The sequence below is a fragment of the Haliotis rubra genome, unplaced genomic scaffold (genome assembly GCF_003918875.1).
Source record: "Haliotis rubra isolate DU_JTF1 unplaced genomic scaffold, ASM391887v1 Scf287, whole genome shotgun sequence".
NCBI classification, from domain to species: domain Eukaryota; kingdom Metazoa; phylum Mollusca; class Gastropoda; order Lepetellida; family Haliotidae; genus Haliotis; species Haliotis rubra.
The window spans coordinates 136,742-200,285 of NW_025766954.1; the positions used below are offsets into that span (position 1 = coordinate 136,742).

The 63,544-nt window shown below is 39.6% G+C and overlaps 3 protein-coding genes across 3 annotated transcripts; 1 reads left to right on the top strand and 2 right to left on the bottom strand.

Moving 5' to 3' along the window:
* Window positions 1-1,293: 1,293 nt before the first annotated feature.
* LOC124281667 (splicing factor 3A subunit 2-like) lies at window positions 1,294-1,983 on the bottom strand. Its single transcript, XM_046717606.1, has one exon. The coding sequence runs from the start codon at window positions 1,981-1,983 to the stop codon at window positions 1,294-1,296; it is 690 nt and encodes a 229-aa protein (XP_046573562.1).
* Window positions 1,984-2,356: 373 nt separating this feature from the next.
* Window positions 2,357-13,433, top strand: LOC124281645 (solute carrier family 40 member 1-like). Its single transcript, XM_046717579.1, has 8 exons — window positions 2,357-2,570; window positions 3,760-3,827; window positions 4,733-4,892; window positions 5,711-5,953; window positions 6,678-6,893; window positions 7,870-8,184; window positions 11,435-11,845; window positions 12,770-13,433. The coding sequence occupies exons 1-8, from the start codon at window positions 2,549-2,551 to the stop codon at window positions 13,090-13,092; spliced, it is 1,758 nt and encodes a 585-aa protein (XP_046573535.1). The 5' UTR covers window positions 2,357-2,548; the 3' UTR covers window positions 13,093-13,433.
* Window positions 13,434-32,903: 19,470 nt separating this feature from the next.
* On the bottom strand, window positions 32,904-43,532 carry LOC124281637 (solute carrier family 40 member 1-like). The gene is made up of 8 exons (XM_046717570.1): window positions 43,478-43,532; window positions 42,084-42,151; window positions 41,424-41,583; window positions 40,825-41,067; window positions 40,079-40,294; window positions 34,995-35,381; window positions 33,670-34,098; window positions 32,904-33,220 (listed from the first exon to the last, which is right to left on the bottom strand). Exons 1-8 carry the CDS (start codon window positions 43,530-43,532, stop codon window positions 32,916-32,918), a joined length of 1,863 nt encoding a protein of 620 aa, XP_046573526.1. The 3' UTR covers window positions 32,904-32,915.
* Window positions 43,533-63,544: the final 20,012 nt, after the last annotated feature.

The window sequence follows — 63,544 nt, forward strand, 5'->3', positions numbered from 1 at the left end:
CCGTTTTCTTTTGCAACATCACGACGGAAGAAAACGTGTATAGGAGACGTCATGAACGTTTTGCGCCCATCTGCGTCCGACAGGGGACAGATTTGGCGGAGAAAGCGTTATGGTTTGGGGATCCATCTCATACAACCAGAAATCAGACTTGGTGATCGTTGAAGGGAACCTGACAGCCCAACGTTACATCAACCACGTATTACAGCCTCACCTTCTCCCGATTATTGACCAACAGACACAGATTTTTCAACCAGACAACGCCCGGCCTCATACTGCACGTGCAACAATGAAATTTCTGCAGAATTCCAACGTCAATGTCTTGCCATAGCCCTCTAAATCACCAGACCTCAACCCTATTGAACACCTGTGGGATACTCTGGGTCGACGCGTACGTCAACGTCAGCCGCCGCCACAGACGCTGCAACAGCTCGGCGTTGCACTGCAGGAGGAGTGGAGAGCCATTCCCCAGGAAAGAATCCGGCGTCTTATCCGTTCTTGTCCAGGAGATGCCGTGCAGTGATTGCAGCTCGTGGTGCTCATACGAGATACTGAGAAAGACGCCCCCCTGGTGACAAACTGGTGTCTGTGAGATGACTTTTGAAATGACAATTTTAAACATGCCCATCTTGGTTATTATTCTGCCAAATTTCAGACTTCTGTCTTAAATAATAAAAATGCTGTGTTGTCTTAAAACTTCAGATCAAAATCTCTAAAATACAGGGGTTGCGTTTCTTTTTTGACAGAGTTTATATTCCTTTTCTGTAGGACAATAGCTGCATAAATCGCTTTCAGAGTATCCCATTTTATGGCGAGAATATGTGGGTAAGATATTATTTAAAATCTGATACAGGATACATTGGAACTTGGAACAATCTGTGCATTGAAACACTAATAAATTACAGCATGTGTGTTCTCATTCGTTAATAAAACACTTAATCATATTTGTATGATTGCTTTCAATCTTGAGTATCAGTTCACATGCAATCATAAATCACTTTGTTTATTTACCAAAGTGAACACAAACCAAAACCATCTTATATGATGTCAATAGAAGGAAATGTCACTTAACCATGGCGAATGCTCAGATTGCAAACATAACTCGTTTCATTCCAAATGGACGAGGAGGGCAATATTTGAATTATATAGGATACAACCAGAAACCGACGTCTATTCACTGAAGATGCTGCCAGAAAGATTGTCGAGCTACAATCAACTACGCATTCTCTTGTTCATGGGAATCTAGTTGGACCCAACACCTGTTGTTTAAGGGGCTCATCACGCTTGACTGGTTCATTAACTCCATACAAAGGGCTGGGTGGATGGGAAGACCCCTGCTCTACGAGGGTCCACATAACGGGGCTGGGTGGATGGGAAGACCCCTGCAGTACGAGGGGTCCACATAACGGGGCTGGGTGGATGGGAAGACCCCTGCAGTACGAGGGGTCCACATAACGGGGCTGGGTGGATGGGAAGACCCCTGCAGTACGAGGGGTCCACATAACGGGGCTGGGTGGATGGGAAGACCCCTGCAGTACGAGGGTCCACATAACGGGGCTGGGTGGATGGGAAGACCCCTGCAGTACGAGGGTCCACATAACGGGGCTGGGTGGATGGGAAGACCCCTGCAGTACGAGGGTCCACATAACGGGGCTGGGTGGATGGGAAGACCCCTGCAGTACGAGGGTCCACATAACGGGGCTGGTGGATGGATGGGAAGACCCCTGCAGTACGAGGGTCCCACATAACAGGGCTGGGTGGATGGGAAGACCCCTGCAGTACGAGGGGTCCACATAACGGGGCTGGGTGGATGGGAAGACCCCTGCAGTACGAGGGTCCACATAACGGGGCTGGGTGGATGGGAAGACCCCTGCAGTACGAGGGTCCACATAACGGGCTGGGTGGATGGGAAGACCCCTGCAGTACGAGGGTCCACATAACGGGGCTGGGTGGATGGGAAGACCCCTGCAGTACGAGGGTCCACATATTAAACATAAACAGAACTATATGTTAAAATATCATCAACCTTTTTATGCTGAAAGAGCCTGGCTTCGTATCGTAAACAATCGGTATTTGTATTCACGTTTTGTTTACTGATATCATAACATATAACATATCAATCATAACATCATGTATTTTCTATGAATATCATATGTAAAAATTATGCAGCAATGTGATTGTAAGAAAATAAAATCATAATTACTTATATTGGTGTGTTAAAGTTGCCGTGTTATACAGATGGTTTGAAATGATTGTTGGATAGATATTGAGTACTGTTTCCAGGAGAAATTCTGAATGCAGAATCGGCAGTAATAAATATGTGTTATGAATACATTAGAGAGCAACTGATTCGGGTTGGTTTTGTTCCTGAGAGAAACAGTTGTGACGTCGTTCATACAGTGTGGGTGAAAACATACTCTGTCTAGAACCCTTCACACCGACTATGCCAGTTGACAAGATCCGCTGATACAACAGCCAGCGTATCATCGTTTGTGGCAACCTTTGGCAATATTGGGCAATATTTGGCAGTCTGTTACAGCTGAGGGCAAGTATGGCCGACACAAACAAATGCTGTAAGTTCCATGAGAGTTTCTTTGTTTTCATGACGTCACATGTCAACTTATATAGAAAGTGAGTGAGTCAATTTGGTCTTGAAAGATATTTCAGCTATACCACGATGTGTCAGCTTGATTTGGGGGTAAAGATAAATGATGCAGTGTTATATGTTTTAGGAGATGGTATGTTGTGGATTACGACGGGACGACGTATTCCTGCAAGAGGAGATGGTCAAAGTATTCGTACAAGTTAAGATGGTGTATTGTAGCTAATGACAGGACAAAATACTCGTACAAGTTGAGATGGTGTATTGTGGAGTAATGATAGGACAAAGTATTCGTACATGTTGAGATGGTATATTGTGGATTAATGATAGGACAAAGTATTCGTACATGTTGAGATGGTATATTGTGGATTAATGACCGGACAAAGTATTCCTGAACGAGGAGATGGTATATTGCGGATTTATGTCAGGACGAACTATTCCTGCAAGAGGAGATGGTAGATTGTAGCTAATGATAGGACAAAGTACTTGTACAAGATGAGATGGTATATTGTGGATTAATATCAGGACGAAATATTCCTGTAAGAGGAGATGGTGTATTGTAGTTTATGATTGGACAAAGTACTCGTGTAAGTTGAGACGGTATATCGTGGGTTAATGATTGGACGAAGTATTCCTGTAAAAGGATATGGTATATTGTGGACTAAGACGGGATGAAGTATTTCTCCAAGTGGAAATTGTATATTGTAGCTAATGATAGGACAAAGTACTCGTACAAGTTGAGATGGTATATTGTGGGTTAAGACGGGACAGAGTATTCCTGCAAGATGTGATGGCATATTGTAGCTAATGATAGGACGAAGTACCCGTGCTCTCTTTTGTTCTTTTCACCTTCATGAGTAAAATTTGTCATCGCTTTGCTGTCAAAAACATGCTCGGCTCAGTCCAATATACAGGGGAATCCATGCAAAAACTATCTTTATACACATTATTACAACACGCCCTGAACCTTACATAACTCAAATTGTTTCAGTTAAGTTCAAACACAATAATGAAGTACCCTGGTGGCCCTTTTCCGGGACAGCCATTACTAATTTTCTGTGATCCGGTGTTTTGCCTTTTACGCCAAGTATGTTTCTGCGGACAATCGAGACTGGTTAATTTCTTCCCTTGATGTTCAATACATTTTATATTTCTTTCAGGGTGGCCGAGATGGTGCGTGCACCCGACTAACATGTATATCTACAGTAGCCATTTCCTGTCTTCATGGGTGAGATTTTAGTGTCTATATGGTTATACACGCATGGCATCTATAAGTTTGCGAAGTGTAGATTAAAACGAGCTTACCTTAATCTTTGAATTAGTTTGTAGTCAAGGTATAAACGTCTGGACACAGGTGATCAGTCGTCAAAAGTGCTGTTATTCGCTGTGCAGAGTTACGCCCCTTTGACGTGACAGAAACCTATGATGCGGGTTCTAGTCCCATATTCACCATGATTACGTTTCTTGGTTTGTCAAGAAGGCGCTGGAGTGATATAGCTCTGAGACCTGCATACATTTTCTCCTCTCTGCAAGCTGACGGACCGTAGGATTACTGATATACTGTTCAATCGGCGTTCAAGTTATCAACGAAATTATTACGTTGAAAAACAGAAACAATTATTCAAGAGGAAGTACGATCCTCGGTCGCATTGGGGTAACCTAGTGGCTAATGCGTTCGCTCGATACACCGAAGGAATGGGTTCGGTTCCCCACATGGCCACATGTGTAAATCCCATTTCTGTTGTCCGCCTCAATTTTGGAATATTGCTAAAAGCAGCGAAAAACAATATTCACTCACTATTGTCGTTTCTGGTTTAGGACAGACGCCGAAAAAGGTTCCAGGCATGAAAATAGATTTATCAGAAAAAAAACCCAAATGGATCTCTCATTAGAAACCAACAGGGTGATGAGAAACGTTTTAAAACTGTTTGTGGGTACATGTTACCAGTGTCCTCTGTTGTTCCAGGGTGGTGGGGTTGCCAGTGGTTAAAGCGTTCTCTCGTCACCCTGAAGACCCGGGTTCGATTCCCCACATGGCTACAATGTGGTCCCCCACCATGATATTGCTGGAATATTGCTATAAGTGGAGTAAAATCATATTCATTCACTCAATTACTTTATTGCTACTTTCAGGGAGATCATATGTGGATATTCGGGTCTGGTCTGCTCCTGGTGGAGATCCTGCCCGAGTCCCTTCAACTGACGGCCATCTACGGCCTGAGCGTGGGCATAGCGGTGCTACTACTAGGGGCGCTGATCGGAGACTGGGTGGACAGGACAGGGAGACTTCGAGGTACACACAGTACACAGAGGGTCACAGCGATGCTAACAACTCTGTCGTAACTCGACATCGCACATTGGGATAAATGCTCTGTCGTAACTCGAAACTATACAATGCTGTGTGATAATATATGTCTTAAGTCGACATCATACGCGCAGTGCAATATAGTAATGCAATATACGCTATCGTAACTCGACATAACACATTGCGATATAAAAATACGTAACTCAGTCGTAACTCGACATCACGCAGTGGGATTTAAATACCGCGTTGTACTTAGTCGTAGTTCGACATCACACATTGCGATATGATAATACGTTATACTCAGTCGTAACTCGACATGACACATTGGGATATAATGCTATATTTAGTCTCGACATCGAACAAAGGGATATACCAATGAGTCATACTTTACTTTTATTTTAACTCTACAACAAGCCATCGATATATCGAAAGAATCCACATCATCATCATCATCATCATCATCATCATCATCATCATCATAATCAATCACAACAAAAACAGCAATAATCATTTTGACGCGATCATTTTGTTCGTGGCTCAGCTACATGAGAACATTCCGATTCTGAATCAGACAATCCAGTGATTAATATTATGACCATCGTGCTATGTCGTCGGGGTACAATGACATGGAATCAACCAGGTCACCGAGTGTAGGCACCTCGATTCAATGGCCTTAGGGCCACTTCTAAAATCGAATCCGAACTCAACCTAACGATATTTAACACTGTTATGTATATAGTTGGAATGTTACTGAATGCGGCGATAAACAACATTCATACACTAACAGCCTGTCCTATATTCCCCAGCCGTCCAGACAGCGCTGATCCTTCAGAAGACGTTCATTGTCCTGTCTGTGGCGACTGTTTGTGCCTATCTGTGGTACAGAGACTCAACGGACGAACCAATGGTGGGCTGGAAGCAGAATCTCTGTTACGGAGTTATCATCCTGTTCGCGGTGCTGGGTAATCTGGCCCAGGTTGCACGTGTGATTACCATAGAGAGAGACTGGGTTGTGGAGATCTGTGGTGGGGACAGCGACATGTTGGCCAGTAAGTATTTACATCATCAGTGCAATAGCGTCAGCCGGTTACCAGTATTAAATAATCACATCTCCGTTTGATTATGACTCTATACATACCATGAGCCCATTGTCTACATTGTCTGCATGGTCATCGACGTCAAAATGTTGGTTTCCTTTGGTAATTATGTCCAGAGAGGTGTATGGCTGTAAGTACTTCCGGCAAGGGGCGATAATTGGAATTTTGTATGGAGACAAGTCTGTCATACAGACCCGAAACAAATATACTCATGCCAATAATGGTTGTCACCCCCTTCAATTTTTTAATTGGAGAGTGGGTGTGGAGGTGGGCGTGTGAGATGTGTGTGGGTTGGGGTGGGGGGGGTGACAACCATTATTGGCATGAGTATATATCCGAGAAAACCCACGCAAATCTAGAATATGTAGTAAAACCGATTACCATAGTTTCAGAAAATGAAGGAAGTCCCTAGGCTCCTTTTCATTATATTTTATTTACATAATTTAGGAACCACTCTTTCTGTAAATATGTTCATTTCGGTGACTAGATGATAGTCTATATGGAGACTAGATATTATCTGTGATTTATGCAAAACCAGATATTTTTCTTAATTCAATATGTGTGAAAATAAATAAAACAAATAAAAGCATATTGCAATAAGCATAGTCATTTTGTTCAAGCACTTAATAGAACAAATTTCCAATTTTCGATAAAATCTGATGTTTGTATATTTCAGGTATGACTGCAACATTGAGAAGGATCGATCTAGGAACTATGGTCTTGGCTCCGATCGTCACGGGTCAGATTATGACTCAGTTCGGACTGAAGGTCTCGGGTGTGTTCATCGGGGTGTGGAATGCTGTCTCCGTCTTCTTCGGCTACTATCTCATGTGGAAGGTGTACCAGACTGTGCCGTCTCTCAGGAAGGACAAGAAACTCTGGAAAGGAAAAGGTAGACAGGAAAGAGTTTTACTGAACGTCGTGATGGTCGTTTTGTTACAGTTTGATTGTGATTCAGTCATGCAGGTTGAAATGTTTACACATTTGATGAATATCCCGGAACAAAGTACAAGCAGCAGAGCTCATTATCGGAACTAAGACGGGATTCGAACTATATTCAGGCATATCCTGGAACTTTCGACCACTGGTCTAGTTGTATAATCGATAGTCTGATGGGATAATTAAGTGTATGCTTTACGTAATCTATCTATCTGTCTCACTGTCTGTCTGTCTGTCTACCTATCCTCTCCTGCCTGCCTGCAGGTGCCTGCCTGCCTACCTACCCCCTACCTATCTACCCTATCTATCTATCTATCTATCTATCTATCTATCTATCTGTCTCTCTGTCTGCCTCTGCCTGCCTGCCTGCCTGCCTACCTACCTACCTACCTACCCACCTATCTATCTATCTATCTATCAACCTATCTATCTATCGACAAAGACTCAGACACACACAAGCGCGCGCACGCACGCGCACACACACGCACACACACTCACATACACATTTTAAGTGTAACACCTGTTCGTGTGTCATCTGAACTACCTTCGAATCATGATTAACGTATTTAGAAAATACAGTTTAATTGCAGTCGACAATTGGTTTTCAGTCCCAAATTATGTTAAAACAGGTGTCTCGCTCCTCCTCGGAAAATTCAATTCTGTCCACGTTTCCAAATTAGAACGTCATATGCAATGACAATCGTTAAGCCAGACTGTACAGTTTGAGATGAAATCGTCCCTATAAACAATTATTCCGGATGAACGAGTTTGTGGAAAGTAAGACAAAGTAAGACAGTTATTATTATGCGTTTCCAGAATTTAGTGGCCAGAATACGATGTTTCCATATTAACGGATTCCGTACTGTTGAGGTATCATTGTAACTGAATCATATATAGAGAAAAATGTAAACAATAATTTCAATCGTCAGGCCTCGGTTCCACAACTATCCATGAAGACAGCCATATAAGGTTGGCCGACGTCACAGCCTACCCTCAACTGAACTGTAAAGATCCTCTGGTGTCAGAAAACTCAAAGGCGTTGGATGACCCAGCCACGCCACCACTTGCTGAAGCGGAGATTGACGTTAATGATGGAGACTCCAGCTGCTTAAGCCGCTTCTTCTACAGCTTCATAGTGATGTACAGAGGGATGCGGACCTACAAGAGATACGACGTCTTCCGGGCCGGCTTGGCGCTGGGGTTCCTCTATTTGACTGTTCTAGGCTTTGACGGGGTCACAGTAGGTAGGTAGGATTTTCTGACTTCGCTAAAGTTCGTAATGAGCCCACAGCGTACCCGTATTAACTACCCGTACGATGTTCATATTCTTGACAACACATCTCCGCCATACAAGACTCCATATCCAAGGGTACACCGTAGCATGTCCTGTTGCAAGATCTGCTTTGACTGTTTCTTGCAATATTTCAGATGTACTATGGCGGCCTGCATATACCCGATTCTTGTCAAGGCAGAATCAGTGACTGATGCTATGAGCAAGTGTAATGCCATAAGGGCACGATGACCCTCAGGTCTGACCACCCGACTCATTAAGTTTGTTCGAATGTTTGCTTTGGTTTGTTTGTTGTTTTACGCCGCACTCAACAATATTCCAGTAATATGGCGGCGGTCTGTAAATAATCGAGTCTGTACCAGACAATCCAGTGATCAACATCATGAGTATCGATGTAGGGCGGTGGGGTAGCCTAGTGGTTAAAGCGTTGGTTCGTCACGCCGAAGACCCGAGTTCGAATACCCACATGGGTACATTGTGTGAAGCCCATTTCTGGTATCCCCCGCCGTGATGTTGCTGGAATATTGCTAAAAGCGGCGTAAAACCAACTCGTCAGTCAGTCAGTCAGTATCGATGTACGCAATTGGGATATCCCGCCAGTCATCTCTCACGACAAGCATGTATTGCTGAAGACCAATTCTAGTCCGAATCTTCACTGGTTCTCTGAAGTAGGACCCAGCAACTGATGCTTCTCCCAGAGGATCCCGTGGCCATTCTCATGGCAGTTTTCGAGACGTTTCCTGTGGTTAAACCACTAGGGAAAGTTATGTCCATTGTTCTTGGAAGTGTTTTATTAGCATAACTGATTAACTGCCCTAGGGCAATTATTTCTATTTAAAAACAATAAAAGTGTACTTATTTTGATAATCTTCATCATGCCTAATACATTACACGCGTATTAAATAAGTATGCCCTCGCGGTGTAAGCCGTTTAATCACCCTCACTACGGTAGTTATTTAAATAAACTTAACAGGATGTCCTAAAATTGTCAGGTTATGTCCTAAAATAGACAGGTACACAGTTCCAACATGGATACCTGCCAGTGCAGACCGAGATAGTATTGGGTTTAGACGGGCCGAATGCCGTCGTGATATATGAACTACAGAGTCGTGCAAAACGTTTTTGGACACTTGACGTCATTTCCATACACTTACATCCCAGATAGCATTCAGACGTTGGCCCAACGTTGGCAAAGGTTTTGCCAACATTGCCAACATTGGGCCAACGTCCGAATGATATCTGGGATGTTATTTCAGTGTAGCATAAATACATTTTATGAAGTGAGTTTAGGATGGATCTTTGTAAAATTTGACAGGCAAATTTGAAATCATCTCTGCTCTGCGCACATAATTTCAGTTCTATTCTCCGACCACTATTTAACTAATGACATCACATTTATCAACTTACGTATGGTTCCACAATGCACAATCCCATAGGCCGCCATGTTAAAGGAGTTCACGGCACTATACACATGTTGATTACATTGTTGCCATTTGATAAATATGCAGTGGAAAATTAAACAGAAATTATGTGATTGTAGGTAGGATGCACAATCCCGTAGGCCGCCATGTTAAAGGAGTTCACGGCACTATACACATGTTGATTACATTGCTGCCATTTGATAAATAAGCAGTGGAAAATTAAACAGAAATTAAGTGATTGTAGGTAAGATGATTCCTCACAAATGTGCAAAAGTTGACTTGGATCTTACGAAAATTAAATTCAAGAAAAATATTTATGCTACACTCAATTAACATGTAAGTCTATGGGAATTACGTCCAGTGTCCGAATACTTTTTGCACGTCTCTGTACTTTATGGCGGGGTTTACACGGACTAGAGCTAAAATCATGAAATATCTCAAGGCTATTTCAGTGTTTCCCGAGGTGCTACTGGCAAACAAGGATAAGTTGAGCACCGACCTGACAATTGACCCGTATTAGCATGTATGAGTGCCGCCCACTGGCGCTTGCCATTATTAGCGAAGGGGCCCGAGGTTGTCCGCGATCATGTGCAGTGTGATGGGTGAAGCAAGGCGCAAGGCGTGTGCAGCTACGCGTGGAATCAATTTCATCGTCATGAAATGCACGTGCACTAGCCTACATCTGTTCTACCTTTCACAAACCAAATGGGCTTGCTCATTGCCGTGCACCGCCTACTTCTCGTAAACGCGTTCGTTCTCTGAGGTTTGGTTAATTAACATGAAATGGCTCGATTAATCACTGTTTACGTTACGACGTTACACCACCAGTCGTGGGTTTGTCACCGCTACGTTCTTCAATTACCCGTGAATAACATTCGTCACCACTCGCCCCTTTCCGTAACCTCCAAGAAGCTATTCGGCTTGTCCCGGAATAACACGAGTTGGTCACGAATGCCGTGAATAAGTGTCGCCGCGTTTGTATTTTTAACCAACGAATCAAACCCGGCCTAGACAATCAGCTGGGACCAATGAGCGCCCAGATAACATATTCACTATTCCTCGTGTTCCAATCATAGCCTTGCGATCATTTACAAATTGCCTCACTATCACAGAGTTCATGCACATTGAGGCTTCCTCTCCTTAGCTGACTTAAACTATGCAACGTCACTACTACAACATGCCGTATGTATTTAGGTAATGGCGGAAGGTCGTGTGTACAAGGTAGTATAGGTGTGGCGGCATCAACATTACAGCAATGTCCCCATGTCCGATTCTGACTTAACAGTATTTATATCACAAATTAAGTGACCTTTGAATGTTGAATACTGTGTAAACTTTATCAACCAAGTCACTGTTAGAAGAAATATTTGCTTTTTTTAGATTAAGTTTCCTCCCTTCACGGTGTAATATAAGAGGTGTGAATGGAGATATGTATCGTAGAATGTGTGAAGATGGGGTGAATGAAAATGTTATACATTTTTTGTGTGAATGTAATGATAACAATGTAATTAGAGATAGATATATTCCTGTAAATAGTCGCTAAATTTTGTCGCTAATTATAATATATTAACTAATAATTGTAGACATACCTTTGTAAATTGTTCGAATTACATCAAAGAAGCTCTTGCTTATAGAAATAGAATGTTACATCTTTAGCCATTTAAATACATTACTTTGTAAAGTTTCTCCTATTCTACAAAATTGTACTCTTTTGTGTATGTATTGTACATGGGCCGATGGCTAACAAACTGAAATAAAAGAATTGAATTGAATATCCCGCAGGTTACATATACACACAGGGCGTGTCCGAGTCCACCCTGGGGCTACTGATGGGCGGGGCAGCCCTTAATGGCGTCTTCGGTACCATGGCCTACCCAGTGATCAGACGTCGAATTGGCATCGTTAGAACTGGACTCGTTGCCCTAGGAGCTCAGTGGATCTTCTTAACACTGTGTGTACTTTCTATCATGCTGCCCGGTAGTCCCTTTGACCCTTACTACTGGTCAAGGTCCCCAGATGACCTTACCAAGATCGACAACTGCACCTACGTCAACACTTCCGTTCCGCTGGGGGCGGGGTTGTTCAACGTCACCGGTGATGGACAGGAGGGTGTCTGTCAAGGGAAGGAATCGGCGCCAATGTCAATCATCTCCATCTGTGTGTTTATGACTGGTATCATTGGAAACAGATTTGGTAAGCCGTTTATTTAAAATTTTGTAAAAAGGAGAATATATTTGGTTAAAGCTGCTTGTAAAAGTAGAATTCGTTCTTAAAGACTCGGATAATTCTTTAATGGATTTGGCCGCCTCCGTGGTGTAGTGGTTAGAGCGTCCGCCCGGAGAGCGGAAGGTCGCGGGTTCGATCCCCGACCGCGTCATACCAAAAGACGTTAAAATATGGTACTTGTTGGTCCCTGCCTGGCGCTCGGCATTATTGGATACAACAAGGACTGGTCGGCTCGGAGTCAGTATACTGTGTCTGAGTGGGGTATTCATGCTTCACTGCGGCGTGGTATCTCAGTGAGCTAGCACTATAAAACCAGCTTCAGTCTGGGCTAGTACAAGCAGCCGCACATACACATACACACGCATGCATGTCGTCATATGAGCGAAATATTCTCCAGCACGACGTTAAACCCAATTTCACCTCACCTCACCTTTAATGGATTTAATTGTGATGATGTACGCTCTAATCTATTGGCGAATGTTTTTCTTGGGTACAGTTCCATGTTCTTATCCGGACAGGGTGGGAGGGTAGCCTATTGTTAAGGCGCTCTCTCGACACGTCGAAACCCGGGTTCGATTCCGCACATGTGTACAATGTTGTGAGGCCAATTTCTGGGTACCCTGCCTTCACATTGAACAAAATAATGAAAGTGGCGTAAAATCCAAATCAAGTCTTAACCTGCCACCCTAATGATCAGAGTTGTATGCAGAGTTGAGTCGCTTGGTCGTGCCAGAATGCTATGGCCATGGGTTCCAAAACCTGATATGATTATATAATTCTTGCTGTTTCTTTGCTTCCATTAACCTTCTAGTGCAAGAATAACTGCCCAAACATCATCCACACAAATCTATCCAAGTATGTGTTTTTAAAGGTGAATCATTTTGTCCACAGGGGTGTGGATGGCGGACTTAACAATTACCCAGCTGTTTCTTGAAACCGTGGCAGAATCCGAAAGGGGCGTGGTTAACGGAGTACAGTCGTCAATCAACATGCTTATGGACATGTTGAAATTTGCCCTGGTGGTCGCTTTGCCCCGTCCACCGCTCTTCGGTTTTCTGGCGATCATATCGTTCTGTTCCGTCACCACAGCCGATGTACTGTATGCATCTTATTCAAGAAGAACCAGAGGCCATCTTTTCCATTTTACTGATTGTGGAAGGCCAGAAAAGAAGACTAGAGCTCAACAGAATAACACAAAATCAGCATTTGCCTAGAAAAATCTAAAACATCTGATGTTTACCTGTAGTTCGTATGGTATCATATAAACACATATGACTTGCTTTCATCGAAACAAATAAAAGACTTCAGTATGCTTAGTGGACGTAATAACTTTATTGAATCCTGTGAATTAAATTGAACGTTTATATAACTGTCAAAACAAAATCACAGGTTTTCATGAAAGAAAGCCATTTGTGTTTTAATATCCATTAGATACCACATGTGAGTATAACGATTGGATCTAGTTTGAAATATACTGTATATAAGTCAATCGTGAAAAGTCCAAGATGGCTGGCAAATGTTTATATACTGAAAGCCATTAAAAACGCAATTGGTATTTGTTGTCCTGAAGCTTACAAAAGTTCTATTGAAGATTTTTTCCTGCGATACAGAGGATGTAGGGATAAAAGGCTGTTATTCTGGCCCATTTCGAGTTCGAGTCTCGGAGCATTCCTCTCACATGAACTTTGATACTTAAAACTGAACCTTTAACGTTTGTCGTAAACACAACCACATTCATGCCACACGTTGTGCACATGCATTACCTGCACCCAGGCCCTGTAAAAGCACAATGAATTGTGGAGCTCAATCACTTTGAGAAAAAAGGCACACTTGACACAAGACGAAAGGAATCAGGTTATCGGTATGGTCAGCCAAGGTGCTTCAGATGTGATGATTGCCAGGCACTTAAATGTGCATCCATCCACTGTAAGTCGACTCAGACAACGTTTTCGGGCTACCGGAAGTGTTGCTGATCGTCCGCGACCTGGTGCACCACCTGTGATAACAGCTCGACAAAACCGCAATATCCGAGTTTCACACTTGCGAAATCGGTTCCAAACAGCTGATGATTAGGCAAGGAGGACAATTGGGACAAGTCAACGTCATTTCAGCGTCCAAAAGGTGCAAGGACGCCTTGCTGCCTTCAACATCCGGTGTCGTCACCCGTACCGTGGTCAAACCTTATTGCATCGCCACAGACTTGCCAGACAGCGATGGGCAGCAAATGGGGCCAATCTTGGCAACAGGACATGGCCAGATGTCATTTTTTCAGATGAATCCAGGTTTAACTAATCCTTTGCAGATGGACGTCAACAGATTTATCGACGTAAAGGAAAAGACTTGCGCCAAACTGTGTCCTTGAACATGATCGTTTTGGAGGGGGGTGACGTCATGATCAGACCACAGACCATCAGAGGCTGCAGACCATCCAACAGCTGTTCCTGAGAAATGTGTGTCTTTCAATGCCCCAAAGACTGCGAGCATGTCTTGCAGCGCACGGTGGACACACACGATATTGACTGCAAGTGACCCATCTTTTGTGTGATGTCGTTGCTGCGTCACTGATGTTGCTGTTGACTGGACATTTTCAGATGAAATTCTTCACAGATGTTCACTTCAAACATATCTGCCAGTTAGGTTTATATATGTTGAAATTAGTGTGAGTAAAGAAAGTATGAATGTCGAATTGCATTTTTAATGGCTTTCAGTATTAAGAATATTTTACGTGCACAACTGCTCTCTTTTTTAAAGTAAGAAGGTAAACTGGATTGGTTTTAAGATTTTTGTGGGTTATTTTTTAAACTCAAAATAGATTAAACTGATGAGATAAGAATAACTTAATTCTTAGCACAAGTTTTGCATTGGTATTTAGACGTATACCGAAGAAACAAACCTATGGGGTTGTAGTCTGTAAATTATTATAGACATAAATTCAAATTTTGAAAAACCCGGGGTTGAGCAAAATTACTGCATTCTTTACACAAACTAAGGTGATATTACAAGGAATTTATCACAGCTAGCCAGGAAAAGAAAATATGTTGGGTTATGTTATGTTCCCCCACCTCCAAGTTTTAAAACATCGACTAATCGTTTCTTCTTATTATTTATATAATATCATTATATATCATTGATGTTTCAGATATAATGAACCTATGTATGATCATAACATTAACCTCACCCAATGCACCGTTTGCACATGAGTCTATAGCTTTCTCGTAACATTCAAACCATAATTGTCTCCACGTATTTGCATACATGTCTCATGTACCTTTGAGGTATTTGCACATTTTGTTCTAAATATTGGCATGATATTTGTTTACAGATTATCAAAAGCCTGTCATTGTTTGTTTGTTTGTGGAATAAGATTATTTCTGATGATCGTCATGGCCCAGGGCGTCGTCAGATTCTTACAAAGGGAATGTGTTATAAGGTGAGGTGAAATTGGGTATAACGTCGTGCTTGAGAATATTTCGCTCATATGATGACGTACATGCGTGTGTATGTGTATGTGCGGCTGCTTTTACTAGCCCAGACTGAAGCTGGTTTTATAGTCCTAGCCCACTGAGATACCACGCCGCAGTGAAGCATGAATACCCCACTCAGACACATTATACTGACTCCGAGCTGACCAGTCCTTGTTGTACCCATTAATGCCGAGCGCCAGGCAGGGACCAACAAGTACCATATTTTAACGTCTTTTGGTGTGACGCGGTCGGGGATCGAACCCGCGACCTTCCGCTCTCCGGGCGGACGCTCTAACCACTACACCACGGAGGCGGTCGAATGTGTTTTGAAGGTAGAAACAGATTACATATACTTCATATATAATCGGGTATAGGGCGACTGTCATAGCGTACCCACAGTTCCTTACCTGCAAAGCGTTGTGCAGAACAATGGGTGGCAATAGCCTCTTTGGAATCAATCTAATACATATCAGATCTTTCACTTCGATACGATATCCCTCTTCTTGTAGATCTGACGACACCTCAATCATCAATTACCGGTAATGCTTCTAGATTTTCGGTACGAGGGAGCGGAGTATCTGTCTGGTTAATAAATTTCGAAAGTGAATGAAAATGGGGAGTTCCGAATGCAAAAACATAAAGTCATGCTATTATATAGGCGTGTATAATTTCCCACCCTTGTTGTTTCCGCGCGTCATGGCATCTACACGTAAGGGCGTTCCAACAAGGTTGTTTTTTTCGGTGGCGTTTTCGTTAGATGAGATCTAAATATCTAATCGAAGTTATACAGAAATGTATCGTTTAAAAAAGCTGACACCCTTTGCTTAGACTGGACGGTTAAAATCGCGTCTGATGTTTGTTTGTTTGAAGTGATCTTCAGTAACCCATGCTTGTCGTAAGAGGCGACTAATGGGATCGGGTGGTTAGGCTTGGTTGACACATGTCATCGTATCTCAATTGTGTAGATCGATGCTCATGCTGTTGATCACTGGGTTATCTGGTCCAGACTCGATTATTTACAGACTACCGCCATATATATATATATATAGCTTGAATATTGCGGAGTGAGGCGTAAAACTAAACTCACTCACTCACTGAAAACGGTTCATTGTCTCTACAGGAGGTTGTGACAATCGAGCACTATGCACAGTGCACGCCAAAAGGTGGCAAATATTGCGGAGTGAGGCGTAAAACTAAACTCACTCACTCACTGAAAACGGTTCATTGTCTCTACAGGAGGTTGTGACAATCGAGCACTATGCACAGTGCACGCCAAAAGGTGGCTGACAATTTAATGGAACCTTACTAATTGACGAGGATCGAACGCATAACCCCTATGCATGGTGGGTATACCGGGTCAGAATAGGAACTCCAAAGGCTGGGCAGGTCTTTATAACCAATAGTTAACCACGTGACCTTTAAATAACTGATATTCTTTGAATCTGAGATAGCCTAGTGCTTAAAACGTCCACTCCTCACGCCGAAGACTCGGGTTCGATTGCCCACATGGGTACAATGTGTGAAGCACATTTCTGGTGTCCCCCGCCGTGATGTTGCTGGAATAAGGGCGGTGGGGTAGCTTAATGGTTAAAGCGTCCGCTCATCACGCTGAAGATCATGGGTACAGTATGTGAAGGCCATATCTGGTGATATTGCTGGAATATTGCTGGAAAAAAAAGTCATATGACTATAATCTTCTAGCGCCTATAAGCTTCGTAAAACTATACTAGTGTGGAGTTTGGCGCTCACTCACTTACCTTTGCTGGAATATTGCTAAAAGCGGCGTAAAACCATGTCAAAACTATATCTGGAATATTGCTATTGCTAAAGCGGCGTAAAACCATACTCACTCACTCTGGAATATTGCACTAAAACCATACCCACTCACTCACTATTTCTGGAATATTGCTAAAAGCGGCTTAAAACCATACTCACTCATTTATCACTTGCTTGCTACTCCAAAACCCGGTTTTGTCTGTCCCGGGAATACGGATATTTGAGGTTGATGATCGCCTCGGTCGGCAACACTCCCACAGTGCCTGCAGGTGTTCACCATAATATTGACAAAGCAATAACGTCTTTATGAACAATCCAAACCCAGTTGAAAACAATCAACGAAGTACGCGTTTAGTAACGCTTCCAAATGAATAATCTTCTTGAAAGCATTCATTTCTCTCATGACTGAATAGGGTATAAACAGTTGGTACTTAAATATACTCTTTGAAGGCAACACGTTTTTTACAGCTCTGTACATCAAACGCTCGCCACATACAAGCCGGCATACGGAGACAGCGAGTGATAATTAAACGTAATCTTGAAATATAGTTTCATTCAAGTATTTTTCAGTACGGCGGTTGCGGAATTTTCGATGAATATTTGGCTTTTAGTCGTGTGTTTAGAATGTATTTTTTTTTTTAAATCTTCAGGAAACGTAACAAGTGAATAATTTTTAATCTTTCGCACTGTCATTACAGTTTAATTATAAAATTGCTGCATCTGCATGCGATGTTTTTGAAGCTAAGAAATAGGCTGAACAATGTATTCCGTTTTATGTAAACGTATTTCAAATCCACAATTCGTAACACGAGGTTCATTGTTTATTTCATAACGGAAGCATTTACGAGAAGCTCAAAAGAGGAAACATGGCAATAACAACTGCACTGTGTTTAATGATCTAAATACTTTGGAAGTGTTCCTGATTTTCAAAAACGCGAAGAAATCAACTTAACCGACCTGGGCCCCGTTCCTCAAAGTGATCGTAACTCCCGTGCTTTAGTAGGGGCGGTGGGGTAGCCAAGAGATTAAAGCGTTCGCTCGTCACGCCGAAGACCCGGGTTCGATTCCTTAAATGGGTACAATGTGTCAAACCCATTTCCCGTGCCCATTGCTGGAATATTGCTAAAAACGGCGTAAAACTAACTCACTCACTCACCCATGCTCAAGTCGTAGGGCTAACGCCACACAAAGCAATATTTGTACTATGGCGGCCTGTAAAAAACTGAATCTTGTCAAGACAGAACAAGTGACTGATGTTATGAGCAAGTCTCATGCCCTAAGGGCACGATGACCCTCAAGTCATTCATGTCACCAAACTGACCACCCGACTCATTCAGTTTGTTCGTATGATTGCTTTGGTTTGTTTGGTGTTTGCCTCACTCAGCAATATTCCAGCTATAATGCGGCGGACTGTACATAAACGAGTCTGTACCAGACAATCCAGTGATCAACAGCATGAGCATCGATCTACGCGATTGGGATACAATGACATGTGTCAACCAAGTCAGCAAGCCTGACCACCCAATCCCATTACTCGCCTCTTACGACAAGCATGGGTTACTGAAGACCGATTCTAATCCGGATCTTCACGGGTTTTGTTCGTGTGACAAGCATATCGGTTGCAAGGCACCTTTAGCAACTCATGTCCGGACGGGGTGTCAACAATTTAAGAAAAACAAACACGTTTGTGTTGTGTTTTTCCTCATCTGGATTTAACAACTTATCTCAGTATCATGAAGGGAGACAAGAGCCGGGCAAACTGTGACTCACAGCAAGTGTTTTGATTTGCTGATAGCTCGTATATACATATGAAACTACCAGTTGAAGTTTACTCTGACAGTGTCTAGTGTCTCTTCTGTCTCTTATGCACAGGGGTAATCAGCAGATTTAGTAAGTGAGTGTGGTTTTACGTCGCGTCTAGCAATGATTCAGCAATATCACGGCTGGGGACACCAGAAATGTGCTTCAAACATTGTACCAATGTGGGGAATCGAACCCGGATCTTCAGCGTGTCGAGCTGACGCGTTAACCATGAAGCTGCCCCACCGCCCCCAACAACTCTAGTCTGGAAACTGGTTCAACCCACCGTGAAGTCTGTCAAAGCAAGTCTAGAGTACTTTAGTGTCGACTTCATAGCAAGAACCTCAACCGCCTTTGCTTGGGGCTGTAAACCCTGAGGGACGAGGAAGACCAGAATGTTTGATCCCAAAGTCTTGCATCGTGTTACATTCGTCACTAATCGCCGCTTTCCGTAATCTGCAAGAAGACCAACATGTCCGAAATAACCCGACAAATAACGGCTGTATGTCTCAGAATATATTGACAAAATATGTCAAATATCGAGTCAAAACCAGTACTTGAGCTGTCTATCCATAAGAAAATCGTTCATGTTCATCATATTAGCTTCAAAATGCCACTCAAAGCAGTACTTTGTTCAAAATTGCCTCTGTTCACCCAGCAGAAAATGGGTACCCGGTGGGATAAAGTCATGTGACTATAACCCAGGCAGTTATCCGGGGTAATAACAATCAGATTGTTTGGGCGCTTCAAGAATGCATTGTGCATGGAGCAATATGCATGAGACATGGAATATTGTTATTATCATTATTATTATTATTACTATTATTATAACTTGAGGTGTCGATTTTCACGCACAGCACAAGGGGTGACCCCACTGATATATAACTTCCTTTCAAAAGTTTAGACTCACTAGTGTAAATATAGCCACTTACTTCAGGCAACTGTTCTAAACTAATTTTTGCAAAATATTCCATACTGTTTAAAGGTACTGTTTACACATGAACTGATGTATTGTAAAACAAATTTGTAATGCTGAAAAGATTATTGTTTTGTTTTTTTATCACTTTATTTCTTTTTGATCTGGGTACAGCATTTCATGCACATTTAACAAGTCAGCATATTTGTTGTATATATACTCTCCAAAAAACGAAACGCATCATGAAAATAGCAATTTCTACGTGAATGAATTGAAACGTGATTCATTTTACAAAAGGTTTTGCTCTGTTTATGAGTCCTATGGTGTTTATGTTTTGAAACATCACAACAAAACGCACCATCCGTAAAATACCCGTATTTAACAGCATGATTTTCAATTTCGGCGTGTAGTGTCACAGAATACACAATTCACATGCAATGCACGTGAAAGTTGGGGATCAGATAGTCTCAATGATGGGTATAAAAAGTTGATCGCTGTCTGTCGATTATTCACTGTATTTGGAATATTGTTGACGGTCGCAAAATGCCACGTCCAAGTGAAGCCAACCGTCATATCGCCATTGGTTTGCTTGAAGCTGGCCAGACTCAACGTGCAGTTGCCCGACGCATGAATGTTCACCAAAGCACCATTTCACGGCTCTGGGAGAGATATCGCCGGCAGAATGCGGTACCAGATGCCCCTCGTAGTGGGCAACCTCGAGCGACCACTGCGGCGCAGGATCGCTACATCCGGGTACATCACCTGCGTCATCGAACAGCTACGGCGACCAGTACCGCTCGTCAAATACCCGGATTGAGGAGGCTTTCTGCACAGACTGTCAGGAACAGGTTGAGAGAGGCTGGTTTACGTGGCAGAAGACCTTATTTTGGCCCTGTGCTTCGTCAACAACATCGTCGACATCGAGTTCAATGGTGCACCAACGTTCAGGCCTGGAACCTACCGAATTGGCGTAGCATCTGGTTCAGTGATGAATCGCGATTTCTATTGGAACGACGCGATGGAAGAATGGGGGTGTACAGACGTCGACGTGAACGTTTCGCCGACGCTTGCGTTCCCCAGGTGGACAGATTCGGCCGGGGCAGTGTTATGATGTGGGGAGCGATCACCCGCCATAGGAGAAGTGATTTGGTGATGATCCAGGGCAACCTGACAGCTCAACGGTACTGTGACGAAATCCTACGCCCACACCTCCTTCCAATCATTGATCGCCAGAGGGAGTTGTTTCAACAGGACAATGCCAGGCCCCACGCAGCACGTCACACTAGAAACTTCCTCCAGAACCACAACATCAATGTGCTCCCCTGGCCCTCAAGATCACCGGACTTAAACCCGATCGAACATCTGTGGGATGCCCTGGACAGACGGGTGCGACGACGTAACCCTCAGCCCCAGACACTTCAGCAACTCGCACAGGCACTACAGGCAGAGTGTGCTGCGATTGGGCAACACGAGATTCTGAGACTTTTTCGTTCGATGCCGAGGCAATGCGGTGCAGTTCTGGATGCCCACGGTGGTCACACGAGGTATTGACTTCAGCGCCACCACACGTCTCCATGTGACACTCAAACTGACTTTCCTCGAGTTGGTGCCAAAGACGGATAAGTCTGCATTCCCAGTGTGCAATTTCGCTATATTTCATTGACTCATAAAGCCTACAAGATGTTTCAAAATAAACATAAAAATACAGTTGAAATTCCTATATGCGTTTCATTTTTGGGAGAGTATATATTATATAGCAAGTAAAATAACGCTTTACACTCTCCTACCCAGAGTTCCATGCTGCCAGCCAGCATAGTACCTCTGCCACAGGCCACAAAGATGTGACGATTCGTCACATCTTGCACCGTCCATTCAGTATAATGTACATATTTCTTAACTGTTTTACTTTTTACGAGTCTACACATCTAATTATACACTTTTGATAGAATGGTTTAGTTTCACTGAGAAAATATCCTAAAACATGTAACACTATTTCGATTTGCGTAGCGATCCTTTGTTTACATAGGTTGTACGGCTCCACGTGCTTTCATTGAAGCCGACGGAGAGCAAACGATGCAGCCAGTTTCATATATATATATGTAGTGTCATAAACCTTACTGCCGCAGTTGTGGAAGAATATATATGTAAAAATGTAAAACATTATGAACAGCGCGCCGAAAGGCTTGCGTAAGGCCAGTCTCTTCTTATTATGAATGTGCGCGTTTGTTTACAAACAAGAGAAAAAGCCCGGTCACGTGATATGCAAATTAGCCTGTGGCAGGGATGTTATGCTGTCATTTTAGGATTCGCATGACATGTATGGAGTTTTGAGAAAGTAGTTCGTGGATTGACGTAATTTGCATAGTTATCAGATTTGGATACCAAGTTTATCAGATTGCTTTATTGCACCGATAACACCTTCCATTAAATGATAAATATGGTTACTGCATCGACAGAGACTATCCCCTGTGTATTGAAGTGATTCGCGTGAACTAAACTATAGGAAGCGGCCCATAAATGTCTGTTCTGAGCTCTTTAAGGACCACCTATAAAGAGCATACCGAAGCCACCAAAATGTATGCGGCACTTCTCCACACGCTGCAAAGACGAGTGCAGGAGCTATTGCCAGCACGATCCAAAAGATCGAAAGCGAAACCCGGCAGAAATCGCTACGATCATGGAAAGCCTCGCAGATTTTTTATATTTTCCATAATTGTGGGGAAAAAAGTGAAAAAATATAATTTTTTATACTATTTTCGTCATAACCTTTTACAAAATTCTCCAATTCTCATAAGTCATATATCAAATTGTAGGAAATCCATAGTTGGTCATTTTCCATATATACATGTCTTTTTATCTTTAACGGTTAGGTCTCAGGAAGTCAATTTATATCATGACTACCCGAAAATGCGAAAAATGGCCGCCAATTTTCGCACACCATTTTGCAAAATGGCCGCCATATAGAGTACATCAGTAAAATAAGTATGAGATCACCCCATGATCTAAAATATTTTTATCATTTCTTTGCAAATTCAATACGAGAAGCCTCACAGATTGTTGTAATTTTTTATATTTGGGGGGAAAAGTGGGGAAAAAATTGAATTTTCCAAAATGTTCCTTTAAGTCAATTTTAAATCCTCATAAATTATGTATCTAGAATATTGTGAGAATAGACGAAAGTTTATTTTAAGGAATATATCATTAGATTTACTTACATGTATTATGTATGAGCTTGGTTGGCTATAGAACACCTATAAAAACATATCAAAATCAACACAACATCAATGTCAAAGTAGCTATCTCATCACTCTATGGAATGTTACTCAATCATGTGTAATTGTATCTAGCTTGACTGAATGAGAAAAGTGCATAGCACTTGAGAGATGCTTTAACGCACTTGGACCGGTTTGAACATTTTATACACATGCGTTTCAGCAATTCCCGGCTGCTCTTTCATGCCTTCGTGAGAGTTGTCCATAGTTACTAGTATGTTGGATCAAAGTTGATTCTGTTGGGGGGAATGATTCTGTTGGGGGAATATTGTCCAGTATTCTCCCCTTTGTGGCAAACAAATGTTTTCTTGCTCATTCACTTTCATGAGGTTGCTTGCACTGCCATACAACAGTACAACAACTCTCTCATGCTGATTAATTTTGTGCATTAGGATTTCAAGTGGTGGACAAGCCAGGGAAATAAAGGTGCCTGTAAGTTCAGGAAAAGTATTCCATGTATTCCGCGAGGCCTTCTTTTCAATTCCACCAAAGGATGACATACTGTCATGGCCTGTGAAGCTGTGAAACACTGAGAACGCTTGATGCAGCTATGGCCAACACAACCACGTCTGTGTCAACAATACGGATGTAGAACTTCTTCCATGACGACAAGATATACACAGACGAGTCAAGGGATGGAAACCTGGATGAGTTTGTCAGACATGAAAATCAGTCTTGCTATCCAACTATATCTCATCAAGGTTCTCTACGTCCATGCGCAAAATCAGTTCTTCTCAATTGCTTTGAAGAAAATTTCACCACCAACTGACTCAACACCAAATGTTGACGTATCAATCCTTGATGGATCTGCAGTAATAAACATGCTAAAACCAGCAGTTCCAATAGCATTTGATGAATATGCTGATAATGTGTTCTTGAAGTACTTGCAGTCTCTTCTGGACACTAATCAGAGAGTGGATATTGTCTGGGACGAATACAAAACGGACAGCGTAAAAATCCAGTGTAAGAACAAAAAGAGGAAGTGGAAAAGACGACGAGTGGAAGCCAGTTCTGAGGCACTGGCAAGAATTCCTGAGGTGTGATACCAGCAAGAAATATCCTTTTGCTTTCCTTGTACAGAAAATAGCCTTGATAGAATCAAACAAGTCATCAGCCCTATTGGCGAATATGTGGTGTCCAATCAACCAAAAGACCTTTTGGAATTGGCACCCTGTAACTATTAAGAGATAAAAAGATAAAAGAAAGTTGCTTCACTGATGCTTCACATAAAGGATGGAAGAAGTTTTACAGCCGTACTATGTGGTTGACACTGATGTGGTTTTGAAGTATGGGTGGGGTTTGGTACCGGAAAACTCTTTCTCTATATTGTAATTCATGAACTTGCATCAGGTCTGGGTCCTGAGAAAAGTAGATCCCTTCCAATGTTTCGCAGCTTCACATTCTGTGACATTGTGTCATCCTTTGATATGAAAAGACCTCGTGGAATGCATGGATTGCTTTTCCTGAACTTACAGGCACCTCTATTTCCCTCACCTGTCCACCACTTGAAATCACTAATCACTAATGCTGATTCATCATTGCTGTATGACAGAGCAAGCAACCTCATGAAAGTGAATGAAGCAAGAAAGCATTTGTTCACCACGATGGGGAGAACTTTGGACAATATTCCCCCAACAGAATAAGCTTTGATCCAACATATAAAGAGAGCTGTAAATCAGGGGAGTTATGTTTCAGAGCAATCCCTGATGAAATCACAGGAGTTACCAAGCCCTCTGTATAGGGTTGGCAATAACTCTAGGGGAGAGCTTGGACCTGTATGGACAACTCTTCTGTTGGCATGAAAGGGCTGCCAGGAATTGCTGAAATGCATGTGTATAAAATGTTAAAACTGGTCCAAGTGTTTAAAAGCAGCTCTTAAGTGCACTGCACTTTTCTGATCCAGTCAAGCTAGATACAATTACACATGATTGAGTAACCGTCCACAGATGAATGAGATAGCTACTTTGACATTGATGTTGAAATGAAATATATTTGCGTTGATTTTGATAAGTTTTCAAAGGTGATCTATAGCCAATCAAGCTCATACATTATACATGTAAGTAAATCTAATGATATATTCCTTAAAATAAACTTTCGTCTGTTCTCACAATATTCTAGTTAGATAATTTATGAGGATTTAAAATTGAGTTAAAGGAACATTTTTTGGAAAATTCAATTTTTTCCCCCCAAATATAAAAAATTACAACAATCTGTGAGGCTTCTCGTATTGAATTTGCAAAGAAATGAAAATAATATTTTAGATCATGGGATGATCTCATACTTATTTTACTGATGTACTCTATATGGCGGCCATTTTGCAAAATGGTGTGCGAAAATTGGCGGCCATTTTTCAAAATGGCCGCCACTTTTCGCATTTTCGGGTAGTCATGATATAAATTGACTTCCGTAGACCTAACCGTTAAAGATAAAAAGACATGTATAGATGGAAAATGACCAGCTATGGATTTCCTACAATTTGATATAAGACCTATGAGAATTGGAGAATTTTGTAAAAGGTTATGACGAAAATAGGATAAAAAAATTATATTTTTTCACTTTTTTCCCCACAATTATGGAAAATATAAAAAATGTGCGAGGCCTCTCGATCTTTATTCAGTTAGAATGGTATAAGCTACAATCATGCCAAGTTTCATGCTTGTAACACAAAGTGCACAATTCAGTGAAAAAAGTGCACTTATCCGCTGGGCTAATTAAGGACTTCCCAAGGGCTAAATTTCCCGTAGCCCCATTGTGTATACTACTAAATCATCGCCCGAAGTGGTGGATGCATCCAGGGTATAGTGGAGAGTGATCGTAACGTATACCCTGGAGATTATCGAGGATGTCCAAAGGGTATACAGGGTTTTTAATCCTTGCCAGAAATCTGTGTGCAAGATGTAAAGGTTATATTCTCTAGCTTGGAAATACACTCTCCTGCAAGGATGCTCAGTGCTTTATCAACATAGGTTGTTTTAAGTTTAACTTGTGTTTGTTATTTTGCTCAGGCCGTATGTGTGTAATAACTCTCTTTCAAAACCTCTCCTACTCGCTCCGTTACTATTATCAAACCAATATTTCTGATAAGACAAAACATCAATCATCAGCTGCTGGATTCTAAGATGTACATTTAAAATGATCACTTGTTGGAGATCTTTACACTTTTGCGAAAGGGAGGGAACATGAGAGTTGAAATTGAGCTGTGATCCTACTACAACCAAGGGACATAACTAAAACACAAGGCGGCAGAGGTTATGTTTATTGTACAACACAAACACACTGGAACAGTGACTCAAATTTCATCTTTGGTCGAATTTGTGATTAAAACCCCAGATATAGGGATCTTGGTGGAACCAAGGGAAGTAACGCTTTGACCAGCACTACCTGACATCACTACACCTTTAATGGTAGAGACTACAGATCAGTGTTTACTTAAAAATGACAAGCGAATACTCTTTAGCACGTGCACTACACGAACTATGGAGAAAGGATGTCACGATACATAGGTTCCATGAATCAGTACGTATCAAGATATCCATACTTTCGAAATAAATATCGATACAGTTTTAAATGTATCGATAATTGTATCGTCTTAGAAAAAGTATCGATGTATCGTGGCATCCCTACTATAGAGTTTTGAGTTTCCTTTCATTGTAAATGAATAAGAAGAATATACACTAACCATATAAAAATAGTTTATTTCTGTATAAAACCATCACATAATGCTCTGCACAGCCACATCAGAAACCAGGTCTATATACATATGCAATACTGACTATCCTGGATCATACAAGGCAATCCATCCATTCTACTGAGACATGCCCTCGACACCGGGCTTCACTTAAAGTCTAGACTGTATGAGTTAAGGCTAAAGACATACATCAAGTAAACTTCCCTGTTCTTTCATGATTTAATGGACTGACATTCAGTCCCAGAAACACAGTTATCGTCTTTACAATTCTAACCCCAGAGCCAATGATTACCCTTAAGTTTAAAAAGGAAGCAGTCTTGGCTTGTAAAAGAATTCTACACTTGAGTAGGTCTCCCTTTTTAATTCATCTAGATTCTGGCAGACTAATGATTTGAAGAGAAACAACCATATCACCAGTACACAGTGTTCAAGTTCAAGCTCATGAGCAGGAGATTCTGTGTTAAGGTGACTGAGTGAGTGAAATTGGTTTTACAAGATGTAAAATCCAGGTTGAACAAATTTTAGTAAGAAGGCATCTCCCAAAATTTTGAATTTTCAGTGTGCAATTTATGTTCCAATACAGGTAAACAATATTCCCAGTTATTCAACCAAAGAACAGACACCCTGCAAATTAAAAACAACAACCCAAAAAACACATTAAGACATAAAATTAAATTGAAAATTGAAAACAAATGATTGAAACTGCCATTGACATCTTTCAGCGATTTGAAATGTAAAAATTAAATTTAAACACTGAAAGAACTTACATGTTTTAAATAACAATTGGTTATATGCATCTTTACTGTCTCTGGTCCTTGCTAAGCCCTAAGAGAAACAACACATTCTGTGACAGAAATTAATAAACTCTGGTATGTACAAAACATTAAACATCATAATGTTATCACTAAATTATTATGTAGTAATATTCTACACAAATATAATAGTATTTCCACCAAACCAAGGTAACTGTGTATTAAAATGTCTACAAACATTAATATGAAAACACACAGTGACATTACATGTATATAACAACATTCACTTCTATTGAGCGAAATGTGGATACAATTCCAAACCTGTGCTCATAATAAACACTCATCAATATATTCCGACCATGTTTTTACTATGGTGATAAGACTTTGGGTTTTACACTTTGAAGAATATTTCAGCTACTTCTAGGAGTGGAAGTAGGATAGCCTGGAGTAATCCAGATGTTTACAATTTCCATACCAGCACATATAAGGTGAAAATAAGCCTAGAAACATGATCAAGTGAAACCTTGATTTGAGCCGAAGATTCTGGTGGGCCTAAGAGAGGGAACTTTGCTAAGCAATATCATGGCGGGGAACACCATAAATGGGCTTCACACATTGTACCCATGTGGGGAATCAAACCCGGGTCTTGGCGTGACCAGGTAACGCTTTAACCACTAGGCTATCCAACCACTATGGTTAGAGTGAAAGAATGAGATAATAGTTAAAAGGTTAGAAAATCAAATAGAGAGCTTGGAAGACTGACAACTTTTCATAGTGAGTTGGAAGTGAGTGAGAGAGCTTGTGACTGAGTGAGTGGATATGGTCTTACAATAATGTCAGCAATATACCAACCTTGTCACAACCAAGAACATACGTAATGGACTGACAGAACTAGTGACAGAGTGAGAGTGTTGATAGTAACAGAGCGAGTAGGAGAGGTTGTGAAAGAGAGTAAGTATACACACATACGGCCTGAGCAAAATAACAAACACAAGTTTAACTTAAAACAGCCTATGTTGATAAAGCACTGAGATCCTTGCAGGAGAATATATTTCCAAGCTAGAGAATATATCCTTTATATCTTGCACATGGATTTCTGGCAAGGATTTAAAACCCTGTATACCCTTTCATGAATCAAGAAGATCCACATTGTTTAGGAGTCAATAAAAGCTACGTGAACCAGCACAAGATAACTTTGCTCAGCTGAATAGTTGTTCTCTGTCAATTTTCAATTTGTATTCATTCCTTTACAATGTCCAATTAAGTTTGAATAACAAATTAAATTCTCTAAAGTAGCATCACTTGGGGTGCTTTGAATCATGTATATATATACACGATGAACCTATTTCAAATATATGTTATATCTAAAATAACTTTCATGAATACAACACTTTCACAAGGTTTGCATCAAGACTTTTTTAACCCATGAAGATCAGGGTTAGATTGGTCTTCAACTTGGTTGACACATGTCATTGTATCCCAGTTGTGTAGATCGATGCTCATGCTGTTGATCAGTGGATTGTCTGGTCCAGACTCGATTATTTACAGACCGCTGTCATATAGCTGGAATATTGCTGAGTGCGACATTAAACAACAAACAATCAGACTTGTATCTCATTGTTCGGCCGAGTTCGCTCAAATGCATCTCGTTCAGATAGTGTTTATGGAATTTAAAACATTCATTGAATAGCAGTCGCTTCGCGGAGGTAAATGTCAATAAACACTGAGTGCACGAGAATTGCTTGTGAGCGGACGACACATGCTCAGAACCAGGTGTTAGAGATCAGTCAGGTTCGGCCCGTGAAGAAAGTTAGATGTTAGAAATTTGGAGTTTGATTAGTGAGAATCAGTTGGTTTGGGACACTGAATAGTTAGACTGTAGATATTCGGGGTTAGTAAAATTAGTTAAATCACTAGATATGCATTAACAGTAAAAATTACATATTAGGTTATTTGTTCAGCAAGGGTTGTTTTTCCCATAAGTGTTATCACATTTAGTTCCTCAGTGTATCATTTTTGAAAATACATTTTATCATGTTTAATTAATTAATTAGTTTAGTACGCTTCCACAAAACCTTCGGGACAATTTGTCATGTAATTGATACTAGACCAAGGATAAGATTGGACAGTTTCAAGTGACCTTTGACTGCCTTAACACTGACTGTGAGGTCTATTTAAATTTCTATATTTAGGCTACCATTATCACCAGTGCGCATACTGTGTGAGCACTGTAGGTTCATGTCGGCTTGTATGACACAGTTCTGCAAGTTGCAGAAACCAAGCACTGAATGCTTTACAGAGTTTTACATGATGTAGAAATGTATGTCAAGAACACACAAAATATATAAATATTACATCAAGAGGGACGCACATTTATATTCATGGAACCAAATTCTTGACAAGAAATACAAGCAAATGTAATTATTATTTCTGAGTGAGTCACATCGGCAATATTTCAGCCATATCGTGACGAGAACAATTTAATTTATATCAATATTAAAATCAATAAATTTAAAACGTAAAAGCCTGTCATCGAAGGACAGTAAAAATACTAGAGTATCACACATATACATTTAAAACTAGTACGCTATCGTAAAATTACATCACTGTTGACTGTACAAAATAAAAACGGCCTATAGATCACCAACAACTGAAAGTAGATCACCATTATTATTTCTGAAATGTTATAGTACAGTAAACTGCACCATTATTTGATCTTTTATGTCCTCAATATTCCTGTAGGGGCCCTTGAAATTAGCTATTTGTGGTAGAGGGCTGACAGGTTTGTACGTTACACCCCACAGAAATGCGTACAGTCAAATTTCATCACACTGAACAGAACTATGATAGCTTTACGTTTAACAACCCCTTTTGTATACTTATAGATATTCTCTGCAGGGCATTTCTAAAAGGCAGCATGTTACAGACTGAAAGGCTTATCAAGCTTATCAAGTTTCATTTTAAACATATTTTTGTTCGAATCAGACTTGTGAAGTGTGTACATTTGACAAACTCACCTGTAAGTGAAAATAATCATGAATGAAAATTTTATCCTTTGTTCATCCAGCTTTCTGTAGTACGTTTCCCCTTATACCTTTCATATAGAGACTACACATTCTTAAATACTTCAAATAATTTAATCATATATGATCTCTGCTTCTTGAATAAATCAGCATGTTTTGCTTCAAGAATCAGTAAGTTAGAGCAGATCATTCTCTAACCTGAACTTAAAATAGTGAAACCATAGACGTTATTTGACCTTGACCTACAACGGTAAGGTCATTAAGAGATCAAAGTGTTTTTCTTAAGAAAGTGATTGAGTGAGTGATTGAATGAGTTGGCTTTTATGCCACTGTTAGCAATATTCCAGCAATATCACGACAGGGGACACCAGAAATGGGCCATGTGGGGAATCGAACCCGGGTCTTCGGCGTGACGTGCGAATACTTTAACCACTGGGCTACCCCACCGCCCCTCCTTTTGAAACCAATGGGCTCGAGCAGGTGCTAATTCACCTATACACAGAGTAAGTTGTAATCTTAGATCACTCTGTGGACCTGGATACATGTATAGTATTCCCAGAAATATTGAGAAAGTTGTTTTGGCAAATATCTAATACATGTATATAAGTATAATCGAAGTTTTACTTAAATGAATATATTGAGCTATGATTCTCTTACAGTCTAAGTGTCTTTTCAGTACTTTGTGAGACCTCCTTGCCCTGCAATACATGATTGAATGGGACAGGGTAGACTACCGATCAAAGTTTGTAGGAAATCGTGTTACATCGTATCCGACCAATCTCTTTTTTCATATCATTAATATTTCTAAGTCCTTTTTGGTTTATTCTGTGTTATTTTCTGTCCTTCATTAGTCCCACACATTCATAATAGGAACATGCTGTAGCTGGGCTAGTCTAAAACTTTTCGAAAATTTTCGTCCGACAACCACTGTTTTGTGTCGCCCGCAATGTGCTTTGGGCCATGATCATGCTAGAAAATCCAATTATCTTCATACAGTGTTTGGACCGTTGGAAGGAGGGGATCATTTAAGATGTCAACATATCGTTCCTTCGTCAGATTTCCAGTGAAAATACACAACGGCGTCACTCCACGTGATGATATGTGAACTTTGGAGCTATGTTTTGTGCATTGGTAGATAGGTTTCACGGTTTATTTTGTCCAAATGATCACACGGTTCGGAAAAAGCCAGACAGAACTTTCATCAGAAAAGAAAACATTATCCCAATCTTGATTTTTGTGAATCCTTCACCAGTTTAAACATCTTTCGTTTTGCGCATCTTTCATCAATGGTGAGAGAATTCCGCGCTTTTTCACCCAGTTAAATCTTTGTAATTCTTGCCTAAGAGTATCAATACAGTTCTGAGCACTTCCTTTTTTAATCATCTCATTTCTGATATTCTCAACACTTTTCAATTTTCCCCTACTCTCAATCTGACCAAGTTGACGGCGATCCGTAGTATTGAACTTCCTTGGTCTCCCTGTCCTTGTCTTGTTTTCAATCCGAACTCCTGATTGAATATTCTTCAAAGCTCTGTGTACTGTAGACAGAGGAATGTCATGTCTATCAGCTAACTTTATAGTCACAACCCTTTCAAACTCATCTAGAACCAGCTTTCTTTTCTCTTCTGATGTCAAATCTGTCAAGTCAACAAAGGAAGCCGTCCGCTACACCAGGGAAGATAACTCTTGATGTAGTAAGGTTCATTCTTAAGCCTACAAGAGTTGCCTCCCATATTGAGTAGCTTACTACATGATGTAACACGTATTTTAAAATTTTATTATCAGTATTAGGAAACAAAGATTTTCTCAATAATTTCTGGGAGAACTATAGAGCAGCTTTAAGCTGCACCTGCCTGATTGGCCTCCATAAACCATAGACATTATTTGACCTTGACCATGACCTACAATGGTCAGGTCATCATGAGGTCAAAGTGAATGAACCTGAAGTTTTTCTTTGAGAAAGCAATAAGTTCAAGCAGGTGCTGATTCCCTGACTTAAACACAGACTCAGTTGTAATGCTGAGATCACTCTGTGAACCTAGGTACATGTAAGGCAATTTTAAGCTGCAGCTGCCTGATGGCTGATTGGCTTTTACGCCTCTTTTAGCGATATTCCAACAATATCACGACAGGGGACACCAGAAATGGGCTTCACAGAATGTACCCATGTGGGGAATCGAACCCGGGTCTTTGGCTTGATGTGCAGATGCTTTAACCACTGGGCTACCCCAACGCCCCTCTTTTTGAATGCAATGGATTCAAGCAGGTGCTGATTCCCTGACTTAAATACAGACTAAGTTGTAATGCTGAGATTACTCTGTGAACCTGGGTACACATAAGGCAACTTTAAGCTGCAGCTGCCTGATTGTCCTCCTCTGTTGTGATGCATTTCTTGTGGAATGGTAGAAGATGACCTCGTGCCCGCCTGGAGTAAGACGCATAAAGCCCAAAGCCAAGACATATAAAAGCGAACGATACAATCACCAAGTAACCAAACACAGGCGGTTGTGGAAGTACAACGACAAGAATGAACTTGAGCACATCCATGAACTTGTTGAGAGAGTTCTGAACGCCGTTCACTTTCCCACGTTCATGTTCTTTCACCCGTTCCATGAACAGTTGTGTGATAGTGAGATCTGCCACCCACAACCCTGAAACAGAGAATCGTAGAAGGTATTTTCAGTATAATATTGAAACTAAAATAGCTAAAAAATAAAACCAGTAGAGAGAGGGATAGTGTCTGGCAGGTCTGGGGTCCAACTGGGAAGACTATGCCATAGACCTTATATTAACTTCCTGGGAATGATCATGTTCGCAAAACAAACAGTGCTACACCTATCATTAGGAAAATGATCACAGCTTGTACAGAATGAGATGGGTTCAATTCCAAACAAAAGCACAATGTATAAAAACCCATTTCTGGGTCTCCCGCCATGATATTGCTAAAATGGCAAAAGAGCATCATATGATTGATAACTTAATGGGGGGTTTTCAGAGAGGAACAGGAACTTATCTCAGTGATGCGATTATTATCTTAACTGTGGTTTTTAACATTGTAAAACATTACAAATCCCGATAAACATGAAATAGTGGAACATACCAAATCTAGCAGTGATAATCCCCGCCATGAGTAGGCCAATGGAGAGATATGACTCTGGACCAGTGTCCTCCACACAGCCCGGAACACCAGGTGTCGTGCTGTTGCCTGGACTAACAGACATGGCAGGAATTGGAGACGCTGTGGCCAACGAGTTGTTGACAGACATTGCTCGTGTAGAACAGGTTGTCTGATTGCTTTGGTCATCAAAGAAGTAATATGGGTTGAATACGCTGCCTGGCATCCACACTGACATGACACACATCGTCAAACAGGTGATCTGCGCAGAGAGGGCGAACAGTCCGGTCCTCTCCAGGCCTATACATCTCCGGAGTGCTGGGTAGGCCAGGGTGCCTATTATGCCTATTACAGCAGCACCTCCCTGGAAGCCTCCAAGGACGGACTCGGATATTCCTTGAGAGTAAGCATAGCCTGCAATAAAAGAGTAGGTGAATGTTTGGTTTTGATCACAGCAAATTCAAACTATATCTCGACAACATCTGAATGTTTTCTTATGTCACGGCATTCCTCCATTATGTAGAGTGAGCGAGTTTAGTTAAACGCCACACTCAGCAATATTACAGCCATATGGCGGCGATTTGTAAATAATTGGGTCTGGACCAGACCATCCAGTGATCAACAGCATGAGCATCGATCTCCGCAATTGGGATTAGGTTGACACGTGTCAACCAAGTCAGCGAACCTGATTACCCATACCCTTTAGTTGCCTCTAACGACAAGCATGGGTTACTGCAGACCATTTCTAACTCGGATCTTCACGGGTCTCCATTATGTAGAAGTGTGGGAAGCAGAAGTTTACTCCATTTTGAATCTTACATGTACTAGCTGCATTAACTATAATTGCCATTTAAAATAAACGAATCCCTCTGTGTTATTGTCAATAAAATAACAAGTATATCCTGAATGAAATATTTCCATTCATCCAGCTTTGTGGGCATATAATCATGCTAATCCTGCACCTTACAAACCAAAACCCAAAATTGATGGAGCCCGAAAAATTGTTCACAAAGTGATATTTTATTTGTTTGTTGTTTCATGTCACACGCCACAATATTCCAGCTATGACAGCGATCAAGTAATAATCGAGTCTGGACCAGACAATCCAATGATCAACATAATGAGCATTGATTTACACGATTGGGTATGATGACACGTGCCAACCAAGTTACCCGATCTTGCTAGCCGCCTCTTACGACGAGCATGGGTTACTGAAGATTCTAATCCGGATCTGCATGATTAACAAAGTGATAACATGTTCGTGCATTCCAACACTGTTCCTGGCACAACTTCTAGTGAGACAGACCTACCTGTAGTGATATTATCGAAGCCGAGAACTGTCATGTACAGACAGGCCAATCCAAGTCCAGCGTTGGCCACATCATACGTCATGTATGTTCGCCACCCTTTGTAGAGAACTACGAAACTTGAAAACATTTTCCGCAGACAATTTCCACAGCAGGACGATGGTTCCTCTGTTTCTTCCTTAGGAACATTTTCTGTTTCTTTTGACTTTTCACTGGTTTCAAGTTTTTCAGGCGATGATGTTGGTTGGTCATCTTCAACAGCATCTGATATTGCATGTACAGAGTTGTCTCCCCTACCAGTTGTTTGATCATCAGTGCCATCTACAGGCAGATCAGTGTTTGCCTCATTCGGAACAGGAACTTCCTCTTCCGAGGAAACTGCTTTTGCTTCTGAAAAGGACAAAATCGTGGTTTCATCAGATGAAGCCATGTGTCTGAGAATGGATATATAACTTGTGAATCATAAGATTTCTGCAGGAAGCATTACATATTTTCATTTTTTCTAGACTGAATGTTACCTTCATTATTCCAGTTCTTGTGAGAAATACACTAAAGGTTCATAGCGTATGTCGTTGATTTTCTTCAATCCAACATGGATATTCAACCTATACACAATATCACTAGGTTCTAAGCATGTGCAGTGTTTCTTAGAAAATTTTCAAAAATCAGGTGGTGTGTGCCAGATGTCTCCAGAGGTCATTTGAAAGAGGAGATAAAGGGTATGGGATGGTTAGGCGCGGTGACCTGATTAATGCATGTCATTACAACTACCACGGTATACTGCAGTCCTCATTGTATTGTACCGCGATATTTACCATCAGTCGATTTTGGATTCAGTTGTTATATATATCAGTTCAGTCCGGGATTAGACTCATAAATTGTCTGATAATACACCAAGCCTCTTGATTTGTCAATTCTTTATGCTCAGCCAATTGCGACCTGCTTCTTCAACAATAATAATAACTATGTGCTATGTCAATACATCTGGTGAATGAAAACTGGAAAGTTGAGAATTACGCATTGGGGGCAAACTGTTCACTGTATCACAATATTGGCAAAACATCTTCATTTACAATATGTAATTTTTATTAAAAAAATGATATTTTATACTTATCCTGACTCATACGTGATTGCTTATCTCCTTTTTCTTCCGAGGTGTAGTGGAAACCCCTGTCCTGTTATTCCCAAGTGAACAGTTAAAATATAGTTCACCCCAACTGGGCCTCTTCCCTTCCCGCGCCAGCGTCCCACGTGACCATAGGCTGCTTGTCACTCTCTCCATTATAGCGCCCAGCTATTTTTACGACCGAAGTCAAATAGTGGAGAGCATGGACGGTTGGGATGCCCTTTCGACTATGAGTAGGGATAAGTATAAAGTTTCAATTTTATAAAAAATTACATATTTTTCCTTATCCTGACTCATACGTTATTGCTTGAATCCAACGGAATAGGTGGTGGGTCAGCCACTTGTTTGGATTCTTAAAAGTGTTCGATCCATCCCCTGGGAACTCCTATCCGAACTCTTCTGACGCTGCATTCTGTAATGGGGAACCAACTTCTCTTTATTAAAAAAAGAGTGGAACATAAGATTTCGTGGATTTTTAAGATTCGCAAAGAATTGGATTCCCGCTTATCTCAGTTTGATCCATATCTTAAGAAGAGGGCGTACTCTTAACTGAATCGTATCACTCATGCGCTGCTTTATCTTGTAAAGCAGGGGAGCATGGACTCTCTGTCGGTGGGTATGGAACAGTAACCTGACGTCTCTGAGTCTACGTGATTATGGGTGAGTCATTATCGTCTAGCCAGGACTGTCAACTGCTGTGCCACTACCATTGGGCCAAAATGATGGATACCGGATACATTTCTGTGGCAATGGCCCTCAGATAATGGTTCGTGAAGACAGTCTGATCTCCAGAAGCATCCTTCCGTGATAGATGAGATGGAGCAGTTGCCGTGTAGGGCTAGCGTGGATGCCATGGCTCTCACTTCATGGGGGTTAGAGGTTCTAGGTTGGATCCAGTCCTGCTGCTCTGTATGTCCTCAGTATTACTGCTCTCAGCCAGAAGGATATTGTTCTGGAGGCTTCTGTTGCTGCGGCGGTTGATAACAGGATGAAGAGTCTCTTGAACCTTCTCCTTCTCACAGTAGTTATCTGCAGATAGATATTCAATGCTCTGACTGGGCATAAGGACAGGTCCTGTGTGTCATCTGATCCAAGGACGGATGATAATGCCGGGATATGGAACTGTCTATCCTGTTGTCCTGGTAGTTTGTACTTCGCGAGAAAGTCCCATCTGAGCCTGAGATGAACTACTGGATCATCGCCCGTGTCGAATCTGGTTCGATTGTAGTCTATCGTATGGATCTCTGACATTCTGGACGCTGTAGCAAGTGCGAGCAGGAACAGTGTCTTCTTAGTTAGCATCTTAAAGTCTGCTTGCTGTAATGACTCATAGTCGTCGCTGGATAAGTATTGAAGGACTATGTTCAAGTCTCATGCTGGTGTCTTAAACTTCCTCTGTTAATCTTCAAGCTTGAAGGATCACAGCAGTGCGACAAGTTCTGGAACCTTGGTAAGTTTCACACCCGTGTTCATAGTGTCAACTGAACTGATGGCCGGTATAGTCTTTTCGTCTTGGTGTTTGGTCACTTTACTCAAAAACTACAATTACACTCGTTTTCTAATTTGGCATGACGCATTATAATTGTTCTACCATTGTGAATTTTGAATTTCATGAATTATGATTTAATAATAAGAAAGTGGTCGTTATAAGCTATCATTATGTCAAGACACAATACCATCTTAACTGCCTAAGGGCGTTAGGCGACAAATTGGAACAGCCAAATGCATCTGGCCGTGCAAATGTAGTGACACCATGCACTGTTCCGACCAAACACCGTCACGAATAGTCTTCTGCCAGACTATTGGTAGGTAGATAATGTAGAACTCTTCAGGTGTCTGGTGGTTCTCATACGACACAAGTATTCCCGCCACTTGATGTGTAGCGTGGTTGCCGCGAACCCTTTCTGCTCTGCAAACTGATCACTCTTCTGCTTGTCATCATAAAGAGTCCTTGTAGAACGTCTAAGTGCTAAGGTAGCGGCCTTGGCTGCTCTGGTAGAGCATCCTCTTTTGGTGAGACAGTTCGTAATACGCTACATGCATGTAACTGGAAGCTTTCGGGGTTTGTGTGAACCTGTTTTGAGTGCAGATGGATCAGTAGATTCGGCCAATTTGGAAGTCGAAGATTTGGTTTTCCTAGAAGTCTGATGAGGCCTGGGAACCACGTTCGTACAGGCCCGTAATGCACACCAAAACCAGTTGTATGTTCCTTGTCTGAGTCATCTTCCTTATGACTCGTGGAAGTAGGACTGGAGGTGGGAATTCGTAGTCGCGAAGACCGTCCCAGGACCAGGGCGTCTGGAACTGGTGAGACGAAGGTCTTTATCTGCCTGTTGAACCTTGTCGCGAATAGGTCTGTGAGTGAGCATCCCTGTTCTTTCACAAGTAGTTGAAGGGCCGCTGGGTGTAGCATACATTCCATAGGAGATGGTTTGCTTGGTCTGGACAGAACATCTGCTAATATGTTGACTGTGCCTGGGATGTGTCTGGTTTTCACTCCCATGTCCAGACTGTCTATGAGTTCGTAGACGTTAAAGGTTAGTTCTCTCAGTGGAGCCGATCTCGTTGTGCCTTGTAGATTGAAGTAGAAGCCTACAGTTGCGTTTTCTGTTCGTATCATCAGGCATTGATTTCTGAGGAGATGAGACCAGTGCTGAATCGCTCAGATGACTGCCTTGAACTCTAGCAGGTTCATGTGGCGATCCTGTTCCTGCGCGGACCAAGTTCCCGCCGTTACTTCCGCTCCTAGGTGTGCTCCCCAGCCTTGAAGTAAGGCGTCAATATATACAGATGTACGGTGTAAGCTGTCTCTTGCAAATAGGTGCCTTTGCAGATGTTCAATTCCTCCTTCCACCACTGGAGATGTAGAGGTATTGATATCAAGACATCCTGCTGATCTAGATATGGTCTTAGGAACCTCTGGATTGGTCTCAGCTGAAGTTTGCCTCTTTCCGTATGAGCTTGTGATGTGAGTAAGCCGAGGATTTATTTTGGCCAGGTTCTGAGCGGTAGGACTGAGGTGATTGCTTACGGTAGACATCCATGGATTTTTGCCATCGATTTTCTGGAACCCTGATGCGATTATATGCCATCAGAAACCTGATGCCCAGGAACTTCAGATCTTGAGATGGTTCAAACTCCGACTTGAGACTATTGGCTAACCAACCCAGCTGCGTTAGTAGGCGAATGGTAAAGTCTAGCAGCTGTCTGAGTAGATCTGCTAGTTGGTGAGTCTTAATGCCGTCGTCCAGATAAAAGGCGCTTTCAAATTCCTCTTAGATGTAGATAGGTCACGAAGGGTTTGGTCACATGAGTAAATAACCATGGTGCCGAAGATATTCCAAAGGACAGGACTTTCCATTGGTAGTGTTGAGCCTTGTATATGAACTGCAGGTACTTTCGCGAGTCTGGATTGATGGGGATGTGAAGCTATGCATCCTGCAGATCTATGCTCGCCAAGAAGTCGTCGGGCTTTATGAAACGTCTTAAGTCCAGAAGGTGCAGAATCTTGAACTTCTTGGGTTTAAGCAGGTAGTCTAGATTGAACTTCTTCATGTTGTATATTAGACGAACTTTTCTGTGGAGTTATTCTTTGGCACCAGGAAGTTCAGTGAGTAAAACCCTGGGACTACCTTGTCTGACTGAATAATCTATATGGCTTTCTTCTTTAACAGTGAGTCGATGGCTTCTGTTAGTTTTAGTTTGAGGGTTCCTAGATACTGTATCGTTAGTGGTTGTAAGTGGGCGAAAATGGAGAAAGTGACAAGCAGCCTATATTCACGTGGGATGCTGGCGCGGGAAGGGAAGAGGCCCAGTTCAGGTGAACTAATTTTAGACTGTTCACTAGGGAACAATAGGACAGAGGTTTCCACAACATCTCGGAAGAAAAGGGAGATAAGCAATAACGAATCAGTCAGGATAAGGAAAAATTAGTAATTTTCTGAAATATAGTGGGACTTACTGTCACTTTTCGTCCAGTATTTCTTCTTGCACAGAGACGGCACCGTGTTGTAGACCTTCCACATAAGGTAGTACTCTAGGAACACTGTTACGACATTCCAGCCTCCGATGAACACGGCACCAATCCTCATCTCCGTGAAATACATTATCTGGCCGGTTGCAATTGGAGCCAAAATCTGTGTTGCAAGGTCAATTCTTCTCAATGTAGCAGTCATTTCTATGATTGAGAAATAGCACATAGATTAAATACACAATCTTGGACAATCTTGGATCTCCCTAAGATTAATAGATTATGGGTATCAATTGGTGTATAATGTAGACTTTTCTTAGTGGTCCACCATTTGATCTTCTCTGTAAAAAGGCATAGGATTAGGGACCTTCTGTGGAAATGTCCTCAAATCTTCATGTAGAGAAGCATCTCAAAAGAGCAAACGATCTCACAATGATGAGACTGTTGTCCCAACAGACTGAGGAATATGTGTTAGATAATTCCTTATTACTGACAAACACAGCTGATCCTGATACAGCTAAGGGACATAATTCATGAAATGATGCCAAACTAATCAGTTTTTGCTAGTGTAGTGGGCGTACAATTTATGAGTCCTGGGCTGGTATTCGAACCATGGACCTTCTGATCTGAAGTTTTGCGCATTGACCACATGACCAAAGAGGATAACCCTGTCAGCAAGCTAAAGATGTCAGCTATGGGATGACTCCACGCCCTTGCGCTCTAGTCTGACTACTTACTTGCTAGCATGTCTTTATCCTTGCCACAGATCTCAACTACCCAGTCTTTCTCGACGGCGATCACCCGAGCAACACTAGACAGGTTGGCCAAGATAGCCAGGATGATGATGACCGCTGACCCCAGCTTCTGCAGCCACCCGCTCCACATGGTGATAAAGTCCTCGTGGTAGGTGAGGTTGACGTACACGACCCCCGCACACAGAGCCACAAACAGATTCTGCAGCACCAGGGACAGCTGCGCAGCTGGAATAGACACACAGATTGGATTAATGCAGCTTGGAACAATATTTTAGCTTGATGTGAAGGATTATCCACTGGCTGGGATGATAACAGAGTTGTGTTTTGAACATGTGCCATTTACCAAAGATGAACGTCATCTTTGAGTCGTGTTGTGTTGTCTACCATAGAAGAACCTCACCTTTGAGTCGTGGTATGTTGTCTATCTAGGAAGAATCTAACCTTTGAGTTGTGGTGTGTTGTTTACCTAGGATGAACCTCACCTCGGAGTCATGACATGTTGTCTATCTAGGTTGAACCTTAACTTTGAGTCGTGGTGTCTTGTCTACCTCGTGTATATTTTTACCTAGGGAGAACCTCACCTTTGAGTCGTGGTGTCTTGTCTACCCAGTCTCCTATCAGGGCCCCCAGTAAGAGAACAGAAAGTCCTGAAGCCAGCCCATATGATGCAGTCAACTGAAGGGATTCTGGTGAAATCTTGATCAGGAACAGGCCAACACCAAAGGCCCACATACGATCTCCCTAAACAAATGCCAACCGAATGGAATGCTTTAATTTATTAATACAAATTGACTTCATCTTAATTTCAATTTGAAGACCTCTATGTGCAATAACATACTGACATGGATATAATTAATTATTAATCTTCTGAATCTTCTATTTTTCGAATAAAAACACATTTTTTTAAAAACATTATGCCTTATTATATGCACACGACTCCTTTGAGGACAGAGAGGGAGTCAAGCTGACTCCAATATTCTGGAGCCTAAGGCAATCCCTGCCTGATTAATGATGCATACAATCTCCTGGACACAATGCCCGCAAACAACCTCTGTGTAAAATATCCGCATACAACCGTCTAGAAATAATGCCTGCATTTAAATTATATGAAGTAATGCCATCATCCGATCTCCCTGAAACAATGCCTGTATACGATGCCCTTGCTACAAAGCCCAAGGGACTTCCAAACACAAATGTTTGTTTGGGTCAGGTTGGAAATTCTTCAGAAATGCCTCACTCACCCATGCTGACAGGAAGTGGCTGCAGTACACCAGGAAGTTGGTTCCGGTCACAAAGTCCTTGCAACTACCTGTAACACATGGAAACAATGCATCATGGAAGCATTATGTAAGTATTATGGACAAAGTTTTCAATATTAAGGGAGGTCGAGGAGAATTGTGTGTCTTTGGATTTTTGTTACAGGTAGATATATTTCAGTCAAGATAAAATATTTGTGTGAGTGTGAGTGAGTGAGTTTAGTTTCAGGCTACACTCAACAATATTCCAACTATATGGCGGCAGTCTGTAAATAATCGAATCTGGATCATACAGTCCAGTGATCAACAGTATCAGCATCGATCTATGCAATTGGGATACGATGACATGTGTCAACCAAGTCAGCGAGTCTGACCACCCGATCCCGTTAGTCGCCTCTTACAAGCATGGGTTACTGAAGATCAAATGAATATGATTATAACTAAACTAACATGGTCAGCTAAAACTTGACAGTATATTCCAGATTTACAGGTTATCATTGTTCTAGGTAATAATGCATAACTATGATAATGTGAACAACTGACACTTGGAATTAGTTTCATGAGTTACAGTTTACCATTGTTCTAGATAATAATGCATAACTATAATAATGTGTATACCTGACTCTTGGAATTAGTTTCATGATTTACAGTCTACCATTGTTCTAGGTAATAATGCATAACCATAATAATGTGTACAGCTGACTCTTGGAATTAGTTTCATGATTTACAGTCTATCATTGTTTTAGGTAATAATGCATAACTATAATAATGTGTACAGCTGACTCTTGGAATTAGTTTCATGATTTACAGTCTATCATTGTTCTAGGTAATAATGCATAACTATAATAATGTGTACAGCTGATTCTTGGAATTAGTTTCATGATTTACAGTCTATCATTGTTCTAGGTAATAATGCAGAACTATAATAATGTGTACAGCTGACTCTTGGAATTAGTTTCATGATTTTACAGTCTATCATTGTTCTAGGTAATAATGCAGAACTATAATAATGTGTACAGCTGACTCTTGGAATTAGTTTCATGATTTACAGTCTATCATTGTTCTAGGTAATAATGCATAACCATAATAATGTGAATAGTTGACATTGTTCTGTTTGACTTAAAACCTCGCACCCATTTCGCCACCATTGCTTTGTTTAGAGGCAGAATCGAAATAGCCCAATGCAAATTCTACCATGACTTCAGTACATACTCAGATATGGCTATCCCAAATTGGTGCAATTAGGAATCTGAGATCCCTAGGATAGAAAAAAAAAATTTTCCCCAACAAATTAGGGATCACTATAAATTGTCTTTTCGGAGACAAAAAACTAATAAAAATCCTATGATTGCTGTTTACGCAAATAAAAAACAGCTCACCTGTATATGTTGCACTATTAACTTTTATCAGTGTGGCAATGGTTGCGGACGGCATTTGGATATGCTAATGAATGACACTTTTTGCACCATCAATGATGAGAAAACGGGTTGGACTTAAGGAACGAAACTTTTCAATGCCATTAAACACAGCGATCCTTAAACAACTCAAATCGGTTTCCAGTACTCGGCAGCAGTGTTTGTTAAGTGAATAAAAAAAAGAGTGCCTGGAATTTATCAGGCAGCCTAGTCAACTTCGAATTCGGGATTACTTTATATGTGTAAACATACAACTTCTATAAATAAAGTGTTATATTTATATAATTATCATTATTTATAGTCAAAGATAATCCTAGCCCTCCAGTAAGTAAGACTATCTATATCTTTGTTATATTTTGAAAATAAAATCGGAATGAATTTGGCTTTTTCAGAATGGCGGAATCGGCAAGCATTTTTCGGGATGATTCCGATAAATTCAGGAGGGTTGGCATCTCTGCATACTGGATTGTGACTGGTTATTTAAAGTCATTCAGAGGTATATAATCGTGTTATATTTTTTTTAAATCTTAATAACACGGTTATGGTAGAATGACGATAAACATACTGTGTTGGAAACTCAGAAGTATATAACGAAATAATAATAGTTCTTAATTATTTTCTTTAAAGCCTAACGCTCACACTATGTTTATCCTAAATGGCAATTCCCGTCAAATTACTCTTAGGAATGATGCAAAGTCTATGCTATGTTCGATATATAGAGACATGGAGATGGAGTTGGTGATATTGATTCTAAAACAAGGTAACCGAGGCAAATGGGTCCAAAGAATTTATTATGATGGATATATTCCTCTAGACACTCGAGGATGATTTACGGTATATCAGCAGCTACGCACCTTCACAAGGAATTTGGAATCACTTTGCAAGTATGGTATGCGTGCCGAATGTCACAGATAACCATGTATTATGCTGAGACACAACCAAAGGAGGTATGAGCTGAAGACATGTCCATGAATATCTGTCGTGACAGAATAAGTCATAAGCTTTTAAAAGAAACTGCTCATTCAATAAGTGCGCCATTATGTTTGCTTTTTTAATTGTCATTACGATAAGAGGTGTATCCATCAGAATGGAAATTAGCACATGTAATGCCTGTATTCAAGAAAGGTGACAAAACTAAAGTATCAAACTACAGACCGATATCTCTAATAAGTTGTGTCGGTAAACTGTTTGAGAGAGCTGTATTCAAGCATATATCTAACTATTTCAACGAGAACAAGTTATTGTACAAATACCAAGCTGGTTTTCAAGCTGGGAGTTCACCTGTCCATCAATTAATTGAAATATATCATCAAATATGCCAAGCTCTAGATGATAAGGACCAATATTGTATGGTCTTTTGTGATGTTTCGAAGGCTTTTGATCGTGTTTGGCAGGGAGGGCTTATACATAAATTGGAAATGTATGGTATTAAAGGTAGATTGTTAGAGTGGTTATGGAATTACATATGTAATCGCTATCAAAAGGTCTTTCATAATGGAGCCCTGTCTAAACCAAGGTTACTCCAAGCTGGCGTCCCACAAGGATCAGTGTTGGGTCCGTTTTTATTCATTGTTTATGTAAATGATATTGCTGATGACTTAGATTGCATAACGCGACTATTTGCAGATGACACATCATTAGGCAAGGCTTCTGGAAATCTTAACAGAATAGAAACCTCAATAAACATAAATCTCAGAAGGTTAAACGACTGGGCAAACAAGTGGTTGATATCATACAACCCAGATAAGACAGAATCAGTACTTTTCTCACTTAAAGATGATATTTGCTCGATTAACTTACTATTTGACGATAAGATTGTTAAAACGGTAGAACATCATAAACATTTGGGGATAATACTTTTATCGAACGGCAAATGGTCCTCCCATGTATCTAATATTGTTTCCAAAACCTCTAAAATGATTTACTCAATGAGAAAACTTAAATATATTCTTAACAGAAATACACTCCTAAAGATTTACTACAGTTTTTATAAGACCACACTTTGAGTACGCATGAGAAGTCTGGGATGGCTGCGGAAAAGAACTAAGTTTAAAATTGGAAAGGCTCCAGATGGAAGCTGCAAGAATTATTACAGGACCTTCCAAATATTCTTCTTTTAATTCACTATATTATGAAAGAGGCATGGAAGCACTATCAAAGCGTAGAAGAATAAGAAAATTGTCTTTGTTCTACAATATTCAAAACAACAAAAGTCCAATCTACCTAAAAGAAATAATTCCTCAGAACGTTGGCTCCAGGAGTCAATATAGTCTAAGAAATTCAGGCAATATCTGCTTGCCAAGAACAAGAATAAAACATTCTCATGAGTCGTTCTTCCAATCAACTATAAGATTGTGGAACAATCTACCTACAGATGTAAGAAATTGTACTTCACTATCAAAGTTTAAATCGAGCATAATAACATCATATAACTCAGCTCCACTGTACTGTTCTTACGGTATTAGAAAATTTAACATATTACATACTCAACTACGTCATGAAGCTAGTAGATTAAGTTACGATCTGTACAGAGTAGGGCTAATCACTTATCCATCCTGCGCATGTGGAAACCCATGCGAAAATGCTCATCACTATTTCTTAGAATGTTCTTTACACAATCAACATAGAAAGATCATGCTTCAAGCTATTCAAGATGTATGTGGTAGTAATTCTGTGATTACATTATCTGTTATTTTAAACGGCATTGCAGATCTGACAAATCAAAAAATGAAATTATATTAAAAAATGTACATCAATATATATGCAAATCTAAACGATTCCAGTAGTCTTCTCTGTATACACCTTTTGTATTATAGCATTTGCCCCTGTTATCTTTCAGTCTATCTATGTCTCTGTTTCTAATAATTGCTTGTGATGTAATTATTTATTGTAAATATCTTCGGAGAGGGGTTTAATAAGTTGAAAGAACTTGTCCCCGATCCTTTTCACATTGTGAATAAAATATGTTTAAACTAATATCTGTCGTAAAGATGTTCTGGTCTGTACCAACACAGTCTCATTAAAATCAGAAATTGGATACAATAGCCATCTAAGCAAAGATCACTTGAATCAAGAGCAAACTTGGACAGCCCAATCGAAATGAAGGATTATGGGCACCGATGACACTTTGTAAAGGCATCTGGCTTCCTTGCTCACTGCCAATAATAAAACTGGCCAACATGTAACCTCATGATGATAACATATATATATACACCTTCTGCCTGATCTGCTACATTAGTTATCACAGTCTACCCTTTCTTCATAACATTGTGCTATTGGCCAACATGTACCTCATGATGATCACATATATATACACCTTCTGCCTGATCTGCTACATTAGTTATCACAGTCTTCCCTTTCTTCATAACATTGTGCTATTGGCCAACATGTAACCTCATGATGATCACATATATGTACAAATTCTGCCTGATCTGCTACATTAGTTATCACAGTCTTCCCTTTCTTCATAACATTGTGCTATTGGCCAACATGTAACCTCATGATGATCACATATATATACACCTTCTGCCTGATCTGCTACATTAGTTATCACAGTCTTCCCTTTCTTCATAACATTGTGCTATTGGCCAACATGTAACCTCATGATGATCACATATATATACACATTCTGCCTGATCTGCTACATTAGTTATCTCATCCTGTATAAAATACTTAGTGCATGTATAACAAACCGTGTAAAAAAGACTTTAGATTTACTTATACATGAAAACCAAACAGGTTTTATTCCAGGTAGAACTATTAGTGAAAATACAAGATTATTATATGACATCATGTTTGAAACGAAAAAAAGAAATATGCCAGGATTACTTATTCTAATTGATATTTAAAAAGCTTTTGACACAGTTTCAAAAGATTTCATCAATTCAGTCATTAAGAAGTTTGGATTTGGTCCACAAATAATACGCTGGATTAATCTACTAACATATCACACAACTTCTTGCGTGATACAAAACGGCCACTTATCTGACTTTTTTGTAAATGAAAGGGGTTGTAGACTTTATTGTAGATCCCTTATCACCATATTTATTCCTCTTAGTAGCTGAAATCTTGGGATGTATGATAAGAAATAATGATAAAATTAAAGGCATTGTTATTGATGATAAAGAATACAAGTTAGGCCAATATGCTGATGATACCGAATTATTTCTTGATGGTATAGATGAGAGACTTTATGCAGCTATTGAAACAATCAATACTTTTTATAAGATGTCAGGTCTGAAAATAAATATAGATAAGACTAAAGCTATCTGGATTGGCTCAAAGGCAGGCAGTGAAGAAATATTATGTAAAAGTTTGAAAATTGAATGGTATAATGGAGAGTTTGATGTTCTGGGAATCAAATTTACCCCTAACCTTGCTGATCTATGGGTGATTAATACAAGAAAAGACTGGAAGAAATAAACAGATTATTAGCAGTATGGAGAAAAGACATTCGACATTGATAGGAAAAATCACTGTCATAAAAACATTAGCCCTTTCAAAATTAGTACATATTTTCAGTTCATTGCCCAATCCTCCAGATGACTTTATTAAATCCCTTGAAAAGATATTTTTCAAATTCATTTGGAATGATAAAAATGATAAAATAAAAAGAACCACAATGAAAAGATTAAAGACTGAAGGGGGACTGGGTATGGTAGATATAAAAATATTTATTGAAGCTCTAAAATTATCCACTCTTAGGCTCTACTGTAAACAATCATCCGACAATAATCCTTGTAATATACCTTATAATGATATCTTCAAGTATGGAGCAAATATTGACAAAATACTCAACATTGAAAACCTTTATTGGAAAGATGTTTTAAAAGCATGGAACAATTATTGCAAAAAGTTCAATGCTGATTCTGACAATATTGATTACATTCTTGCAGAACCATTATGGCTCAATCACTATTATAAAAACCCTTGCCATGTTATTATTCACTGGGCGGATAAGGGCTTATTGACAGTAAAGGATTTATGTGATGAACATGGATTTATGCCATTTGATAAGTTAAAGATAAAATACAAAATAAGAGGGACACTATTCTTTCTTCACAACATCATGGAACGTCCAGCTATTAGCCAACATGTAACTTCATTGTGATCACATATACAGCTTCTGTCTGATCTGCTGCACTATCTGTCACAGTCTACCCTTTCTTCACAACATTGTGCAACTCCCAGCTATTGGCCAACATGTAACGTCATGATTGTTAGATCAATATGTCACCCTTGGATTAAAACTACAGGTTTACAAGTGAAAACGTATTTGTTTCACAATGCACAATGAAGATGCACAGGTTGATGTTACTAACAAAAATACAACAGGTGTTAACGAGCGTATAAGAATGATATTATGTTCAAACACTAGAAAGGTCAGGCTGGGTTTAGGCTGGGCAACATGCACTTGTTGCAATGAGCATGAAATGTGTGAAAATACTCTCTGAACTTACAGCTGACACTACACCAGTGCGTAAGCAAAGTGAAAAACAGGAAATAGAGTTTTATTTATATAGATAGATTTCAGTAAATCAAACCACAATGAATTCAATTCATTATTCATGGTCACAAGAATCGAATAATTATGAATATTTTAAGAGAGTGTTTTTAACTGAAACTAGTTTGTTGTTTTCCTTTGTGAGAAATATATTATTTCCAAGCACCGCAGTAGCTTAACTTGTGTTACTTTGCCAAGGTCCCTTACAACACTCTCATTAGGCTATAAGCGGCATTGTTCACAGGTTATTGCGTTTTTGCTTTATAAAAAAAATAGCGTTTAAATGCTTCAACTTACGAAATTACATGACATTTTTTTATTTTAACTTCTTGGTGTTAAACAAAAAAGGATTCATGAATAAATATTCACGTTCGTTACCATATATATGTAAAAACATATAATATCATAATTTGCAGCCTATCATTTACATAACTTTAAGATTTTATTTGCTTCATTCTGTATGAAGGTTGCTAAAGGTTGACACTAAAGATACTGATGTTAAATGCAGTGGATATGGAATGTACTAAGTGAACTGAAATTATATAACGACAGGTTTGAGGTCGTTATTAATGATGTCAGTGCTTGATCACGTTGATTTAATGAACATGAATATATCGATAAAAATGAAATGGTAGAAAGACTAATTATGCTATACCCTATGATGTTGGTTATTGAAGCAGTGAATATGAAAATATATGTGTGTTACTAAAATTATGACATTTCATTATATAAATGCTTAAGTTTACAACTTGTCTAAATACTAACTGCCAATACCTTAATCAACAATGCAAATACATCACCAAAGTGAATGACAAATATTTTGGTTTCCAATTTGAATTTGTACATTTCTACGTACACAAATATCATCAGAAATGTGATCAGTATTCTGACTCTAGCATGCACTTTCTGACAATGACAAGGATATACAAGCTTGACACCCAGCTAAAACATAACGTGTTCACAACGTTGTCGGAAGGTTGCAGATTGGTAACGTCACGCCGCGTCATTTTATAGCATTATTTCACAACGTTACGGCATATACATTTATACGTTGTCAAAACGTTGTATATCGACTCTTACACAACGTTATGCTTCATCGTTTCTGAAACGTTGATGCGACGTAATCTCTTTCCCGAAAATTGTAAGAGCAAGAGTGACATTGAATTATTCGTAATTTCTGCAGAAAGCAGGACTAAAGTGCATTATGTACCGACTATTACATGATTACCATTCCATAAATATACTGAAGTCACAGTAACGTAATTTCCATGTTTACTGTCAACGTTAATATCACGTCAATGTGCAACGTCACGTCTAAACGTTGTGACAACGTTTATGGGAATCCACAGAATAACGTTGTACGGACGTAAGCATAATGTTTTGATAACGTTGGGACAACGTGAAATTGTTAGCTGGGCACAAACAAGTTGACCCAGCTATCACCACTTGACCACGATAAGAAAGCTCAAGTTCGATTTATTGGCCCTCACAAGTTGACAGTTACTGCTGGTAGCATAACTAAAACTATTAGCATTTTGGAAAGAAATGGGTCAGCTGAAATTTATTACGTAATTGTGTTGATATGTACCTGAACTTTACATACTAGTTTTGGTACTGATTCCAAAAAGACTGAAAAATTAATGTTTTTCTAACAGTTTGTATTTCTTCGATCGATTTAACCTCATTCCAGCAACTACACTCCCCAAGGAGTTGAAAAAGTATCGGATAGAATGATGGTGTCTTATGACCGGGGATAGTAATGTACGTAGCGCCATGAGCAGGTTATGTTCCTGGATATGAGCACCATATAAGCGGACTATTACTATTACTATACAGCACATGACACCAATAATAGAACAGAACCTAGAGTCATCAGCATGACAGCTTTAACCACAGACCCACCTTACTGCCTTTATTCCTTCACAAACATGGGGCAGCTGAATAGAATTAGTGCTAGTTTTATATGAAAGGTATAGGTTCAAGGTAATCATTTACAACATAAGTGTGATTCATATAAACAAATACTTTTATCTGCATTTTTTTCACAAACAAATAAGGACACCCCCTCCCCTAGAAATTAGTTTTGTTCTGACAATATATATCCGACAATACTAATTACAATACCTACTTCTAGTTCATATAGATATGATCAATAAAACGACTTATAAAATGCAAGAAAACACTTTGAAAAGTATTATGAAGGATTTGATGAAACTAGTGCATATTTAAATGGGCATGGCATTAAACATGTTAAGTGTATCATTGCTGGTGTCCGTTATATAAGCATTATATATAGGGCTCTAGTCGACAACGCTTGGCAGCATCCAACATATACGACATGGGTTACTCTCATTACAGACTTGTTGGTTCATTATGGATATGGTTGTATTTGGTTACAACAGAAATTGAATCTGAATTGTACAGCATTTATAAGTGCTTTTAGACAAAGGGTTATTGATATACATTCACAAATGTGGAAAAATAATTCAAGTTCACTTAGTGAAACCAGGTTTATTTTGTTTATCAAATCATCACTTACCATGGAAAAGTATTTATCTCAAATTGATATTATAAACTATAGGCACGCCTACGATTATCTTCTCATTCACTTATGATTAAGAAAGGAAGATGGGCTCGACCAAAATTAGCTTTAGAAAACCGATTATGCCCTTTTTGCAAAAATGCCACAGAGGATGAATATCATGTTATCATGGTTTGTCCAAAGTATTTGACATTTAGACGTCGCTACTTACCTCTGGATGTATACAAGTCTCCAAACGTGATGAAGTTTATTAATCTTTTACAAACCAAAGTTGAAGAATTAACCTTCAACTTAGCCAAATTTGTTTATCATATATTTCAGGTAAAGCAAAACTATAATCTGAATTATCCATGAATGTTTATCTTCTTTTTAGTGCTATCTTTTGTCACGAAAGATCTTTGTAAGGGGGTTGGGTGGGGTGAGGGGTGAGGCAAATGTTGGCAATGCACTGTTTTTAAATTATGTAAAATGTATTTTTCATGTTGGTCGTTGGCCTATTAAAGAAATAAACATTGATATACTGAACAACAACCTGTTCCATGATCATGGTCCCAACAATCCATGTGGAAACATATGTCACAATTAAGTTCGTTAGTAATCTTTTTAATTTCCTCTTAATCAACGTATTTTTACTTGCAAATCAAACTTGCACTGGTTTTGTAGACAGATTTACTCTGAAAGAGGTAGAAGAAGTTCTTGCATATATATTTTTTAAGGTTTCAGATCTGTCAATTTGTCTGTATGTCTATTCCCCCCCACCAAAAAAAAAAAAAAAAAAAAATCTGAGTCGCACTGCGAATAAACTTTCGCTATCTTTGCTGACACTGGCAAGCTCGGTTGTAACGGCTTAACTGACTGGTTACTGTGAGAATGCAGAGCCAGCAAAGGGAGGTAATAAAATCATCGGCTCGAGCCGTAGATGCATTCAGGGTATAGTGGAGGTCTATCGGTACGTATACCTTGGAACGTATACCTAAATAAGTTAAGACCCCATTTGGAGTCTCTGCATTTACTCCAGTCCAACGATTCAAATATACAGCAGGCAATAAAAGTAAACCTGAAAACTTTTTGTCATGTTTTCCATTTTGGAATTTTGAATTGGATCACTGATACCTTAAACACCCACTCTAAAATGGATATCTGACGCACAACCTTACTGAGAAGTTGTACTGTCGAACCTCAGTTTACCAAATGTCAAAAGTGAAGTTCATGTATCTTATAAATGTTGAAATAACTTAATTCACCCTGCTGATATATTAGCAAATCTGTTTAATTCCTCAATGAACAAAACTTCATTAGACTATGGAATATTCCCAGATTCCTCGGAACTCTGCACTAACCATACCTCTATTTAAGTCAGGTTGTGCAACCGACCCAAACAACTATGGGGGTATGTCACTTCTAAATGTTTCAGGGAAAATATTTACATCAATATTGGATAAACGTCTCCGTTCGTGGATGATATTTCAACAGAAGCACAATCTTGGTTCAGGCCCGGATATGCTGCTACAGACAATATATTTACTCTCCAGACTCAATGTTCCAAATATCTTTCAAAGCCTAAGGGGCGATTCTTCTAGATTTTAAAAAGGCCTTCGACTATGTTGATAGAGCCAAACTTCTACATATGTTACTCAAGTCAGGTTGCCATGGTAAATCGTCTTCATAATACGTATCCATCTGTAAAATCTTGGGTAAAGGTTGGTAATTGTAAAACTGATATGTTAAGGCTGCATTTTTTGCCCAATTCTTTTTATCTTTTTTTTAATAAATGAACTTGCCTCAGAAATCCTTAAATCCTGTAAACGTGGTGTGTTCATATCTCAAGACATTGATGATATTATGATGTTACTGTTTTGCTGACGATGTAAATATGTAGTCCTATACAGTCATTGGTTTACAGCAACAACTTATGTTTTGCATCAATTTTGTATTGACTGGGGTTTGAGTGTTAATATTGAGTAAATATAATATTATTGTGTTCAGAAATGGAGGTGTGTTAAAAAAGGATGAGATTTGATATTGTGGTAATCCAAGGCTGAAATGTGTTTCGTATTATAAATGTTTGGGTTTTATATTCTCATCCAGACTAAATTGGTTAACAGCCTGTAAAGGGCTATCTGCTCAAGCATCAAAGGCTATGCAATCTGTATGCCAGTTATTAAAAAATAGTTTTATTTCTTTCAAAACTGCTTGTACCATCTTTGACTGTAAGATTTTACCGATTATTTTATATGGGTCCGAAATTTGGGGAACTAAATACTTTCACTGTATATAAAAGGTACATGCATCATATTTTAAATGCTTTCTAAATTTGGGAAAGTATGCTTCAAATAGCGTTATATTAGGGGAAACTGGTCGTAGTACTCACTAGATTAAGAGTAATAACATTTTGGCTGAAATTATTAAAAATGGATTCGTAGGTACCCTAGGCAAAATCATATTTTCCAAAAGTTACAAGATGATAATGGTAAACTTCATTGGGCATCAGAGGTTAGACAGTTACTTTTTTGGACTGGATTTTCTTATGTGTGGATTTCACAAGAGGTTGGAAATGAATGTATTTTTTATATGTTTTTAAGCAACTTCTTCAGGACATTTTCTCCCAAGAATGGTCTTTGTCAATAAATAATTCAAGTTTTTTTCAACACTATTCTTCTCATAAGTTGTATATTCTGAATCTACACGATAAATCGTTAATACGGGCGTTGTGTTAATTTTGGATTGGCTTTCATGATTTTAGTATTCACTATTTACTCAAATCCAATACAGCTTTGAGTGATGATAATGAATCCATCTGTAAAAATTGCAATCCAGGTAATAATGAAGTGAATTCCATGTAATATTTGTGTGTACCAAGTTTTCAGATTTACGAAGTAAGTATTTATCATTCATATCAGCACCTGTAAGAGATAAACAAATACTGCCCAGTCTGTTAAATTCTAAGAATATAGATGTTATCAAATCTATTACAATTTATCTAAAACATGTTTCAATGCAAGAAATGTCACCATCACAACGTGCATTTAACTGTAGCAAGTGTACTAGTACTATAGGCCTTTAGGCCCGAAATACTGAATAAAATGAATCTGAAACGTCACAACTCACGTGCATGTTTTATAACTGTTCTACAACATGAATCTCCATCTCCGTCGGAAGTATCCAAGCTCAGCCTTCTTAAACCTCCCTCAGCAGTTTCTTTGCTAAGTACAATCCCAGAATTATCCCCTAACGGTTCAGCATTTTGACTTGCAGCAACTCCAACAGGTGGTGCAGAATTCAAACAAACCACATCAATTACAGCAGAACTAGAACCATCATCATCATTATAAACAGGATTATCGATTCCGTTGTCAGACTTATTTCCTTGACTTGTGTCACGAAGCCGAACACCGTCAGTGTGTTGTGTTGACATGGTTGTCTGAAACTGAAGGGATTTTGACTCCCTCCCTTGGATCTTAAGCAAACTATGACGGGTTTAACATGTCTCGAGATCCCTCGGTCCACAGATGATGTGACAGAATGATTGGACATGTATTTGGGAGGGTCAGGACAGGGGGGTGACTGGGGACATATTTAAATTCATTTAGAATCACCTAAAGTTTAAAACGTGTTTGAAAACTTAATTCTGGTGGTTTTTATCTATCTCAGAATGTATGCCTTAAAAATAATGCACATTCACATTTCTGTTTACATGCTTAAAATCTACTCGTAGTGTTACAAAATATACATAACAAGGTCAATGATCAGTGATATTTCTTAGTGTTCTCAACTCCCTGGGAACTGTACAACATAATGCATTTCCAATTTCATCCCACCAAATACCAAGTCACTGTCACTGAATACATGTCGGAAATACCAAATGCCATTGAAAACAAAACAGAAAATTGCCAAAACACTAAATCTCCCATAAGCACCCACTTAATGCTTAGTGGTAGTTTTGAATGATAACATAGGTCGTGGGTTAGTTTATGGGTATAATAATCCCGTATAGGGACCTTTCATAATTTATGGCCACGGGTGGGTGGGTTGGTTGTGCTGATAATTTTGATTGAAAATCATGATTGATGACAAAAAACAAAACAAAACAAAACAAAACAAAAACAAAACAACACACACACACACACACACACACACACACACACACACACACACACACACACACACACACACACACACACACACACACACACACACACACACACACACACACACACACACTTCCAGTCATAAATTATTATGACCTGTCCCTTACATTGAATAGGAGCGCCAATGAGATGGGAGATTAACAACCTGAGGAAATCTTGCATTAAGACAGAATAGTTTACAGGTTTACTGATATATTAATAAATACATTGAATTGACATAATTGCTGTGATGGACACACTTATTTTCACAAAGGCACACCTAGATTACGTCCATTGGCATCCTTAAAAACATTCACATCTATTCCAGGATTGACAGTTAGACCTTGTTTTGTTTCTGAATTTGGTGTCAGACTTTTCATTTACTAATTCCCAAAACTTTCAAAGTAAATTTAAACTTACTGCTTTTTTAACCGCAGTATATATGTCATTTTAATTTATGGCTAGATTGTCTAAAATTGCTAATAGCTGAAGGATTGGTGTAAATCCAGCTAGGGTCCATGCAGGAAGCAAATGTACTGTAAGTCCCCATGATCCCTAGTATGGTGATCTATCTTCAGTATTTGGCAATCTATAGCCTGTTTTTATATAATATATTGTTTCAAAGTTAAGATGTTTTAGATTTTCCAACTAGTTTTACATTTATAACTGTGATATTCTAGTTATTGTACTGTCCTTTGCAGACAGGTAAGTATATTATCTAAATTTATTTTTTATTAATTTATAAATTTCCAACTTTCTTCGTCACGATATGGCTGAAATATTGCCGATTTGACTTTAAATTTTAACTCACTTTCTCACTATATCAGAATCACCTCACTTACAACTTACTGACCCTGCAATCTTATAGAAAAATCTGAGGCAAAGTGAAACATAGTTTATCTTTCAAGATTATTGCATTTATATCGTGATGTGCATGCTTAAGTGCTTGCTTGTGTGCATGGCCACACAATATATACATTTTGTTCAATCTTTTTCGATGACCAGTTAGAATGATTAGTTGGGATTTTCTAAAACAAATTTAATAATTTCATCTTATTTGGTATAAAATGCATTGATTGGTCATATTGACTGGAAAAAACTATTCCAGAATGTTCATAAATCCAAAAACAAGTGAAAAAAGTGTTGTCTAACATGACAGGACAACACTGCAAAAACAGAGTTGCAAAACACCTGGAAATCTGAAAGGAACAGACCTAATTCTTGAGTGCGCATTTGAAACATTAACCACAACATATGCTGTTTCAGTTGAGTTGTTTTAATGCCCTGCCTCATATGCATCACTTCATACATACATGACAAGTTTCAGCATGCAAGATTAAGCGCTATATGTGCTTTGTGCACTTCAGAAAACAAGATGTCAATATTCATTCAGGAAATACGCTCAGGTTAAGACATACATCAAAAGAAGAACAAGTGGCCATACTTGAAAAGAAATGAATAATTCACAGTATGCTTTAGTAATTTATTTTTGATTTTTAAAGCATGTTAAATGTGCTTCATTAATTAGGTAATGGTGCTTCGTTATTTTTAGCTCTGAGTCACACAGGTAGAGAGCCTCAACAAATGTGTCCAGACATAAGCAGAGCCAAATTCCTATTGACCCGAGTTTCAAGAAGGAGAATGTCATATAAACACATGACCCAGCTCAGTCTGTGTTTAAACTGGAAGTACAGTCACACAAGGCGGCCGACTCTCAGACAAGATTCTCACACACCAGTTCAGGGTTTTTTAATCCATCATCTATTACATGTTGTTTGCTTCTAACATATGTCTGGATTTCAAATGATGTTCAGATCGGAAATGAGGTAAGCAAATTGTTGATAATGTAATATTCTTGTGGGAAGGAAGGGGTCCTTGACGGGTGTTGTAAATAATATTGTGCACAAGTGGACCTTATCTTGCAATGAGGTGTGAGCCCATTCACTAATGAATCACTTGTGACTATGAACTTCATAGTCACAAGTGATTCATTAGTGAATGTGTAAACAGAGTTTATTCCATGGTTAGCAGTTTTTCAGCAACAACACCTTAGTTTGTGATTATTTGCACAATAACAGCGATCACTGGACTCTCTGCCGGGCAGTTATTGAACTAAATACTTTATAGAGAAGTGATGCAGACTTCCAAATGCGAAGAAATCCAGATGGGCCCAGTTGCACAAAGCAATCGTTGCTTTAGTAGGGGTGGTGGGGTAACCCAGTGGTTCAAGAGTTCGCTCGTAACACCGAAGACCCGGGTTTGATTCCCAACATGGGCACAATGTGTGAAGCCCATTTTTGGTTCCCCTTGCTGGAATATTGCTAAAGGCGGCGTAAAACTAAATCACTCACTCACCCATGCTTAAGTCGGAGCGCTAGGATCTCTTTGTCTGTCGTAAAGCGCTCACAGTCTACCTGTATTAAATACCTGGAGATGTACATATTCTTGACAACATAGCTCTGCCATATATCTGACTGACTGAGTTTGGTTTTACGCCGCTTTTAGCAATATTCCAGCAACATCACGGCTGGGGACACAATAAATGGGCTTCACACATTGTACCCATGTGGGGATTCGAACCCGGGTCATCGGCGTGACGAGCCAACGCTTTAACCACTAGACTACCCCACCGCCCCTCTCTGCCATATAAGACTCCATATACACAGTTGCATATACTGTTGCAAGATATGCTTTGACTGTTTCTTGTTTAACGCCGGACATATCAATATTTCAGCTGTAGTATGGCGGTGTGTAAATAACTGAATCTTACCAAGGCAGAACCAGTGACTGATGTTATGAGCAAGTCTCATGCCCTAAGGGCACGATGACCCTCAAGTCATCCTTGTCACCGAACCGACCACCCGACTCATTAAGTGTGTTCGTATGATTGGTTTGTTTTCGTGTTGTTTAACGCCGCACTCGGCAAAGTTCCAGCTATATTCTATTCTGTACCAGACAATCCAGTGAGGAAGACCGGAATGTTTGATCCCAAAGACTTTCATTCTGTTACATTCGTTACCAATAATTGCCGTTTCCCGTAACCTCCAAGAACACCGGTGCGCCCGAATTAACGGTGTCCCCCCCCATTAGTGAGAACTCCCAGTTGTGAGACACATTAATTAATGGTTCGGTGCACATATGGGGTGTTTCCACATCCCTACGATGAAAGTGGGATCAGCCCGATTGTTGAAGAGTTCATTGATGAGTAGATTAATGAAATAGATTATCAAAGATTTTATTTACACAGAAGAAATAGTTCATTAAATATTACATTTATTCAGAAGAATATGTAGTTATGATAACAGTTTTTATTGACTATTATGAAGTCTGAAAGTCATTTTGGTTTAAACATATTATATTTTTATTTATGAAAATGAGTTGGGATTGGTGAACAAGCATTACTGCTTATGTTAATACCGCTCCCATGAAACATAAAATACAAAATGAAATGGAGGATGTGACATCATCGATATTGACTATTGCACAAATATATTTTAAGTACATATTTATCTTATAAAGTTTCATTAAGTTACCTCCACAAGATTCAGTTACATAGCAAATTAGTAATTAGCTAGGGTTAATCCATTCTGTCAGACAGGGAGTAAGGTGTCTTTTCTGTTTAATTACCTACTCCACTGTCTCATAACTGGGAGTCTCACCACTGGGAGTTCTCACAAATAGGAGTAGACCGAAATGCACATTGCATGCTCAAAGCGCTGACATATTACCTATGGTCAACGAGTACAGGACGCTCCCTGTGGAGAATACAACCGGTCGCCTGTCAGGCGCTCACGGTTCAAATTGAGACTACCATCGTATCATACCAGGTACACAATATTACTGCTGGGTGGACAGAGGCAGTTTTGAACAAACTCACATGTATGACATATGCTTCGTTGTGGGGCAGGACTGAACTCCTAGATACTCTCAGGAGTCAAGCTGGCAAACACGGTCACCCATCCGATGACTGTCCGCGACCACCGTTGCTTAACTTCAACTTATTGTGACCTGAGCTCTACGCACAGAACCACACACCGCCACATGTTAAGTGAATACTAATGCATTGCGTTACCGTGTCAAAGTCAAAAGGAGTTTATTTGCAACGAGGCCAAGGGCCCATATGCAAGATATAACTATACAAAGTTAACAAGAGCTTACAAATGAAGTCTAAAGTGTTTCTAAATACCTATTCCTTTTTATATATGCATGGTAAATGTAATACTGTACACGTCTGATTAAATTCTCCTGAGGTGTACATATCAGCCTTTTATATTTATATATAGAAGGGAATTTCCAAAAGTGTCACAACTGGTTGGATCTATTATTGTGTAGGGGTGCACCTTTGTCAGTTGACTGTCAACAAGTCCGAACAGCCGAGACAAGGTCGCTGTTTGACATCTCAGTGTCGAGAAAGCGTCAGCAATGTCCTAGCTTTCTTTAAAAAAAAGAAGCTACAGATGGTTTATTGTTTCCGATTCGGGTTTTAAGGCGACTACTGGGACAAAAATATTGCAGTTGGAAATGTTATAGAAAAGTTATAATTGAACTGGGTGTAGAAAGTGATAGCGAGAGTGAATCGGATCAGAAAAGTAACTGACGTCTGTATGTTGTAAAGTTTGCAAACCAAACTAGATAAGTTCTGCAACAAATCCATGTTTGAATGTATTCACTGTTTGAGGTCATACTGTGTAATTTATCAAAGCACATAACTAGTAGTGCAGAGTTTGAATATATTCACTGTTTGAGGTCATACTGTGTAATTTATCAAAGCACATAACTAGTAGTGCAGAGTTTGAATATATTCACTGTTTGAGGTCATACTGTGTAATTTATCAAAGCACATAACTAGTAGTGCAGAGTTTGAATATATTCACTGTTTGAGGTCATACTGTGTAATTTATCAAAGCACATAACTAGTAGTGCAGAGTTTGAATAACTAGTAGTGTAATACAATGTATTTTATCAAGTTTAGGCATTGCTTTCACACTAAGTTTGTGGGGGCTTCAGGAATGTATTCACTGTTTGAGGTCATACTGTGTAATTTATCAAAGCACATAACTAGTAGTGCAGAATTTGATAAGACATTCAGTCCCAGAAATACAGATACCTTTTTTACAGTTATATATGTATTATAGCCATATAAGTTGAAAAAAATCCAAATAGAGCCCATAATTATCCTTAAAGCCACAATTTTCACACGTTTTCGACAATATTTTGGCCTATATACTGGGACATATAATACACTTTAGCTTGATATTGATGCAATAGAAGACTTATTTCCCTGAAATCGATAATTGAAACTTTGAGGAGAACAGCTTCTAAACAGAGAACACTTGCTATATATGGGATGTAAACAATTACTCTGTACATCGTCGCACGCGGTGTTGTCTGTGTTTGCCAATCTGGTTCCAATCACGAGTTGTGCATATGATATGTGTAAGGACTTAAAAAACAATGTTGTGGTTCTGATTACCCGACCGACCCTTGAATTCTGGTGCCAAACCTATTTTTTTAAAGAGGTACGAATAAAATAAGCTTTCAGATACCATTGTTTTTTACCGGGACTGACAGACATTGGTCATTCTGATAGAGAATAAACAATTTACTTCTAAAAAAAAGGTATAAAATAAAATAAAAATCCTACCTACCTACCCAAAATTTTAAAGATGTGTAATTGGAACCACAACATTTTTTTTATTTGGCCTGAAGAGCATTCCAAGGGACATAACTCTATCGTGTTCGCTTGAAACAATGTTCAGCCCGTAGAGGGCGCGAGAGTCGATTTCATGCAACGGTAATGTTGCACAAATTCATTCTAACTTTATATCTTAATTTAAACATGTAATTGTTTTGGGAATAAATTGTATGGTAGCCTCCCTGAGGGCTGATAGTACTTTTACAAAATGTTCGTCAAGGAACACAGCTGAAATCCTCAGAGAAATTCATCATTTTTTTTTAGAGAAGTGGGTGAGATGTGAAATAGTGCCTTTAATTTTAGGAACTGAGGCAATTTAGACTTGCGAAATCATTAGAGGGCTCCCTTTTTAATCATCTAGATTCTGTCAGACTAATAATTTGAAAGAAGAAACCATATCATCAGAACACAACTCAAGCTCATGAGCAAGAGATTCAGTGTAAAGGTAATCATGAGAGGTGTCGATGGTAACATAGGTCCTGGATATTTGCCAAAAGAAGATATAACGCACTGTAAAATCAGGGATAAACCAATAATCAAATTTTGAGCATTACTTTCATTTTAACCATACATTTACTTTCATCGATTTGAAAAGTAAAAATTAAATTTACATATCGTAACTGAAAAAACTTACATGTTTTAAATAACAATTGGTTATATGCATCTTTACTGTCTCTGGTCCTTGCTAAGCCCTAAGAGAAACAAAACCTTCTGTGACAGAAATTAATAAACTCTTGTATGTACAAAACATTAAACATCATAATGTTACAACTAAATTAGTATGTAGTCATATTCTACACAAATATGATAGTATTTCCACCAAATCAAGGTAACTGTGTATTAAAATGTCTACAAACATTAATATGAAAACACACAGTGACATTACATGTATGTAACTACATTCACTTCTATTGAGCAAAATGTGGATACAATTCCAAACCTGTGCTCATAATAAACACTCATCAATATATTCCGACCATGTTGTTACTATGGTGATCAGACTTTGGGTTTTACACTTTGAAGAATATTTCATCTTCTTCTTGGAGTGGCAGTAGGAAAGACTGGAGTAAACCAGATGTATATACAACTTCACTACAAGCACACCAAGGTGCCAATAAGCCTAGAACATGATCAAGTGAAACCTGGATTTGAGGTTGTAGGATTCTGGTGGGTCTAAGAGAGGTGACTCTGCAAAGCCAGTTACTGCACCTCAGACCACAGGCTACCTATCTGATTGATGACTAAACTATGTATGATGGTAGGATCTAAAACTTGAAAACATCAATTTCTTTGGTGTAAAACATATATCCTTATACACATACTAGAACTTCTTGTTTAAAAATTGTCTAGTTGAAAACAAATAAAAGCCACACAAATCTCATAAACACTCCTGGTTAATAAGTGAGTGAGTTAGTGAATGAGTGATGATGTGAATGAGGGTAGTTTTACGCCAGACTCAGCAATATTCCAGCTATATGTTGGCGGTCTGTAAATAAGACAGACCAGTGATCAACAACATGAGCATCGATCTACGCAATTGGGAACCGATGACGTGTCAACCAAGTCAGCAAGCCTGACCACACGTTCCCGGTAGTCGCCTCTTACGACAAGCATGGGTTACTGAAGATCAATATTCTAACCCAAGATCTTCACGGGTAATGTCATATGTGAGGTGTGTATAAGTTGATAATCAGACTACCATTATCAACATTAGGCATGCCATGTGAGCACTGTCAGTTCATGTCATGCTAAAATGACACAGTTCAGCAAGTTGCCCAAACCAAGCACTAAATGCTTGACACAGTATTACATCATGTAGAAAAGTGTGTCAAGAACACAAGAATGTGTAGGTGTTGACAAAGAAACTGGAAAGCCAGCGTTGTAATGTAAATTATTTTCAATGATGGTCTAACTTCTAATAGAAGGCACCACCTGTGAGCACAGGGTTGTATGATAGAACCCTGATTGTGACATATCATACTTAGGGCAGCATTTTCATATTTTGTGTTTCTCATCACCCGACCGACCCTTGTAATTTTATTTTATTGCCGACACCCCACCCCACCCTCCAAACTCTTTTTTTTTCATTCCAACACCGCCGACTCAAACCTGAAACCTGAAATGCACCGCCTCGTCATATAAAATGTTTATCTATCTAAAATGT

Coding starts and splice junctions, on each gene's coding strand:
- LOC124281645 (XM_046717579.1), top strand. CDS start 2,549: ATGGCCGACACAAACAAATGCT. Junction 3,828..4,732: donor GCCATTTCCTGTCTTCATGG/GTGAGATTTTAG, acceptor TGCTACTTTCAG/GGAGATCATATGTGGATATT. Junction 6,894..7,869: donor GAAACTCTGGAAAGGAAAAG/GTAGACAGGAAA, acceptor TTCAATCGTCAG/GCCTCGGTTCCACAACTATC.
- LOC124281637 (XM_046717570.1), bottom strand. CDS start 43,532: ATGCCGTCCGCAACCATTGCCACACTGATAAAAGTTAATAGTGCAACA. Junction 42,152..43,477: donor TAATAGTGCAACATATACAG/GTGAGCTGTTTT, acceptor CATGTGTTACAG/GTAGTTGCAAGGACTTTGTG. Junction 41,068..41,423: donor CAAGACACCACGACTCAAAG/GTGAGGTTCTCC, acceptor TGTCTATTCCAG/CTGCGCAGCTGTCCCTGGTG.
- LOC124281667 (XM_046717606.1), bottom strand. CDS start 1,983: ATGTGGACCCTCGTACTGCAGGGGTCTTCCCATCCACCCAGCCCCGTT.